This window comes from Myotis myotis, unplaced genomic scaffold (genome assembly GCF_014108235.1).
Source record: "Myotis myotis isolate mMyoMyo1 unplaced genomic scaffold, mMyoMyo1.p scaffold_m19_p_6, whole genome shotgun sequence".
NCBI lineage: Eukaryota > Metazoa > Chordata > Mammalia > Chiroptera > Vespertilionidae > Myotis > Myotis myotis.
In genome coordinates, this window is record NW_023416368.1 from 22,913,173 (window position 1) to 22,974,120 (window position 60,948).

The 60,948-nt window shown below is 37.8% G+C and overlaps 3 protein-coding genes and 1 pseudogene across 4 annotated transcripts; all 4 read right to left on the reverse strand.

The window, feature by feature from the left end:
• Nucleotides 1-8,353: 8,353 nt before the first annotated feature.
• MARCOL (MARCO like) lies at nucleotides 8,354-15,373 on the reverse strand. The gene is made up of 4 exons (XM_036312563.1): nucleotides 15,304-15,373; nucleotides 12,677-13,341; nucleotides 10,290-10,411; nucleotides 8,354-8,399 (listed from the first exon to the last, which is right to left on the reverse strand). Exons 1-4 carry the CDS (start codon nucleotides 15,371-15,373, stop codon nucleotides 8,354-8,356), a joined length of 903 nt encoding a protein of 300 aa, XP_036168456.1.
• Nucleotides 15,374-18,651: 3,278 nt separating this feature from the next.
• LOC118658408 lies at nucleotides 18,652-19,546 on the reverse strand (annotated as a pseudogene).
• Nucleotides 19,547-29,448: 9,902 nt separating this feature from the next.
• LOC118657775 (serine protease inhibitor Kazal-type 12-like) lies at nucleotides 29,449-32,708 on the reverse strand. The gene is made up of 4 exons (XM_036312364.1): nucleotides 32,552-32,708; nucleotides 31,077-31,102; nucleotides 29,840-29,964; nucleotides 29,449-29,608 (listed from the first exon to the last, which is right to left on the reverse strand). Exons 1-4 carry the CDS (start codon nucleotides 32,706-32,708, stop codon nucleotides 29,563-29,565), a joined length of 354 nt encoding a protein of 117 aa, XP_036168257.1. The 3' UTR covers nucleotides 29,449-29,562.
• An 11,489-nt stretch (nucleotides 32,709-44,197) lies between these two features.
• LOC118659097 (serine protease inhibitor Kazal-type 6) lies at nucleotides 44,198-57,090 on the reverse strand. Of its 2 annotated transcripts, XM_036315146.1 has the most exons (5): nucleotides 56,788-57,090; nucleotides 53,988-54,010; nucleotides 49,571-49,645; nucleotides 46,727-46,842; nucleotides 44,198-44,426 (listed from the first exon to the last, which is right to left on the reverse strand). In XM_036315146.1, the coding sequence occupies exons 1-5, from the start codon at nucleotides 56,843-56,845 to the stop codon at nucleotides 44,381-44,383; spliced, it is 318 nt and encodes a 105-aa protein (XP_036171039.1). In that variant the 5' UTR covers nucleotides 56,846-57,090; the 3' UTR covers nucleotides 44,198-44,380. The 2 variants fall into 2 exon arrangements, with proteins under 2 accessions (XP_036171039.1, XP_036171040.1); XM_036315147.1 differs by lacking the exon at nucleotides 49,571-49,645 and having other exon boundaries at nucleotides 56,788-57,057.
• Between the last annotated feature and the right edge of the window lie 3,858 nt (nucleotides 57,091-60,948).

Here is a 60,948-nt window from a genome sequence, read left to right on the forward strand (position 1 = left end):
AAACTTCATCTGGAATAAAAAAAGACCTCGAACAGCTGCAGCAATCCTGAGAAAGAAGAACAAAGTAGGTGGGATTGCAACACCAGATATCAAACTGTATTACAAAGCCACTATTCTTAAAACAGCTTGGTACTGGCACAAGAACCGACATATAGATCAATGGAAGAGAATAGAGACCCCAGAAATCAACCCAAACCACTATGCCCAATTAATATTCAACAAAGGAGGCAAGAGCATACAATGGAGTCAAGACAGTCTCTTCAATAAATGGTGTTGGGAAAATTGGACAGATACATGCAAAAAGATGAAACTAGACCACCAACTCACACCATACACAAAAATAAACTCAAAATGGATAAAAGACTTACACATAAGACGGGAAACCATAAAAATATTAGAGGACTCCACAGGCAGCGAAATTGCCAACATATGCTGAAGGAATTTCTTCTCTGATAATGCTCCTAGGGCAATGGAAACTACAGAGAAAATAAACAAATGGGACTACATCAAAATAAAAAGCTTTTGCACAGCAAAGGAAACCATCAACAAAACAATAAGAAGACCCACTACATGGGAGAACATATTTGCCAATGATACCACCGATTTGGGTTTAATCTCCAACATTTACAGGGATCTCATGAAACTTAACAAAAGGAAGATAAACAATCCAATAAAAAAATGGGCAACGGACCTAGATAGACACTTCTTGAAAGAGGACATACAGAAGGCCGAAAGACATATGAAAACATGCTCAAAGTCACTAATTATACGAGATGCAAATCAAAACGACAATGTGATATCATCTCACACCTGTCAGAATGGCTATCATCAACAAATCAACAAACAACAAGTGTTGGAGAGGATATGGAGAAAAAGGAACCCTTCTGCACTGCTGGTGGGAATGCAGACTGGTGCAGCCACTGTGGAGAACAGTATGGAGCTTCCTCAAAAAACTAAAAATGGAACTCCCATTTGACCTAGTGATCCCACTACTAGGAATATATCCCAAGAAACCAGAAACACCAATCAGAAAGGATATATGCACCCCTATGTTCACAGCAGCACAATTCACCATAGCTAAGATTTGGAACAGCTAAATGACCATCAGCAGATGAGTGGATTAGAAAACTGTGGTACATATACACAATGGAATACTATGCTAAAGTAAAAAAGAAGAAACTCTTGCCTTTTGCAACAGCATGGATGGAACTGGAGAGCATTATGCTAAGTGAAATAAGTCAGTCAGAGAAAGATAAATACCACATGATCTCATTCATTTGTGGATTATAGAGAACAACATAGACTGATGAAAAGGGACAGATCCAAAGACTGAGAAACAGCGATCAGGCTATCAATCCCCAGAAGGAAAGTAGGGGAGGGAGGGGGTAAGGGGAAGAGATCAACCAAAGGACTTGTATACATGGATATAAACCAAACCAATGGACATGGACAATAGGGAGATGGGAGCATGAGTTTCTGGGGCGGGGGGGGGGGGGGGCGGGGGGGAGGGGTTAGGGGGGATGAGGACACATTTGTAATACCTTAACTAATTAAAAAGAAAAGAAATAGATCCATATAAATGTAGCAAAATGATCTTTGACAAAGGAGGAAAGTTTCTCTTTTTTTGGTGTAGTTTTATTTTTTAAAATCTATACATACTAGAGGCCTGGTGCACAAAATTTGTGCACTGGGGGGGGGGGCAGATTTCCCTCAGCCCTGCCTGCGCCCTCTTGCAGTCCGGAAGATCTTGGGGGATGTCTGACTGCCGGCTTAAGTCTGCTCGCTATAGGGAGCAGGCCTAAGCCAGCAGTCAGACATCCTTAGCACTGCCACAGAGGTGGGAGAGGCTCCTCCCACCACTGTTGCACCCACCAGCCATGAGCCTGGCTTCTGGCTGAGCAGCACTCCGCCTGTGGGAGAGCACTGACCACCAGGGGGCAGCTCCTCCATTGAGCGTCTGCCCCCTGGTGGTCAGTGCGCGTCATAGCGACCAGTCGTTTTCACCATTTGGTAGATTTGCATATTAGCCTTTTATTATATAGGATTTTATTGTGGACAGTATTATAGATATCTCCCATTTCCCTCCCACTTTTACCCCTCTCTGACCAGACCCTATCCCCTCCTCATCCCAACTAAGCATACTCTTTACTAACAACTGAGCAATCATGCTCCGTGGTATTTTACCCAAAGGAGTTGAGAATTTATTTTCACACACAAAAAAATCTTTATTAATGTAGTAGCTTTATGCCTAATTGATAATACTTGGAAACATAGATAATCCTTCAGTATATGAATGCATAAATAAACCTTGGTACATTTGAAGAATGTAATATTAATCAGTTATAAAAAGTATTGAGCTATGAAGCCATGAAAAGATATGGAGAAAACTTAAATGCATATTACTAATTGAAAAAAAATCTGAAAAGTTTATACACTGTATGATTCCAACTGTATGACATTCCATAGAAGGTAAAACTATAATGATGATAAAAATATCAGTGGTTTACAGGAGGAATGGGGAGAGACATGAATAGGCATAGCACAGAGAGTTTTAGGATAGGGAAAATACTCTATATTATATTTATGACTGATATAGTTCATTAAACCTTTGTCCATATCCACAGAATGTACACCAAGAGTGAACCCTAAGGTAAACCATAGACTTTGGCTATGATGTGTCAATGTAGGTTTATCCTGATAAAAAAAAAAAATACCATTCTGGTGAGTGATGTTGATAATAAGGAAAACTATACATGCATGGAACAGGAAAATTTCCACTTCTTTCTCAATTTTGTGGTAAACCTAAAACTTCTCTACAAATTAAGTCTTAAAAATAAATTGAGCATATAGGTATAAATTTATTTTGACTAAATTTTATACCATTGTCCTATATGTCTATCTTTATGCCAATAGCATACTGCTTTTTTTTTAATCACTATAGTTTTGTGGTTTGTTAAATTCTGGATATGTGCATCTTCCAAATTTGTTCTTTTACTTATTTTTTCAAGATTATTTTGGCTACACAGAGTCCACTGAATTTACAGGTGTGTAATATCTCTTCAATGAATTAAGTAAAACTAATCAAACTTTGTGGGATGAAGCAAAACCAGTGTTAGAGGAAAATTCATGGCATTAAAACATGTAAGAAAAATAAAAGAAATATCTGAAATGAACAACCTAAGCATCCCTAAGGGGAAAAAAGAAGTTAAGCCTAAAGCAAGTACAACAAAAGAAACAAAATTAGAGGAGATAGTAATGCAACTGAAAATAAAAATAAGTGAGAAAGTCATTGAAAACAAAGCTGTTCCTTTAAAAGAGGGGAATAAATTGGAAAATGCGCTTTCCAGGCTATAAAACAAACAAAAATATACAAATTACCATTATTGGAAATGAAAGAGTATCATAACTACTAATCCTTAGGATATTAATAGAATAATTCAAATGTTCTAAGACAAATAAGTCTATGCCCATGAATTTATTCAACAAAATTGATCTATTCCTTTAGAGACACAATTATTAAAACATACACAAGGAGAAATAGATAAGTGAAATTCTCCTATACCAACTAAAGTAATAGAATCAGTAATTGATAACCTTCCAAAAAGAAAGCACTAGGCCCATATAGTTTCACTATAAAGTCTACCAAATTTTAAGGAAGAAATAACAGCATTTTTTCTACAATCTCTTTCAGAAAACAGGAGCAGAGAGAACACTTCTAAATTATTCTATGAATCCAGCATTACCTTACTACCAAAACCAGATAAACACATTATAAGAAAGGAAAACAACAGAAAAATATATTTTATAACTATAGATGCAAATATTCTCAACAATATATTAGCAAACTGATTCCAACAACTTATAAAAAAATTGTACACTATAACCAACTTTGATGTATTCCAGATCTGAAAGACTAGTTCAATATTCAAAAATCATTCCATGTAATTTATCATATCTAGAAATTAAAGAATAAAAATTATATGATTATATCAATTTACAGAGTAAAAGCACACACTCATGATAAAAACTCTTGGTAAATTAGAAGGAGAAAGTGATTTCCTCAACTTGATACAGAACACCTATAAAAAGAACTAATGAGAGACTGGACACACCAGTAATATCAATAATGAGCAATGATGTCCTTTCTCACTACTACTATTCAAGATCTTATTGAAATGTCTAGCTAGTGCAGTAAGACAAAGAAATACTTACAGTAAAGTCTGGAAAGTAATAAAGTAATAAAACTATTATCAGCAGGTGACATGACTGCAATGGAGAATATCCCCCAAAATCTACCCCTAAAAATCCAAGAAATAGTAAGTGTGTACAATTGCAGGAAACAAAGTCACCAGCAATGAGCAACTAAATTTGAAATTTTAAAAGCACAATACCATTTACTATAGCACCACAAAATTAGATATTACCTAACAACATATGCACAAGATCTATTTTTCAGAAAGCTACAAAAAAAAAAAATCAAAAGTGATCTCATGAAATAGAAGAATATACCATGATTATTTATGGGAATATTAAATATTGTTAAAATCTCAATTCTTCCCAATTTCATCTATCGATTCAATATGATCCCAATCAAACTCATGGCAAGTAATTTTGTAGATATCTGCAACCTGGTTCTAAGGATTATATAGGAAGCCAAATGCCTGGAATAGCCAACAAACTAATGAAAAATTAAATTAAAATTATTGTGCTCACACTACCCAATATTAAGATTTACTATAATGCTACCTAATCCAAAATAACGTGGCAATGGTAAAATAATAAACACTTCAAGGGAACATAATAAAATGCCCAAGGCAACTGCCACAGGAATCTGGGACCATTCACCAGTTTCCAACTGGTGAAAGACTGACAAATTGAATATATTGCCCCCACCTCCCTCCAAGTGAGGATTCTAAGGATTTTATGATCCTGGCATCTGGCTAAATTCAAGCTTTCTCTGCCACCGTTAAGGGATTAGTGAAGCTGAGTACCATGTACAGATATGCTCAGTGATCAGAGGGCACATTTCAAAGGTCATGAAATGCAAGACTGGACAAAAGAACATACAAGCAGCATGGCTAACCAAAAGGAAGTAGGGACGATTACAACAGCAGGTTAAATTACTGACAGGTAAAACCACCTTATCCGGGTGGACTAAAGTACGATCCCAGGCTTTAATACATTTCAATGACCAACCAATAGGGCCTCTTACCCCCACCGGCCAGGCTGGAGACCCCTGCCAACACACCCAATAGCAGAAAGGCGCAAAACAGGCAGGTGACAGCCATTGCCCTGCCTCTTCCCACGGATCACCATGCTCTGGTGCTGAGAACACACGCCCATCCTGCCTGGGAAAGGCATCACCTGCTGGGATTTGCCAAGGATGTCCCACTCGGGATATATGAGCTACTTCCGGGCCCCTGAGGGGGCCTCCTCGGTCTCCACCACCAGAACTTGTTTACCCTGCTGCTCCTTGGGCCTAATGAAACACCCCATGCTTGGAATCGCCTATCAAAGGCATGATAAAATTCACATCTTCCACAAACAAACAAACAAACAAACAAACAAAAAGCATGTACTTTTTCTCCTCCAAGTTTTGGGGTAGCATCCTATAATCATCAGAAGTCTGTGGTTACTATTTCAACTTTCCTTTGTATTAGGGGTTGGGCAGCATGGGGGCTCTTGGCCCATTTTCGTTTCGGCCACCACAGCAGCCTCCCCGCTCCGTTCTCCTCGCTTCCCAGGGATTCCGCCCTTCACAGCTCTAGTGAGGTTTGCCACAAGCACTGCTTTCACCCATGGCCGTTTGGGACCCCCGGATCCATGAAATGGCAGCTAAAGCCTCCCTCCCGCTTAGGATCTGATTCTCCCACCGCGTCTGCCAACCCCGAACCGGGCAGAAGGGTGGCCAAGGGCACGTCCTCCTCTACCCTCAGCTCTTCCGGCTTCCTCGCCTGAGCTTCCGGCTCTGGTGGGGCACCGGCGCCATGAGGCCGCCCAGCTGCCCCCAGCGGAGGTCAGCCCACCGTCACAACCTTCCTTTTCCTTTTCGCTTCTCCGCCACAGGGTACCATGTAGCATTTTTAAAAAACAAACGGCATACAGCGGCCGGCATTGGGGAGAGGGGGGCGGGTACTCACAGGGCGACCACCAGCATCTAACACGCAAACCACCCCTCCCCACCTCAGCGCTCGACGGCCCCTTTGGGTTCCCCCGCAGATGCCTTTCCCCAGACGCCTGCCCTTGGTCTCCCCGCTGCCAGCCAACCATTGGGGTGCAGCCCCCTCCGGTCCCTGGTGGAAACTCAAAATTGGGCTCCGTCCCCTGAGGGCCGCCAGGGACCACAGAGGCCAAGGGCTCCATGTCGGCGCAGGCTGAATAAGCGAAGGAACTTACCTGCGAGGCTCGCCGTGGGTCCCGCCAGCCAGCAGGGCGGTCTCCGCCGTCCAGACCGCCAGCATCTCAGCAGCTGACACAGAGGCCTGGCCCGACCTGCCCGGGTCCCTCACGTGGGCGGCCAGCCGCTCGACGCCTCGCCCTCTCCAGGCTGCGCCTCAAAATGGCTCCGGCCGCAGGAAGCCGGAACCACCGGAGGCCGGAACCACCTTCCAGGGCCAGGGGCGGGGGCAGGGGGAGGACCTCCAACAGCCCGCATCCACCTAAAGGTCAATGGTCAGTGGGCGGCTGGTCAACTGACGGTCACATCCTCTTTATTTTAAAGTGATAATGTTTTATTTTAAAAGGGTGATACCAAAAGGCGAAAAGAAGTAATATCTTCATTCCATCAGCCAGAGTCAACCACTTTTAGTATTTTGGTTTATTATCTGCTATTCATTTTCCGACTTTTCAAAATGTTGACCATGGGATGCGTATATACTCCAATTTTATGTGCTTATAAGACTGACATCTCATAAAAGGACTAAAGCCACCTGCCAGGTTGGCTATAGTTATGGAGTTCCAACAGATACGAGTGAGGATTTGGAAGAACTGGATCTGGACACGGCATCTGTTGCTGGTGGGAATATTAGAGGGCATATCTAATCAATAATGCATGCACTTATAAGTGATCTATGTTATGAAGAAAAATATACTGTGTATTTAGAAGGCGATATTATGGGGCAGGGGAGACAGTGGATGTGGTTAGGAAGTTGTCTCTGAATAAAGTATTCTTAAAGTGTTAAAGACAAAGGCAGGGTGGGGATGGTGTGTGGAGTTTCTAAGAGGATGCAATTACTGAAGAATTATTTGGAGGAATCATGGGTATACCAGAATTGGAAAAGAAAAGGCCATCATGCCTAAATTACAGCTTAAAAGGAGGAGTTTAGTACAAGAAATAATTTAATATACTGAATGTCTTGTAGGTCCCAAATATTAGCGACTCAAGAGTTATAACCAGGGAGAGCAGTAGTGACATTATATAATTTACATTTCAAACAGATCACTCTGCTGCTCTAGGAGGAATGGATTAGAAAGATTAAAAGCAAAGATACCTGCCTGGCCTGTGTCACTCAGTGGTTAGAGAGTCTGTTCTGACATCAGAGGGCCTCAGGTTCGATTCCAGGATGAGGGTACATATCTTGGGTTACGGTTCAATCCCCACCATCGTGTTGGGTCCTTTTTCTTTCCTTGAGACCCAGGTTGCTAATCAACATGATTAATATCCTAGTGAGAGCCTTCTAATCATTTGAGTTTTAGACTCTAACAGTCCTATTAACAATTCATATAAATACATTAAATATCTACATTTCAATATCTGTAATCATTTCAAAATATATCTGCACTCATGTATCCCTTTAAGAATTTAATGGGAGTTTTGGACACCCTGAAGAAAAAAGAACACAGACAATTTATTTTGCATATGGCCTCAAGATCTTCTGAAGCCAATCAATGCATCCTTAAAAACATCTTAAATCAGTTTAATGTCAAGTGTCCAAAGACAACCTTCATTAGAAACACCTGTAGTGTGTTACCAGCAACCTATAGCATAAGTATTTCTAAAGTGGGGAATCCTTTTTTTTTTTTTTTTTACATGAATTCTGAAATTTTTTTTTTTATCTATTAGGGTGTACAAATTGCAGTGATAGGTCCTGAAGTATCAGTCACTTTGGCAATTTGGGAACAGATAAATGATAGACACAAGGTTTGGGGAAGTCTAGAAAATAAACAATCCCAGAAGTCAGAAGCAACTTTGGAACTGACTTTATTTGCAGTGGAACAAACTTGAAAGTAGTGTAGGATCCATTATATCTGGAGGACTCTTGCTAACCTCAGTTGCACTCCCAGGGAAATCCACTGTTTAAAGAGAATTGAAAGTGAATTTTGAGGTTCCAGGTAATTTAATTGCTGTAAATGCTTAGCATTTTCCATCATGAGACAGATTCAGGTTTCCACCACTCAACCTGAAAAAAAAGATAATGAGAGAAATCAAGGACCAAGTAATTGTGGCACCACCATAGAGAAAATAATGTGATTTAAAAATTACAACTCTAGTGGATAGAGCGTCGGCCTGTGGACTGAAAGGTCCCAGGTTTGATTTTGGCCAAGGGCACATGTCAGTCTTGAGGTCTTGATCCCTGGTAGGGGCCTGCAGGAGGCAGCTGATCAATTATTCTCTCTCATCATTGATGTTTCTATCTCTCTTTCCCTCTCTCTTCCTCTCTGAAATCAATAAAAATATATTTTAAAAAATAATCACAGGGGACCCAGAAATCCCTCTCCTGAGTATATACCCCAAAACCCCCAAGTCATGTATTTACAAAGATATATGCACCCCTATGTGCCTTGCAGCATTATTCTTGGTGGCCAAGACATGAAACATCCAGTGCCCCATGATAGAGGACTGGATAAAGAAGATGTGGTATATATACACAATTGAATAAATACTGCAACAACATCAACATGGATGGACCTTGAGAATATCACGCTAAGTGAAGTAAGTCAGACAGAAAAACCTAAGAACCATGTGATTTCACTCATATGTGAAATATAAAACTGAAAGTCCTGAACACAAACAGCAGTTGGTGGTAGCCAGAGAGAAGGGGGTGGGGAGGGAAGGGAGTCCTAACATATGGTGATAGGAGAAGATTTGACTTTGGGTTAGCACACAGTGCAATATACAGATCTTATAACATTGAAACCTGCATGATCATGTTGATCAATATCACCCCAATAAGTTTAATAAATAAAAAATATATAAGTAAATAAAAATCACATGGAAAAAAGCAAGCCTAGGCTGTGGCTTGCCTGTTTCACATTGAGTGCTATGAAAATTTATGAACTTTGTGCCAGTCCTTTCTCGTCCCTGGGTGGGTACCTTATCTGTAAAATGAGAGAATGGCCCAGGCCTGGTGGCTCAATTGATTAGAGTGTAGTCCGGTACACCAAAAGGTTTTGGGTTAGATTTCTGTTCAGAACACATGCCTAAGTTGTGTGTTCCCTCACATCGATGCTTCTCTCTCTCTCTCTCTCTCTCTCTCTCTCTCTCTCTCTCTCTCCCTCTCTCTACGTTCCTCTCTCTAAAATCAATAAACATATATTTGGGTGAGGAAAATTAATTAATAAAGAAAAAATGAGTGCTTAACTTTCCTTTCAACTCTAACTTTAAGACTATAGGGAACGCTGCCTTTACCATTTATTTCTGCAATAATGATTTAACAAGCACTCAATAAACTATGGAACTATAAAAAACAAGAGCAGTTTGATTTTGCCTTATTCCCACCTTCAAAGATGAACATTCATTGATTTTGAAAACTGAGATATCTAACTCTTTTTTAGCCACATGTTGTAATTTTAAACAGCCTTATTATAATCACCTTATTTCTTGTCTTGTAGATAAACGAAGTGTAATTGTTAAAGGTTGGCATGGCTCACCAAATCCAATCTTTTTAGTATTGTTATTTAAGTTTGAAATCTATTTTCATAGTTTACACTTAGGGACCCATGAGATTCAAAGTCCCCTTCATTGACTAATAGGTTTCATTTATTTGCTGTCTTCTATTGCACAAAAATAAAAGCTCCATGGAAGTTGGAAATGCTATGTATTTTGCTCACCATCTTACCACCAGTGCTTAGAGCAATGCATGCTATATAGTGTTTAATGAATATTTGGAAAATGAATGACTGAATAATAGATTTCCTTCTAACTTAAAAAGCTAAATATAACACATGCCTCAGGACAAATACCCAAGGTACTATTGAGAGGAAACTACAAAGACACAGAGAGAAATGTTCTTTATTCCCTTTGGACAGAATAATATTTTCTGATCCAAAGAAACATCAAGTCCTCTTACCTTTTTGCTTCATTAAATAAACAGCGGTTACCATAGGTTTTACCATCAGAACCACAGACTGGTTTGTAGATAGAGTGACATCTTATCTTTACAGTTGGGTTCTTGCTGCTGCCCTTGCCAGTCTACAGTAATGAGAAAGACCATTAGAGAAATATAGGGGACTAATTGAATTCTGAAATTGTAAGAAATATTTATTGCTGATTAGCTATTGATTAAGCATTATACTAAACCAATCGTTTTGTTGAGCCTTTGTATTTTAACTTAATCCATGCAACAATATGAAAGACGAGTACAATCTGTTCTATTGTATAGGTATAGGTGTATTGTATTTAAGTGACAAGACCATCTATGGATTAAATATTCAAGCTGGATTCAAACCCTGCGTTATCTGATTTGAGAGCCACTGCTTCAGCACATGTCAGAATGCCTCTACTTTAATCCTTTGTAGACAAACCTTCCCCTAGCTGAGAAATAACAATTAGGGAAAAGTCTACTGGCAAATACAAAACACATATGGTCATAATTTATTGAACCTTACTTCTTTCTTGTCCCATGAAAGAAAATGAGTCAAGAGGTAGATTTATGCAGTCATTTAAGCAGTACCTGAAGCATTTACTCAGATTCAAGTTATAGAATGACAGAAGCCTATGAATATAAAGAAGCTTTGACTAGCAGATGGGAACAGAAACACTGAATACAATGGTGAGGACCTTCAATCGGAGGCTTAGTCTTTTGGGGCCAAGGAAGATGAATAAATACTTTTGTGTTTTCTATTGGTTTAGAGCAGGGGTTCTCAAACTACAGCCCGCGGGCCACATGCAAATACAAATATTGTATTTGTTCCCGTTTTTGTTTTTTTACTTCAAAATAAGATATGTGCAGTGTGCGTAGGAATTTGTTCATAGGTTTTTTAAACTATAGTCCGGTCCTCCAACGGTCTGAGGGACAGTGAACTGGCCCACTGTTTAAAAAGTTTGAAGACCCCTGGTTTAGAGCTTACCATCCTTTTCACATCAATCCATTACTTTTCTTTTCACATTCTCTGTTGTGACAATCTAAACACTCAGACCTGTCTGGTGGTGGCATTAAGGTCTGGATGGCAGGAACATCCCTGGGACATTACTACTTCATGCCAGCCAAGACATAAACAATGAGAGGTACAGGCAGCTTTCATTGAAAGGGAGTTGAGGAATGGCTAGTTATGAGATAAAAAATGAAGTTTCATTAATAAGATGAGATCAAAGTAGTGTTCTATAAAACCCTTTGGATGTATTAAGTGAAGTGTACAGAATCACTGTTAAATGGAATTAGGAGGCTGGTAATTGGAAGAGAGACTGGCAAGCACAGTAGGCCTCAGAAGGCAATGTAGGTGTCATGGATATGCACCTGTTTGCATGATGGCTCCCAGACATCAGGCATTTGTCGACTTATCCGACAAATAGTTTAAGAGAACCCAGTCTATGCCTATGTTATTCTGAGATTTGGAGATACAGGTTTGGGAAAAAAAAGGTACTTTCTTTATGAAGTTCATGCTAACTGAATAGAGAGAAAATCAATTATAAGGCGATAAGGTACACACCATAATAAAGGATATCATTAGAATTAGGAATACATTTGTAGAAAATCAAAGGATTTTGTACAATTTATATATATAAAAGCCTAATATGCAAAGCGTTCCCTAGGGAGTTCGACTGACCAGGAGTTCAATTGCTCGCTATGATGTGCACTGACCACCAGGGGAAAGCACGGAGTGAAGGAAAGTCCCAGCTGGCAGCTGGCAGCCAGGGAAGGGAGACCCTGGCCAGCAGCTGGTAGCCACTAGGGAACCTATCTGTGCACGAATTCCGTGCACTGGGCCTCTAGTATTATAATAAGTGAGCAAGAGTGGCATGACATGTTCCATGATGTCAATCACAGACATGGGGTGCAATGTTAAAAACTCTCCAATGCCTTGCTCAGGGATTTGGATTTTATCTTCTAGACAGTGTTGCACCACTGAAGAACTTTCATCAGGTCAGATTTGTGATTTAGAAATGCCACCTGAGTGGGGTATAGATTATGGATGGGATGGAAATGAGCATGAAAGTTAAATCTGGTGGAAATGAGGCTCAATTAATGAGGGTTTGAGCTAGTCCAGTAAAGGTAGGAATGCCTGAGTGGAAAAGAGTGGTAGGAAATGAGGGATGGATGTAAGACCATGATACTAATGATCATAGATGTATACAAAAATAACCACCTCCAAATTCTCTCTTCTTTCATTGAATCACTGTCATTGCAAAGTGTTTGTCATTAGTAAAGTGTATTCTGTTAACAATTTTCAAAACTTGGAAAATAGAATTGCTGAAATAAGTTGACCAAAGAAGGAAAAAAAATAAATTAACACATACCTGACTCTTCATATTGCCACCCAACAGGTTACCTACATTTTTTCTTTCTTCTTGACTGTAGAAAGACCTTGGTTTTCCTCGTTGGCTAGAAGATCCTGGTTTTCCTGGTTGGCTAGATGATCCTGACTTCCCTTGCTGGCTAGAAGATCCTGGTTTTCCTGGTTGGCTAGATGATCCTTGTTTTCCTTGTTGGCTAAATGACTCTGGCTCTCCTTTCTGGCCAGAAGATTCTGACTTTTCTTTCTGGCTATAAGATCCTGGTTTTCCTTGCTGGCTAGATAATCCTGAAACCCCTTGCTGGCCAGAAGACCCTGGCTTCCTTTGCTGGGTAGATGATCCTGGTTTTTCGTGCTCACTAGACATTTCTGAACTAGCTTTTTGGTTAGATTCTCCTAAATTCCCTTGCAGACTCCCAGGCTGATTTAAAATTCCTGGCTTCCCTTGCTGATTAAGACTCCCAAGTTTCCCTGGTTGGTTAGAATACCCTGGTTTTCCAGAAAAAATAAAGATCTCTGATTTTCTTTGTGTGTTGCTATCACCCTTCTCATTAGATTCTTTTTGTCTCCCCTGAGGGTTAGCTTCATTGTTTCTCTCTAAGATAAGTGCAGGTTCTGGACCCTCCTCTAGTTTAATAACACTTGTTTTCAAAGTCTGTGTTGAAGACACTGGAGATAAAAAAAAAAAAAAGGACAAAAATAAAAATAAAGTTACTTAACCTCAAGAATTTAAAATCAACATCCTTCATACCAAGATATAATATGTATTTAATGCCTCTTTGATTTTTTTGACCAAACCTCAAGACAGAATCTTTTCCCCATTACTTTTGATACCTTAGAATATTTTGTGTCCTCCATTTCTTTCTTGACCATATTACATGGTTTCCCAAAAGCATGGGGTCAAGAGAACTTGATTCGTTTCTAAATCAGAGTTTGAATTATTTGCACTGGGCCTTAATACTACCACAAATTCCTTTTAATGACTTTCTGATTAATTAAAAAAACTGATTAATGCCTTATGTAAGCTTTCTTCATATCACAGAACCCTTTCTCATATTCCCAACATTATCTTATGTAAATGTCATCGACTCCCCAGATATAAAAGCTGTCAAGCGTGAGTCCTCCTTTCATATTCTCTTCTCCATCTCTATATTTGTTTTCTGTAGATATAGTCTTTCCCACTAACCCCATCCCAAAGGCAGTGGTTTTCCTTACTGAGAATATATTTTTTTCAATAACCTTTATGCCCACATTTCTCATAAAATCTTTAGGATTAATCAATTGCTCATACTCTCTCTGGTGGTTATTTGTGTCTTTCTCTTGTCAAACCACTCCAAAAAATGGTAGATATTATGTGACTATCTTAAAACCCATATTTCAGAATTTACTCACTCTATCTTATCTACTCTACCTGCTTCTCAAATTTATTTTGGAAGCCCACCCAATCTGTATGTATATGTGATGATTAGATAGATAGATAGATAGATAGATAGATAGATAGATAGATAGATAGATTTATTATACTAGATATAGTATATATGTATTAGATTTATCCAGATTCTATTCCAAAGTGTGTAGGCTCTAGAACACAATGTATAAGCAAATGGAATGACTTTAGAGCTGTTAAGTACAATGGTATTCCATTAGGTATTATGCTTTTCTTGTACTCAGTTTGGTACAAGGGTTTATTTTTGGCTTTCTTGCCTTTTCTATTTGATGACTCATCTTTATTCCCCCACCTTCTTAATTTGAGGTTTCCACAAAAGTTTTATTAAGGTTCACTTTTTATTTTTCTTAATGAGCTTCCTTGGTATTTTTTTTTTTCATATAAGAAGTACAGGTTATATAGCCAGAAAAACTGATAATAAAAGAATTATTTTTAGCAGAGCAATGAGTGTATGCCTGAGTTTTAAGAACCAAACATTGTTCATTAGCAGGCACTAACTTCGAGTAGAAATCAAATAGAATAAAAATTTAGATGAAATGAATAAAAAGATTGGTTGATCTTTGTTGTTGTTGTTGTAGTTTGTTTGGCTTTTCAAAATAATACAAAGCCATATACTAGTAAGAAATTGCATCAAAACCTAAAGATATAAAAAAGGGAAATAGTTTAAAGTAACTTTCCCTTTATCTTCTGTCCTAATACCTCCAATTCTCTACTTAGGACACAATTATATTTACCAGGGCTTTCTGTATTATTACAGATATCTCTGTATTTACAAATGTATTTGAATATATTTTTCAACACAATTGGTAGCACATTGTACACACTACTGTACTCATTTTCTCCATTAAAATATGCAGTCAGGTTACCTCTATAACAATATAGAGAGAGCACCTTAATTATTGACCCCAATGGCTGCATATGATCTCATTTAAGTTTACAATAATTTATTTAACCAGTCTTTTAGCGATGAGTCCTTAGTTTATTTTCTTCTTTATTACAAACCATGATTTAATGACATTTCTAATAATACATAAATTTGTAGGATAAAAACCAGTGGTGAAATATTTAAGTAAAAAAAGATAACTAAGATATTAAAATATGGTTTAACCGCCCATTTTTAAGTTAAAATTTTGTAAAATAATTATCTTCAGTTTTTGTTCCATACTTTTCTCTTCTGATTTTACAAACTCTAAATTCATTCTTGGCATCGCTGTATATTATAATAGGCATTCCTGATTTCTCACTCTTCTTCATCCTTCAAAACCATATAACCATTACATATGGTATTAATGTACTTTCTTCCAGCCACAAATTCCTGCTGAATACATACTAAATGTTATCTATCAAGACACTGAAATACACAAGAAATATGGTACCTGGCATCATGTTTAGTAAGGAATTTTTATCTGTATGCTTTTGTCCCCTGAGAAACACACACACACACACACACACACACACACACTCCTCCTCCTCCTTTTTCCCATCCTATCACTTAGCTCTATAATCTTATTTCTTAACTGTTACTTTGACAGTTTCCTAAATGGCATATCTGTACAACTTTTCACACATCCAATTTATTTTCAATATCACTACAGACAGATATCTCTTAACAGAATGGCTCTGATCACCCCTGTACTCAACAATCTGAAAACAACTGCAATGCTTAAAATGAGAAGAGAGCCACGATATCTTGTGTTCCAACAATAAGCAACTGAAGGTCATAGGCACTTTACTTTCATTATTTCCTTTCACTAGCTATAAGAAAAGAATGATCAAGTAGGAGGTCGTAATTTGGAGATAAATTGAAATAGGTTTCATTTATCCTAACTTATTGTCTTGAGAAATATATTATCTGTGTCATTTATTATCTTGAGAAATTTTCATTGCTTGCTGGAAATTTACATCTCTGAAAACAGACAACCTAACTGTACAGAGGTAAGGAATAGAGAGAAGTATTTTGAGTAAGAGGCACCTAAGAAGAATGCAAGTAATGGTGTCTAGTGCTAGTGTACACGTGATTCCTATAACACCCTGTAGGAATGTCTAATTATTTTCATTCTGCAAACGAGAAAACTGAGGCTAAAACAGGTTAAGTAAATTATTCCAAAGAACATAAGTAGAAAAGTGAAAAGCCAGGATTCGAACACTTTTCTATTTTACCATATAGACCTGCATCATCACACAAAATCATATTCTTTGTGGAACATAAATTTGAGCATTTACAAATTCACCTAATCCTCTTAGACTAATTTTTCTTTCTAGTCTAATGTCATACTTTTCCCATTTCCTTGTTTCTGTTTCTCTTCAGACACATCAAACTATCCACTGTTGTCTCACCCAATCACTATTTTTATAACCCTGATCTATATGTTGTATGAAATTATCTTATTCCATTTCAATGTCTGATAGATACTCACATTTTTAAAAATTTTCTGACAATGTCTTAGTAAATCACTGAACATTTCTAACTCTTTACTTTGAGAGTTGGAAGAAAAGTCATTGTATGCAACTTTCCTTACCTGGGAGCATGGCCAAGAACATGAAGGGAAGGAAAAGAAAAGCCTTCATGTTAAAGCCAGTTGTTTCAGACTCAGTTGGGTTGGATGGAGCTAAGGGTAACTCTTCAGTAGAAGCTTTCTGAATAAAGCATGTTGATCACCACCATGCTATATATTTGAAAACTCCTCCATCCTAATTGCTAAACATGGTCATTGTGAGAAAATAAAATTACAGAGTAACTTTGGCAAACTGTAAGGTGTTGCTTCTTGAGTGATTGTCATTTTTTAAATTAGCTTCACACCTCAACTCCCATAAATATCCAAACTTTAATATGCTTCAATAGGATATTTTTCTCACAGAAAAAAATTAAATAAAAATGGAGAAACCCATCTGGGAAAGTAAACTTAGTGTTCACTTTCTAATTGTTAAGAAAGGATTTATCATTAGTCAGTAGTCTTATTGACCCTGTAAGTTTATATGTCTACAATAGACATTCCCATGACCTTTTTCTGCAAGTAAATTAGGTGCCAATTATTTACCTCAAATTATATTTTAAAAGCAAGTAAAACCACATTGAGTATTGGAAATTACTAAGGGATGAATACACCCAGTGGGAAATAATGATGGGTAATTTAGTTTTATGAGGTAATAGGAGACAATAGATTTCATGTTTGAGAATAACATTACACTCTGAGCCTTCTTGCCTCAAGATACTACGCCAAACAGAAGCTCATGTGAAAGTCACTTTGGGATACTTAGTCAGTCATAAACATAATATTATAAAGCCCTAGAATAATGTCTTTAATAATGGCTGCTCCACATAAGAAAAATGTGAATTAATTGAAGCATGTTCAAAAGAAAATGACCTTGGTAAGGTGAGGTCTGGAGACCAGAGAGCATAAAGTTTGTTGATGGCAGTAAGAAATAGAAGCATGAATAAAGACAGACTTAGGAGTGGCATTGCATTCATCATCTGAAGGGCATTAAATGGTGAAGGGTGTTAGAATTTGATAGAATTTGTAGCTCAGGATGACAGAATTCATTCTAATATAAGTGCAGGATAAATATTTTTGAATTCTAAAGAATTCAAATTTCAGCTTTGGGAAGGAAGGTAAACAAAATGATTCTTCCAATCCCTTCCAATTCTAAGGTCCTCAGATTTAGGGGTTTTGAATTATGTTTGGTTTTCACATTAGCTTATTTAGAAGGCCAAATTTGATAATGATAAATTATTTTATTTAATCAAGCCAACAATTTTAAGGCATCAAAAAAGACAAAAGTATACATTATTGTAGTAAAAAGGTAACTTTTCCCCTGTACATAATTATTCTCTGTAATGGCTGGAATATATATATATATATATATATATATATATATATCCATCCCATATGTTATAACCCATATAATATACCCAATAATGTGTATATGTATATAGACATTTTTTAAAGATCAAGTGACTTTTACCAAAATTTCATTATGAAAAGTTTCAAAATACAGACACGTTGAAAGAATTACATGGTGAAAACCCATATACATACCACCAGGATTCTTCAATTAAAATTTTGCTATATCTGCTCTACTATATATTGGCCAAACTGGGTAAATATGATGACAGTTAATTTTACATATAGAAACTCATCAATAGCATTTAATGCAGTACATCCCCAAATATCAACAAATAGACCACAACAGCTGCTTCGCATTTTTCCAGGAAAATTATTTTTTAAATACCACCATCATCTCTCTTAGCCATGCTTTTTTCTTAACCTCAGTATTATCATACTTCAAAGTGGCATGCATAAATAACCAATAGGGCTGAGTGCCTTGTATGTGAGGATATTGCAGTGGGAAGACAGGCTCATGAGCCTATCCTCTGAGGTCTCAGAGACAGCCTTCCTGAGTAGTTGGAGGTATTGTTGTGTTGTGTTGAGTAAAGCAGGGCACTCACTATGTGCTTATTCTCCAAACCATTCCAAAGGCCTTTTTAATAATTGTTTTTATTTTTTTAGCGGGCTTAATTCACTTTATTTTTTTTGTATAAAATTATGTGGTGGCCACAGCTGGAGCCTGGGTCCTCTGCACAGAAACTCTTGTGTGGGTCTTTACAAGATGGTCAGTGAATTCCTGGTAGGGAGACTTGGTGAACACAGTCTCTTTCCAGAGATCTGGGGTGAGATAGCTGTAGGTCTTAGAGATGGCATCAAAGGTGGCCTTGGCGAAGTTGCCCAGGGTGACAGTGCAGCCCCTGGCCGAAGTGTAGCAGTCGTCAATACCAGCCATCATCAGCAACTTCTTAGGCACAGGGGCCGAGACAATGCTGTACCCCTGAGAGCAGGGATGAGGCGCACCAGTACAGAGCCACAGCGGCCAGTCACCTTGCAAGGTACGGTGTGGGGCTTGCCGATCTTGTTTCCCCAGGAGCCTCGCCGCACGGGCACAATAGAGAGCTTGGCCAGGATAATGGCTCCACGATGGCAGTGGCTACTTCCTTTGAGCACTTAACACCCAGACGGACGCGTCCATTGTAGTCCCCAATGGCGACAACTGCCTTGAACCGGGTCTTCTGGCCAGCACGTGTCTGCTTTTGCACAGGCATGATCTTCAAGACTTCGTCCTTGAGGGACGCCCCCAAGAAAAAGTCAATGATCTCCGATTCCTTGATGAGCAAGGAGAATAGACAGATTTCCTCTGGGGACTTGATTTTCATGTCCTTGACCAGGCGGCCCAGTTTGGTGACAGGGATCCACTCCTTGTCCTCGGCTTTGCCTCCACGAGCTCCGCGGCCTCGGCCCCAGCCCCGACCCCGGCCGAGACCCCCGCCCTGGATGCCGCTGCCAAATCCTCCACTGAAGCCGCCACGACCTCCTATTCCGGGGCCCCCAGGGCCTCCGGGCCCTCCCGCAGCACCTGCGTCATCCGCCATTTGGTGTTTCGTCGGAAAAGAAGCAATAATTGTTTTTAATACTTCAATTATCTTAAATGGAATATTTGATTTCGCCTTTTATGATGAGAATTCTCCCACCTTTAGAAATGTCTTCCATTATTATCTTCCTTTACATTTGGGAGAAAGGTCAAAATTCTATTTTGGAGTAGGCTCAGAAAATGCTTGCTGTCTCAGTATCTTGGAGTGGGATTCTTGGTCAAGGCTATTCTTCCAGAAATCATCATATTTGGGTGGAAACAACAGCAGCAATGAAGTCAAATGACCCAAGCTGTTTGTCTCCTGTTTCTTAATCTATGTGATCTTATGCAAGCCTCTCTCTCTCTCTCTCTCTCTCTCTCTCTCTCTCTCTCTCTCTCTCTCTCCCTTTTGTTCGATTTCCCTTTCCTCTTATTTCTAAAATTATAATAGCCCACTGAAAGAGTCAAATTATACTAAGTGGTTGGGTTTGGTGGGAAAAGTTCCTATCTGCAGTTTAATCTCTTTGGTTTCTGATTGTGAGCTATTTTATAGCATTCTTTGCCCAGTTACCTGATTCAATCTCAACAAGCCATTTGTCATGCAGCTAAAGGGTAGGGAACTTTGAACTCCCTATTTGTTTTCTCCTGCTAAATACCTTTCCTTTCAATTCTTCCTCAGGCACATGTCAAGCTTTGTTCTTTGAACCTCAAGAGGTGTGTGAAAATTGAGCATACATAGTAAAAGATAGAAGGTATCAGCTACATAGCATTCATTAAGATATTCAGACACAGACATAAATAGGTTGAACTGAATCCAGCAGACCAATTGTTTGGTCTGGTCTTTCAAATATAGTTCATAGTGCATGGAAGACAATGACTCTTAAATTCAGTGCCAGTTGGTGACCAACTCTCATCAAATACTTCACAATCCTACTAAGAAAGAGGCCAAAGGGTAAGCACTAGGTAATATCTACCTAACTTAAGACCCTTTGCCATTTCTCAGTTGACTAACATATTTAATCATTTACCTAATCTTTACCCCTATGGAGTCATTATTTTCAGAATGTGGAGCCCTGGTGGGTTGCAGATGCTTGAGATAGAATCTTGGGTAACTAATTTTCTGCTTTGGGCCTACATTTTTTCATTCAACACACAAAATTTCAATGCAATTTAAAATGTAAGTATACCTAATTTCATCATTGTTCATTGAGTCGATGCATATATCTGACACACATATTAAAATGTCCCGTTAATGTTAGCTATTGTCATTATACCTGTGTAAGCATTAATGTTAGCTATTGTCATTATACCTGAGTAAGCATTGGAAACTTGACCTCTGCCACCTTCACTTTAGTTGCATACATAGGTGGTGACCAGAGAACAATGCATTATTAAATAAATCATAATTATAATACTGGTAGTCATGGACCAGTTAGTCCATAATTAGTCCATGACTATTATAATTATGCTTTATTTAATATTGCATTTGTTGACTTATTCCAGAGGCTTTTATTATTTGGAAATCTTGATGTGCAAGTTTGAAAATTCTAAGGAAAAAATATGCAATATAATGTCTTTCTCAACTCCAAAGTAAACTCCTTATCACCACCCTCTAAATAATTACAGTATCTTTTTTTTAAACTTTGTCTTCATACTTAAGAGAAAGCAAGTTACACAATATGGTCCCATGTTGATCATCAGATTTATTATTTTTAGCTATTCAAGTCCAGGTGTTCTATAAACTCCTTTCTCAAACTTTACTTCTAGTCACCCTCCATATAATGTTTGCTCATAATCAGTCTTACAGCTATCTTTTAAAGGAAATAATTTATTTTTAGAATAATGTACAAAGATCAACACCAACAAGTCCTCACATCTTTCTTTACAAAGTTATCCCTCTCCTCCAGAAGAAGAGTCCATTTCCCCTAACCTTGACTCTGAGCTGGTCATGTGACTTTCTTTGACCAATAGAATGCAGTGGATCTGACAACATGCCATTTTTAGGTCTAAGCCTTAAGAGTCTGGCAGGGTTGGATGAGAGAATATGGAGAGGGCGAAAGAGAGATAAAGAAAAAGAGAGACAAAGAGAGAAGCCTCTTTAGGGACTCCCTTGAAATATCAGAAGTGACTGAAGCCATTCTGGATCCCAATAGAGCCACCCAGCCAACACAATATGGAGCATAGGCAGGCCATTTCTGATGAACATGAACATATTGCAGAATTGTGGACAAATAAATGACTTATTTTTAAAGACATTAAGTTACAGGTGATTTATTATGCAGCAATAGATATACTGTTGATAAGACAATCATTACTTTTCCACATTGAATTAACACCCCATGATAACTATAATAGTTATCATTTATTGAGGAATTTTATATGCATTATCTCAGTTAATATTTAAAACAATACTTTGATAACACTCTACCGGTAAATATTTGGTAAGTAAGCTCAAGCACAAGGTTGTTAAATAACTATTTTTACACAGTTTACCCTAGTAAAGATATTTTAACATATCTGTCTAAGCAACCCCATTCCTGACTGTCTAGAAACATGAAATGTCCTTCCTAGAAATAGAGACTTGTAAAATAACATTTTTAAATCCCTTAGTTGAAGATCAATTGCTCTTTGGAAGTACAGAACTAAGATTCCAGTCCAAGTAATGGCTCAAAAGAGACTTGGTTCACCACATGGAGATGATTTCTGAGTCTCCTCTGGTATACACTGTGCCATATCTCACATATTAACACTAAGTTAACAGCCTACATTTCTGATGCCAAGGTCAAGTTCTTGCTCAGGAGGGTTATGGAGAACTCTACCGGCTTCTAGCATAGTGATTTATTTTTTAGCATAGTCATTTTTAATTTGAGATAGATGGTTCCATTAGTCAGTAGAATTAAATTTTATGGGTATGTAGACATATTTCTTCAAGAGCAAGCTCATGAATCACATTGCATTTTCAAAGTATTTATGGCCATTATCAAACCAAACAAACAAGTTAACTCTATAATCTATTGATTTGGAGTTTCCAAAAAGAAATCAGTTTTTCTTGAATAAAACATATATTTGTTTGGCACATATATAGTAATATATATATATATATATATATATATATATATATATATATATATTACTTGTTCTATTAATACTTATACTTTTTCTTTAAATTGATCAACTTTTGTATTTAGAGCCATTTATTTTAACCAATACAATTTGTTTTATGGGCTACTTTTATTTTTCTAAATCCACTTTAAACCAAATGTGTAGGTCTTAACTTTTTTTCAATAGATCATATTACATACCTTATAGCAGAAATACCAGTTTAGTAGTTTAAGAAACATTGTGTCAACACTTCTATCCCACATTATCCATGGATTTTTTGTCACATTTTTTATTTCAATGCTTCAGACACCAATGAACACATTACAAGGAAATTTGGGATATTTAGGCAATTAAATAGTAGACTATCACAACTATAAGTACCTTAGAGAAGAACATCTAGACCACATTTTTTATTTTACTTATGGGAAAGGGAAGATTGAGGAAAAAAATCACCAAAACTCCAAATGTAATGTCAAAGCTTGGATTTGATTCCTATTACAGTGTTCACTCCTTCATGTATTTGTTTGCTAGATAATGGCCACAGAATATAAATAGTCACATTATGAGTATATGTGACCATTTAAACTCTCTGGCCAGATCAGATACAGACAGCTTATGACATTTAGATGCCATCACATACTTAAGGCTGCTTTCTAGACTTTTTTATTAGAAGACTTGGAGATCTTGATATTGTGAGCCAAGGCTATCTGGGTCCTCATAGTTCTCATAACATCTATGAGAGGGAAAACAGATTGCCCAAGGACGTAAAGCTTGTTGGTTCTCATATAACCTCTGCCACACTCATATCCTGATTTATTGGTCTTTTCCTAAGATTTACTTTCAATTTATATACTCTATATTAAAAATAACTAATGTTTATTATACATTTACCCAGGACCAGACACTGTGCCGAGTGCTTTATATGAATGATATCATTCAACTTTTAAAACAACCAATTCTATAGCTGATATTATCTTCATTTCTCTAAAGAGAAAAGAGAGACTAATGTCACAGAACTATATTGTTACTGAATCCATATTCTAAATTTTACCTCTTTGTTACTATTTTTTAAAAAAACACTGGCCTGTATTAGAACTTAAACAATGCAATAAGCTCCTCACCTTTATCAGATGCTACCCACCATGTGTAATATGATATTTCAAGATGTGTCAGGGAGTCCTTGGATATTTCATAATTAGTATGGCAGATTTAGTAAGCACAATTCAAATATTCAGGCTTATTTATTTCCTCTGCTTTTCACTGGTATCTCAGAACACTTTAACACTAATTATTAATAAGTCCATGAATAAATGTTTACACAATTCCTACATTGAAAGACAGTTAAAAAAGAGAAATATAAAAAAAAACAATAAGTAAATAAATAAAAATAATGTATATTTGTGTTCTGAGAGGCCCTATTAAAAAACCTATGCCAAAAGAGTTACAGTCTTCTCAAAGTAGAAAAAATTACTTGTTTAATATTTTGTTTTTTCAACATTTAAATAAATGGCCCAGATATCTAGGAGAGGAAGAAGAAGGAGAAGGAGAAGAAGGAGAAGGAGAAGGAGAAGGAGAAGGAGAAGGAGAAGGAGAAGGAGAAGGAGAAGGAGAAGGAGAAGAAGAAGAAGGAGAAGGAGAAGAAGAAGGAGAAGAAAGACAGTTTGGATTCTGCCTCTGCCTCTTATTAAGTTGGTATCTGGTCACAAGTGTCTATGCTTCAGATTCCCCTTATGTAAGATTAATACAATAATAATGCTTATCTCCTTAGGTTGCTGTGCAGTTTAAAAAATATAGCCCTAGCTGGTTTGGCTCAGTAGATAGAGTGTCAGCCTGTGGAATGAAGAGTCCCAGGTTCGATTCTGGTCAAGGGCATATGCCCAGGTTGCAGGCTCAATCCCCAGTAGGGGACATGCAGGAGGCAGCCGATCAATGATTCTCTCTCATCAATGATGTTTCTTTTTTTTTTTTAATTAAATCTTTATTGTTCAGATTATTACATTTGTTCCTCTTTTTTCCCCCCATAACTCCCCTCCTCCCAGTTCCCGCCTCACCCTCCCTCACTCCCCACCCACTGTCCTCATCCATAGGTGCACGAGTTTTATCCAGTCTCTTCCCGCATCTCCCACACCCCTTTCCCTCCCAAGAATAGTCAGTCCATTCCCTTTCTATGTCCCTGATTCTATTATAATCACCAGTTCATTCTGTTCATCAGATTATTTATTCACTTGATTCTTAGATTCACTTGTTGATAGATGCATATTTGTTGTTCATAATTTGTATCTTTACCTTTCTTTTCTTCTTCCTCTTCTTAAAGGATACCGTTCAGCATTTCATATAATATTGGTTTGGTGGTGATGACCTCCTTTAGCTTTTCCTTATCTGTAAAGCTCTTTATCTGACCTTCAATTCTGAATGATAGCTTTGCTGGATAAAGTAATCTTGGTTGTAGGTTCTTGGTATTCATCACTTTGAATATTTCTTGCCACTCCCTTCTGGCCTGCAAAGTTTCTGTTGAGAAATCAGCTGACAGTCATATGGGTATTCCCTTGTAGGTAACTGAGGTTCTTTCTCTTGCTGCTTTTAAGATTCTCTCTTTGTCTTTTGCTCTTGGCATTTTAATTATGATGTGTCTTGGTGTGGTCCTCTTTGGATTCCTTTTGTTTGGGGTTCTCTGTGCTTCCTGGACCTGTAAGTCTATTTCTTTCACCAGGTAGGGGAAGTTTTCTGTCATCATTTCTTCAAATAGGTTTTCAATGTCTTGCTCTCTCTCATCTTCTGGCCCCCCTATAATTCTGATGTTGGTACACTTGAAGCTGCCCCAGAGGCTCCTTACACTATCTTCTTATTTTCGGATTCTTTTTTCATTTTGCTTTTCTGGTTGGGTGTTTTTTGCTTCTTTGCATTTCAAATCTTTGACTTGATTCTTGCGCTCCTCTGGTCTGCTATTGGGAGTCTGTATAATATTCTTTATTTCAGTCAGTGTATGATTAATTTCTAGTTGGTTCTTTACCACAACATGGAGGGTCTCATTAGATTTCTTGAGGATCTCACTACATTCATCGGCAGTTTTTAGAAAATTATTGAAAGACCTTAAAAGTGTGGTTTTGAGCTCTATATCTTCCATTTCTGACATTTGCGTCCTGTTTCTTTGTCTCCGCACTTTTTTATGTTTTCTTGGTGCACCCCCTAGTGGTCTTTGTGCACAGTCTTGTTGTAGTTAAGCCTTGATTGTTGTAGGTAATACTAGAGAGGATTTGACCTCCAGGCAAAGTGGCTGTGAGAATCAGCTGTGTCTGCAGTGAGAGAACTTCTGTCCTCTAGGGAGGTGCTAATCTAGCCTTTGCCTAAGGCTATCCGGCAAATGCCTCTGTGCAGGGCTTGGGTGGGGTGTATCCCAGGGGATCAACAGGGCGGGCTGAGCCAGCAGTTATGGCTACTCTCAGTCCCGTCCCTGGGGGCTCTGCCTCTCAGAGTCCCAGCAACCACTGCAAACCTCGGAGAGAAAGCTGCCTTCGAGTTCCAACTGAAGCCAGACAGTACCGCTTCTCCCGTTTGAGTCTGGGTCCCAAGAGACTCGCCCGGATCTGGAGCTCAGAGTCTGAGACTCCCTCCCTATTGAAACAGACAACCACGCCCTCAGCCACCAGCCTGCTCCACATGCATTCCGCACCTTAGTATTTGACTTCAGCACTGCGCCTCCTCTGAGTCTCGGTATGCTATTCTCTTTCCTCCTTGTTGTAGAACTTCCACTCAGCCAGCCTTCCTGTGGTTCTGGATGATGTCCGTTCCGTCTTTTAGTTGTATTTTTGAAGTGGTTGTTCAAGGCAGCAAACTCTGGTGTTAACCTATGCCGCCACCTTGGTTTCCTCCAATGATGTTTCTAACTCTCTCTCCCTCTCCCTTCCTCTCTGAAATCAATTAAAAATATTTTTTTTTCTTTTTTTTTTTCTTTTTTTTTTTTAAATATTATTTTATTGATTTTTTTTTTGCAGAGAGGAAGGGAGAGGGATAGAGAGTTCGAAACATCAATCAGCTGCCTCCTGCACACCCCCCACCGGGGACGTGCCCGCAACCAAGGCACACGCCCCTGACCGGAATCAAACCTGGGACCCTTGAGTCCGCAGGCCGACGCTCTATCCACTGAGCCAAACTGGCCAGGGCTAAAAATATTTTTAAAAAATATGTAAAGTCCTTAGAACAATGTCTGGCACATTAAAATACTAGAAGACTCAATGAATGTTAGCTATTACTTTTTGTTTAGATTTCTAACTTGATCACTAGTATAAGCTGACACTATTGGAACAAGCGATTTTAAAGAAAGCTTGCTAAGACAGTTAATGATATTCTATTGAAAGAAGGTAAGTCTAGGAGACATTTGAAGGAAGAGGATTAAAAAGGGAAGTGCAAGTTTGTGTGTGTGTGTGTGTGTGTGTGTGTGTGTGTGTGTGTAAGCCATGTTTTTATATGTGATTTCAAAGTTGAACAAAGTATTGCCACTTGATGGAAGTGATAAAGAGGTAAATACTAACACGTTATCAAGGAATTGTTTTTATTGATGGAGCAGGCTGGTACTTTAGATTGTAAATTTTCCAAAATCAAGAGTATTCAATGAGATGTTCAAGACAGTTGTGCCTTAAAGTAGATACATAAACCTTACCTGCCATCAGGAACCAGGAGCTAATGTGCAAGAGTGAAGCTGATCCTGGGCATTGTGTGAACGACTCAGCTAGAGTCAGAAATTACCCGATTATTAGTTATTCAGCAGGTCTTCTCATTTTCCAAGAGTTTTTAGCAATCCAGTTTTTTTATGTGAAGTTTCTCAATTTTTAAGTATTGGCATCTAACTGAAAATAACTTTGTAAGTTAGAGAACCATCCCTAAGCCACACCCAACATATTTATCATTATTTAGAGACCTCTGCTGTAGAAGCACCATGTTAAAGCAGGTAATATTAGAGTGCCCTGTATGAGTTCTGATCGTATTTTTTCCACATACTCAATGTGGGATTTCGGAAACAAACCTCTCAAAAGGTACCATTTTTCACAATGTTTCTGGTTGGGGGAGGGACAGTTGTTTTGTTTTCTGTTTAAACTGTTACCCCCTCCTTTTATTTTTTTGTAATCCTCACCTATAGATGTTTTTTCTATTGATTTTTAGAGAGAGTGGAAGGGAAGGAGGGAGGGGAGTGCGAGGGGAGGAGAAACAGTGAGATGAGAGAGACACGTTGATCGGTTGCCTCCCGCACACACCCTGACCTGGGCTTGGATTCTGCCTACAACCCAGGTACATGCCCCTGACCAGCGATGCTCTAACCACTGAGCAAAGCCATCCAGGGCTACTCTCTCCTTTATGAACTGGCAAAATTTTTCCATGCCATGGATCAGCTAAAATGCCATCCCTTCTCTAAAGTCTTCTCTTAATACACTCAATTATTTCCTAGAATTCTTAGGATAAAAGCCAAATGTTTTAATGTGGCTCCCAAGACTCTTTATGAATTGGCACCTCTCTCCCTGATCATGCCAACCTTATATCCACTACTGTGTGTGTGTTTTTGTGTGTGTTTTTGTTTTGTTTTTACATATTTTTATTGATTTCAGAGAGGAAGAGAGAGGGAGAAATAAAAACGTCAATAATGATGGAGAATCATTGATTGGCTACCTCCTGCATGCCCCCTACTGGGGATCGAAGCCACAACCCTGGCATGTGCCCTGACCCTGAATTGTACCATGAAGTCCTGGTTCGTAGGTGGACACTCAACTACTGAGCCACTCTGGCCAGCCTTTTGTTTTTATGTTTGTGGTTCTTTTGCTTGCTTAAAACATCTTCCTCCAAATTTGCTTACTGTTTGCTCTCTATTCTACTCAAAGTGACCAATTTCAAATAAGTCCTCTTTCCAAATTGTACCAATTTTCTTCATTATATGTCTAATTTTGTTTCTTTTATAAATCTATTAGTAACGTAAATATATTTTAAAATATTTATCCTTGTGCATTCACTAAAGCATAAAGTCCTTTAAAGTAGGGATCTCATTTGCCTATGCTTGGAGTGGTATCTCGTATATCATAAGCATTGAATAGTTATTTGTGCAATTAATAAATGGAACAATTCATTCACTGGTATATTTATAAACAGAAGCATATCAAACTATATTTTAGTTAGTTAGTATATACATTTGACTTTCCAAATAGTCTATATACACTCTGAAAATGCCAGGTTTCTCAATCCATTTTTAGATTTTAAGCACCCACATGTCAATAAACCTACACTTCTAAGCCTTTTCAATAAACCTATACTTCTAAACTTCGTTGGAATCACTTAGCACACATAGAAAATGATAATATTTTATGCAGTACACTGTGGTAAACTGATAAAGCGAGAATCAACTAAGCTAAAGACTTCAGCTGTCCTGCAACCTATTCAGACGCCCTGATGACAGAAGTGACCAAAATTTAGTCTTATTTGCTCCTTACTCACTTCTTGAGATGCTTTAAAACAAGCTCAATGTGTCCTGCGGGGAAAACACTTCCCAAGCATACCATGTACGAAAGAATGCTAATTTGTGTCAGATGATGTATATTTTCTCTTATTGCATGGAGCTTTATTATTCTTGACATCATCTTTGTAATTGTGAAGAATTGAGACTCAGAGTACTGAATGAAGAATTCTGGATGCACTAAGCATGGTGATACATACTATGCCCTATCTTTGTTTTCAAATTGTATCTTTTCTCTGAGCAGCTTAACTAAATCAAAGGTGGCTTCATTATTACCTGAAAAGAACATCAATGGAGAAGTTCTGCCAAGATACCTTTATTAAAATAGCTTTTTTATGATTAATTATTGGTGGTAATTACATTGTGGTGGAGACTGGGTATCAGGAAATAAATCTTCTGAAGCAAAAGGCAAACCGAAGGCACTTCCAACATTGCAACCTCAGAGGATTCAACAATTCCCTTCATACTTGAAACCAAGCTTTCCATTTTTTTTCCTGAAAGAAAGAAGATGGCGCTCAGAATGAGATACAGTGGAAATGGATTATTTCAGACTGAATGAACTGAATGGGGACCTAGCTTTGTTTGGGGATAATAATATTGCCTTATTTTAAATAAGAATTATATGAAAAATATTTATCATAGTAGAGGCTTAATAATTTCCCCAACTCATACCCCATTGACCCAAACTAAGGGTGCTGTTCCAGTATCTGCTTTCATGTGCTTACATAGCTGCTTTGCAGAATTCACAGCGATTGTTGTAAGTTTGTCCATCAGTACCACAGACCGGTTTTTGGATCTTGGGACAAGGTTTTTCACCTGTAGCTGTTTTTTCATAGCTGCTGCAGAAAGCCTGTGATTTAAATGAAGTTCTTTATTTTATTTCATGATCAATGGTATTGATATCATTAACTCTTTCAAGGAATAAAAAATACCTTTTTATTTTATTTTTTTAGGAAACTCCACACTGCTTTCATAGAAACATTATTTACAATAGCTAAGATCTGGAAATAGCCCAAGTGTCCATCAGTAGATGAATGGATTAAAAAACTGTGGTACATTTAAACAATGGAATACTATGCAGGTGTAAAAAAGAGGGATCTTTTACCCTTTGAAACAGCATGGAGAAACCTGGAGAGTATTATGCTAAGCAAAATAAGCCAGTCAGAGAAAGACAAGTATCCCATGATCTCACTCATGTGTGGACTCTAATGAACAAAATAAATTGATGAACAAAAAAGAGTCATCACTTACAAAGCTATGTCAGGAAGCTTCCTAAATGTAGATTCCTAGAACTCAACACTCCTAGAGGTCCCAGTCCTATTGATAGGTCTAATATATATATATATATATATATATATATATATATATATATATATATATATATTATATTTAGATATTGATATATTGTTATATTAATATATATATATATATATATATATATATATATATGGAGCAGAAATACTGTATGCATTTTATGAAGCATTTGTAGTGACTTATGAACAAAGTGTTCAGATCTAGAGTAACTATATACTCTGAGTTGCCTAGGGTACTCTCAGTTTATGATTATTTTTTTGTTATAATTCATATAAGTACTATTTTCAATCTCAAAATTATCCTGATTTGGAAAATAAATAACATTCACACCATACTTGTATAAGCACTATTCTGTTTTCGAAGTTTGACTACATATAAACTCCTTATTATGGAAATGTGATATCCGACTAATAAGAAAATTTGAGGTCATTTTCAAGTTCTTTTCCACTGTTAAAAAATGCATCTGTACTAACAATGACACTTTATCTAGATCAATGTGTCATATTATCATTCTTCCGCCCTCTTGCAAGACCAACCAAATGAACTCAGAAATCTTAATGAACTAGCCACAGAACTTCCCAGCACATCACGGTTGTTGAAAGACAACCTCTTGTAATAGAGAAATGGTCATAACCAAAGAGCACTTACCTGAGAGCCTCCTTGGCTCACAGCCCCTGCAATGAGAAAACAGACCTCATAAGAATTCCAGAATTTTACAGTTAAAAGTTGTCCTTAGAGATCTTCCATTACACTTGTCTTGCTTTGTGGATGAAGAACTGAGGCCCAGAAAAAAGAAGAAAACTCATCCAGGTCACTCACCTTGTTAATTACACAACTGAGCTAGAGGACACATTACAAGTGGCCAATACAAAGCTCTCTCCACTTCATTTGCTATTTATGATTTATGTGACATTTAGCCAATATGTTGTTTACTTCTTTATAATGTTACCATAAAACTAGACTATACCTGAAGAAAAGAAGGCAAACTCTGGATCTCTTCTTTGTCAAAGAGGCCTATATTTTACCAGAAAGAGGCTGACATTCCAAAATCTAGAATCATTCTATTAAAGGATAATAAAGACAACTGGCAAACCAGGTGCTAATATAATACAAAATAATTTTGAGAGTATTTGAAAAAATCATATGATTTATCACCATTTCCACTAACACTAACAATGTTTGCCATCTACTTGCAAGAGCTCTACATTTTAAGCACTGTATTAAATTTCATTTACATTAAGTCTAATATTTCTGTTTTAAAGATAAGGAAACTGAGCTCATGGGCAACTTGTCTAAGGACATACGCCTTGTAAGTGGCAGTGCCGGGAGGCAAACCCAGGTCGCCTAGACCCTAAAGCCAATGTACTTAAGCATAACCTCTTATTGAAAGAAGTCTTGGAATATATAAGGTGCACATTCTATTTTCATGTGATGAAACAGAAGCCAAAGGGAGTGAGTTGTTCAATATTAAAGAGAAAGGTAGTAGCAGAATGAGAATTAGAAGGCAATTCTTAAAATCCTAGTCCTGAGTTTTTTCTACTCTATCTATTATTATTATTATTATTATTATTATTATTATTATTATTATTGTTATTATTAATTTATCTATCTATCATCATCTGTCTATCATCTCTTTACTCTCCTTACTTAGAGGGTAAGCAAGAATGACTCAGCTTTCAGCAAAATGAAAACATCTCAGAAAAATTCTGGTATTGAAGCTCCTTAGATAAGAATTTCTTGAGGGTGACTTTAAATGAAAATTTCTAATTTAAATATAAATTTTTTCCTTGAAAAAATGAAGCTTATTTGTAACCTTATGCTGTTAATTGTGATCTGCTGAGGGGAACACAATTGGCCTAGAAGTTCTAGATTAGCCACTTGGGGCCTAGGTGACCTAGAAGAGGCCATCTGTGAGATATGATATAATTAAAGCAGCTAATTTGTAAGTAAAAATCCTTCTAAAAGTGTGATGGGTAGTCACCATCACTAACCTTCTTTATCATCATTATAATCTTTATCCTCATTGTCATCATCATCATTATCATAAACACTATCACATCATGACTGCTGACATTGACCAGTCTGGTCCAGAATTTCATTTCAAATATATACATAGTACTCACCAGCAAAGAGGAACAAAGAGACCATGCTAACCAAAAGAAGAAGGCTGCCTGATGGCTTCATGTCAACGAGGTCTGTGAGGTCTGTAGGGAATATGTTAATAGGGTTCAGCACTGTGGATGTTCTACAGGCTGTATTTATAAGTGGATCCATATGCATGCATCTAAATATCTTATAGGAAGGCCAGCCAGATTCTCCACCCTGATTTTGTAATCTATTTCCTTGGCGATTAAAGACACCAGAAACCAAAGAAGCTTATTTCATGCCTTTTTAAAACAGTCAGGAACAATGGTCAATTATGATGTTTAAGTAGAATGAAATGAATTACACATAACATATCCAGAATTTGCTCTCATCAGCATATGGTGATAATTGCAATCAAGTCATTTTCTTTCAACTAGTATATTTTGGATCTTCCCCCAGCAAAGCCTTGAGGGCTGACAGCTTTCATCTGGCAGTAACTTGTAGGACAGTCTATACAATTTGTGCACAATATTAATAATCTCTTCCAGGAAAATAATAATGCTGATGTGAGGGTTTTTGAGGTGAGGAATTTATTAGACAGATTAAGAGCATACTCCTAATGGTCACGGAATTAAAACTCTAGATATTCAAGGTGAATGTGAATGGGGGCTGTTTTCTTCAACCTTCCCTTTTAGGCAGCATATGCATGATGTTCCTATGCAACATTCTTATTTTAACAAGTATCTCCCAGGTGGATTTTAGTCATTGTGCAAAAATGCCCTCCACACTCATCTTCTTTCTCTTCCTCAAATACACCATGTAGTCTTCACCTTAGGACTCTAGATCTTACTGTTTACTCTACTGGGAAACTGCTCTAGAAACTAAAATGGCTAGTTTCTTCTTTCTAGAAATAGAAATTCAAATATTATCTGCTCAGTGAAGATTTCCCTAACAATTCAAAATACTCCCACCCCAAATCAGATCAATAGACTGTTTTCACAGTGCTTTGTGATACCTAAGATGACCTTTGTTATTTAATTATGCACTTGTATATTTCCCACCACCAAATAAACACATATACAATTACCTATACAAATATAAGCTGATGGATCTTTACCACTACTTATTTCTCCATGCACAGAATAATGTCTTGCACATAGAAGTCCACCAATCATTCTGACTTTACAAATGTTAAGCAATAAAAATTCCTTCCTTCCTTAAAAAAATAATAATTGACCTCCAATTACTTTAAGTATTACTAGATACTGACGATATATAATGACAACAAAGAGAGATTCATAGAGCTGACATTCTCCATTCTTTCCTCGAATACTTGCTGGGTGGAACCTACTGATTCAGGAACTTAATTAGGTTCTGGAAATTTGAAGTTGAGTAAGAGAAGTTCACAGGCTAATGGAGAAGAAAACATGTGATTAAAGTTATACACAAATATGTGTATAACTCAGGGGAACACTGAGGAGAGCGCATTTGTTTGAGTGGGGTGGAGGAATGGCAGAGAGGATGTGGTCATGACCAGGATTCACAATGGATCTGACTCTCAGAATTATTTGAAAATCAGAGGCACATGAGTGACAACCAGCATTCCAAGAATAAGGATGAAAGGAGGCAAATAAGAACCAAGGAATATTTTGAGAAATGAGAGTAATGGTTAGATTCAAATGCTGAGACAGGGCTTCAGATAAAGGGTTTATAGGCTAGGACCATGTTAAGGATTGTCATTTTTTTTTGTACTTGGGGTCCATTTAGATCCCTGGATGCACCGGTTTACATTTTTTATCAAATTTAGAAATTAAACAACTATTATTTATTCAAAATTTTTTAATTCCCTCAAATCACCCATCTCCCAAGCTGCATAAAGTTGTCCCACAACTTACTAATGCTTTCTCCAATATTTTTTTCAGGTGTTCCCCCCCTACCCCCTCAGTTTAATTTCTGTTCATTTTTGATGCTGTCTTAAAGTCTTTTCTTTCTCAATTGCTAACCTGCTGTTGATACCATGTGGTATATTTTACTTCTCATTTTGCTTTACACATATAAAGATAAATAGATTAAATATATATATATATATATACAGATTTTTTTCTTAATATACTCTATCTTTCCTCTACCTTCCAGAAAATAATAAGTTAATTAATAGCCTCATCTATCAATTATATCATTTGTATATTTTTTAGATCTGTTTATATTATTAATATATTTCCAGATTTAGGGTAAATTTTTTCTATTTCTTTGAATACAAGAATTATAAATTTTATTTGTTGGACACTGGATATTTTCCTATTTCTATGAATTTTTTTTCTCTGTCTTTGGATGCAGGTAAGTTACTTGGAAACAGGAAACCATTTGATAGACAGAGAGGTATATGTAGGGGCCTCCCAAAAATGTATACACACTTTAAATAATTATAAAGGTAGTATTTATTAAAATACATTTCATTTTCAAAATTGAGCTGTTAAAGTGTGTATGCTATGGATTTTGGATAATAATGATGTGTCAATGTTGATTCTTTAATTTTAACAAGTGTACCCATCTGGTGGGGGATGTTGGTGCTGGAGAGGAGATGAGGGTATATTTAGGACCTCTATGTATTTCCCACTCAAATTTGCTATAAACTTAAAAGTACTCTAAAAATAAAGTCTATTCATTTAAAAGAAGGAAAATTATGACAGAAACTAAAGACAAAACTAAAAATACTTAGAAGATCCTGTTCATTCTCAATAAGGCTACTGAGTGTATTTCAGGGCTGTTGCCCTAGGACTGGAAGATATTTTAATTCAAAACTATTATTAAAAGCATAATTCCTTATAGGTATATGACACAGTATGCATAGAGATTTTATGCACATTATACATGTTCATTTTTTTTCTAAAATTACATCTGTGAAGTCTCACCATCATTGCACATGCGGCACTATAAGGATTAGCAAGTATAATTTAACCTAAAATTGCTCATGGGGGCCAAACTAAAGACATCTGTCTAATTCCAAACCCATTTCTTTCCAAGGGCTCAACATCCCTGGAGAAAATAGAAGGACTGTTCATAGTACAGACGTAGCAAGAGCACCGACAGAGGGATTTCTAGTACAGATAAGGTTGAAGGTGAGGACAACAGGTGCCAATGTCCCCATTGAGGAGGTGACATTTGAGCTAGAGGAGCAGAAAAGAAATGATTATTCCCTTTTGCCATCTTTTTGCTCATTAGACTGCTGGTCTACGCATTGTTATTAAGCAGAGCATCCCTCTCAGTGTGTTTTTTCAGTATCAAACTTCTCCTCTAGGCAGCATGATACAAGTGTCCTTCAAACCAGGCACATGAAGAGCTCATGAGAAAGTGCAAGTAAAGTTCTTCCCAGATTCTAGGATTTGGGGAACAAAATGCTTGGTGTCCTTAGAGAGGTGGGAATGCAGTCATATGCAGTGACGTGTTCATGAGATTCTGCCGGTTTCACTTACATAAAAGTTTAAAGGTTTTCAGTAAGTTCCACAAATGAACCTATAATTAGTTATGGCGCCTGTAGGAAGAGCTCAATTCCTCTTGAAATGGTGAGTAAGAGAGTATTTTATGGTGTCTGTCTAAGTCTATAAAACTGATTTTGAAAGCCTTGTACATCTAATAAAATGACCACAAAAATGAGTTTGGTTTTATTGGGTCAGAAGTTTCATGCACAATGAGAACTTGAGGACTGTAGTTATTAAGTCCAACTATTCACATGAAAAGTAAAATAGTTCATGTTAAGTGCCATTGTTGCTCTGACCTGAGACTTGTGTGGTGCCCTCTCTCACCACTGCTTCCTTTTCTCAGCAGGTGATCTTACATACTTTTTACTTACATACTTTTCAATACCGTATTAACTATAGTCACAGTGCTATATGATAGATCTACAAAATGTATTCATCTTATCATTATAATCTTATAATTGAAGTTTGTACCCTTTGACCAACATCCTTGAATATCTCCCACCTCCGGCTCCTGGCAACGGACATTCTTCTCTTGATTCTATGAGTCCAACTTTTTACATTCCATATGTAAGCGAGATCATATAAGTGCCTTTCTGTGTCTGGCTACAACATTTAGCTTTATGTTCAAGTTCAGCCAGGTTGGCACAGTTAGATGTCCTTCTTTTTTATGGCTGAATAATATTCAATTATATATATTCTTAAAGTAATTAAACAAGGAGGCCATTGGACTGAGGCAACTCTATTGCCTTCGTAGCCTGTGTAGTAAGCAAACCTAAACTAAGCCAGAGTCAGTGCAACCAAATTTGAGAAAACAAAACCTAAGAAAACCAATCATGAACAGCCAACCACGCTTTCTCAAATAAGGCAACCAGTTAAATAGACAATCAAATAAGTTTAGGGGTTTTTCCTTCCATGTCTTCTTTTATATAAAAAAAAAAGCCTTTCCCCTAACTTCTATTTTACTCCTTGCTACTTTCCATTCAAAGCTGGATGATTTGAATAGATGTTTTCCCAAATAAATTCTTGTCAATTTTAATATGCCTCAGTTTATCTTTTAACAGTATATATCAAAAAGTCTTTATTCATCTATCAATGAACACTTACGTTGTGAATTATATGGCAATGAACATGGGAGTGCATACTAGTATATCTTTCTGAGTTCCAGGTTTTATTTCTTTGAATACGTATCTAGAAGTGGGATTGCTGGACAATATGTTATTTTTATTTTTTAATTTTTTGGAGAATTTACATACTGTTTTCCATAATGACTATCCTAATTTACAATCCCACGGTGTTCAAGGGTTCCCTTTACTCCACATTTTTTAAAAATATATTTTTATTGATTTCAGAGAGGAAGGGAGAAGGAGAGAGAGATAGAAACATCAATGATGAGAGGGAATCATTGATCAGCTGTCTCCTGCACACCGCATACAGGCAATTGAGCCCACAACCCAGGCATGTGCCCTAACCAGGAATCGAACCGTGACCTCCTGGTTCATAGGTTGATGCTCAACCACTGCGCCATGCCAGCTGTTGCATGGATAGTTTAACAATATTAATTCTCCTAACTTATAAACAGAGGGTATCTTTATATTTATTTGTATTTTCAATTTCTTTCATCAAGGTCTTAACAGAAACATAGAAGGTCATTATATAATGATAAAGGGGTCAATTCATCAAAAGAATATACATTGTAAATATACAGGGTGGGGTAAAAGTAGGGTTATAGTTAGTCATATGGAAAATAATATAATAATTAATAAATAAAATACAAGAGCAGACCCTGTGGTTTGCATACTCACAACTGTAAATGTACTTTGGACTCTCCCTGGATATGCAGCTAACATTGGATCATCTGAATATATAAAGCAAATATTAATAAAATTTTAGGTGGAAATAGACCACAATACAATAAGAGTTGGGGGACTCAGTGTTCCACTTTCAATAATGGATAGATTATCTAAACAGAAATTCCATAAGAAAACATTGGGTTTGAACTATATTTGAGTCCGATGTACCTAACAGATGGACCAGATGGAACAGAACGTTTCATCCAACAACATAGTACACACATTCTCCTCAAGTGCACACAGAACATTCTCCGGAGTAGATCACATCGTAGGCCACAAAACAAGTCTTAACAAATTCAAGAAAATTAAAATCATACCAAGAGTCTTTTCCAGTCACAGTGGTATAGAACTGGAAATCAATAACAGGAGGAAAACTGGTAAACACATTCCCAAATAGGTGGAAATTAAACAACACATTCCTAAAACACCAGTGGGCCAAAGGAGGAAATCAAAAGAAAAATTAAAAAAACAACTTGAAACAAATGAAAATGGAAACACAATATAACAGAACTTATGGAATTGTACTTTATTATATGCATTATTTTAATATACAACATCTTATCAAATCTGAAGGGGAACTGTAGTGAGCTAAAAAGGGCGATGCAATGATAGCCTTCTCTTATTAGGTTAGTTCTAAATCTTGTCAAACTAAAGCAGGAGAAATCTGTTCTACTTACGTTCCCTTAAGTCAAACTGCGGAACTGAAATGAACCAAAATTGTGTAAAGTCACAGACAGCAGTTCTGGAAAAGACAGGAAGAAAGTGAGATAAAGACAGAGAACACTTCAATTAATGCCTAGCTCAGAGTGAGTAGCCCCTTTGAACCAGGTTTCTCAGGCTAACGCTGTAACCCACTCACAAAATTAACATAATTGTTCACATGTTAAGAATTGCGATATATACATGTCACCTTCTTTATACCAGTGTATTGTGTTGAACTATGAATACTTCTTTTTCTGATGTATCTAAGTTTATAGCCCTAATCCCTCCAACTCAACATTTACACCCAAGCTATTCAAATTACTATGATTATGTGATAGGAAGTTTGGGAATTTGGAATTGGTGTATTCCTCTTGAGTAAGTTCAGATTCTGCAACTCGCTGGCTGTAAGATCGTGGACAAATAATTTATATCTCTCTACCTCAGACTCCTCTTTTATAAAACGGGGCAACAACTTCACAGCTATTACTAAATTTAAATGTGATAATGTTTGTGTGCTTATCACAGGAAACATGGGAAGTACTCAGTGAATTGGCTAAATGCATTAGTGGTGGCTTATTTCAGTCTTTCTCTGGCTACCACCCTCCCCCCCTCATTGCTCCTCTTATCAGTTTGTGTATTCCACTTCAAGAAATCTTCACATTGACACAGACAAGAATTTCTCAATAATGAGGAACAAAAACAGGATTATGAATATTTGCTCCTCTTGGCAGAGTCTCTGTTTTATTTTAAATCATTGAAAAACTTTTAATAAAAAATCTTAAGTACCCAGCAATGCTAAAATAATTTTATAGTAAACCCCTATAAACTCACCACTTAGATTATTCCATTAATATTTTACATATTTGTGGGGGGTGGGTTGTTAATTCTCACGCAAGGATATTTTTTCCATTGATTTTTAAAGAAAGTGGAAGGGAGGGAAAAAGAATGGGGGTTGGGAAGGGAGAAAGAGGAGGAAAGAAAGATCAATGTGAGAGACACATTAATCGGTTGCCTCCTGCAAGCACCCCGGCTGGGGTTGGGAATGAGCCTGCAACCCAGGTATGTGCCCTTGACTGGAAATTGAGCCTGTGGTGCTCTGACCACTGAACGACCCCAGCCAGGGCTACTATGCATGTTTTTTTAAATATATCTACCCATCTATTCATTAATCCATCTTTGATACAATTTAAAGTAAATTGCAGACATCAGTACCCTTCTCTCTAAAAGCTTTGCCATGCATATCCTGTTAAAGACTACACTATGTTTCCATTCTTTTCTTTTGATGTCAAATTTGCAAACTATAATATACATAAATCCTATATGTGTTTTCATTGAGGTTTGGAAAAATGCATACATTCTGAACCAAAACTTCTGGAGTTTGACTGTTGATTTTTTATGTGACTTGCCTCTTCTCTCTAAGAGAGCCTCTTCTGTGGTTTATTGTTTATATGCTTCCCTTTCATCCCCAAAGAATAGCTCAGAACTAGACAGTAGACAGTATTTTGATCACTTACTCAGTTAAGGCCCCTGAAATGAGCCATGAAGTAAATTGCAGAGGCTTACGATGTGGATGAGAGATTTGTATGAGGGAGAAAGGATAGGCAGAGTGGCAGAAGGTGGCACAGAGGCATTGCAGGCAGCCTAGAGCAAAGTGGTGGAAATGCACTTTCGTGTGGACAGTCAACAGGGACCTGGCCTGGCTGGAGGAGCCCGTTCCAGCAGGAGAGAGGAGCAGGAGGAGGTCATGTGGAACGGCGATGCTTTTAGTAAAGATGTGCAGTGACTTGCTTCTCTACCTACATGTGGTCCTCCACACGTTTACATTAGAAGTAGCTAAATCCCTTCAAGGGGAGAAACTACAAAGGAGAAAAGGCTCACTTTCCCTAGGAAGCAGGAAATTTAGTATACAGTAGTCCCTCTTATCCACAGTTTTGCTTTCTGTAGTGTCAATTACCGTGGTCCAAAAATATCACATGGAAAATTCCAGAAATAAAGGGTTCTTAAGTTTTAAATTTCTCACTGTTCTGAGTAGTGTGATTTGACCTCATGCTGTCCTGCTCCCTCCCACCCAGTAGGAGACGGAGTGGGTTATTGAAAGGGCTGTGTTGTGACCTTGGTTCTTCTATCTACTACGTTTTTCTTTGGCAGTAACTAGTTAAACTTTCTCTGGGCCATAAGATTCCTTATATTTCACATAGTTCTCTCATTCCATGATTAAGATCAACTGGCTACTTTCTTTAAATGTGCACAGTTGCCGGGGTCCAACCCCAGCGGGTCCAGGGGTCCCCAAAGGTGTGGACGGAGTCGGCGAAGAAGGAAGGACACAGAGACAGCGTGCAGTTGATCAGCAGCCTAGCCAGGATCTCCAGCCAGGATCTCCAGCCAAGTTCTGGTCTGGATCTCCAGAGAGGTTCTGCTTTGGATCTCCAGCCAGATTCTGTGTCCATGTTCTCTTGTTAGGCTCTCCAGCCAGGTTCAGTCACCAGGTTCTAGTCAGGTTCTCTTGCCAATTTCTGTAGTCAGGTTCACTCCAGGATCTTTTGCTATGTTCTCTCGCTAGGTGCTGTCTCTAGGTTCTGAGGCCAGTTTCTGTCCAGGATCTTTTGCCATGTTCTCTCCAGCAAAGTTCTTCTGTCTCTAGAGAACGTTCTGTGTAGGTTCTGTGCCTAGGTTCTGTCTCTCTTAGTTCTGTGTTCTAAGCTCTGTATTCTAAGTTCTGTGTTGCTGTCTTGTTGCATCTGTATTTATACCAGTTGATTCAATCCTATCAATCTCTATTACAAAGGTTAGGGCGTTTCTTATCTTCATTCCAGGGAGTAAAGATTATGTAGCTTAAGCACGATTGTTCGTAGTTAAAGTGATTAATTACCCTCCTGGCACTTAGTTAAGAGGTTTTATTCCCTCCCTAGCTTCAGGGGAAAATCCCTACCTGGGTAAACACCCTTTCTCAGAGACCTTGGTTAAAACACATAGTGCCAAGAAGGTGAGCAAACATATTAAGAACAGTATGCCATATATGCCAGGTCCCTTGAAACAGCAAGCATGGACCGGCTCCCGGCACACAGTTTTACAGACTTTCCCTGTATTCATTATTGATTGGATATTCGTTATTTATTTATGTATGTATGTATGTATGTATGTATTTATTTATTTATTTATTTTGTTAATCCTCACCCAAGGAGGGAAAGACAGAGAGAAATATTGATGTGAAACACATCGATTGGTTGCCTACTGTAGGTGTCCTGACTAGGGCCAGGCCGGGGAGGAGCCTGCAACTGACGTATGCGCCCTTGACCTGAATCAAATTTAGGACCCTCTGGCCCCAGGACAAAGCTCTATCTACTGAGATAAACTGGCTAGAACTGGATGTTCATTATTTATTGAATATTTATTTACTTCTTGCTATCCGCTGGACTCTATGATATTGCTTGGAAAACAAATAATGTATGTGTTCACGTAGTATATAGTCCAAACTCACCAATTCATACAGATGTAAAACTATGGTCCAAAGAGGATAAATGTTTTATTTTTACATAAAATACTTTCCCCCAAATTGGAGAGAACCAATATTAACTCACCTAAGCCTTATATAATAGACTAGAGGCCCGGTGCACAAAAATTTGTGCACTCGGGGGGGAAGGGGGGGTCCCTCAGCCTGGCCTGTGCCCTCTCGCAGTCTGGGACCCCTCGGGAGATAATGCCCTGCTGGCTTAGGCCTGCTCCCGGGTGGCAGAGGGCAGGCCCAATCCCTAGGTGCAGCCCCTGGTCGTGCTCAGAACAGGGCCAATTGGGGTGTTGGGGTGCCGCCCCCTGTCATGCACAGAGCAGGGCGGATCCGGAGGCTGCAATGCCACCCCCAGTCAAGCTCAGGGTAGGGCCGATTGGGGGGTTGGGGCACCGCCCCCTGTCACACTCAAGGCAGGGTCGATGGGGAGGTTGCGGCACCACCCCCTATCATGCACAGAACAGGGCCAATCAGGGGGTTGGGGCGCTGCCCCCTGTCACACACAGAGCAGGGCCCATCAGGGGGGTTAGGGCTCCTTACCCTGTCACGCACAGAGCAGGGCCAATCAGGGGGTTGGGGAGCTCCCCCCTGTCATGCACAGAGCAGGGCCCATCAGGGGGGTTGGGGAGCTCCTCCCTGTAATGCACAGAGCAGGGCCCATCAGGGGGTTGAGGAGCTCCCCCCTGTCACTCAGAGAGTAGGGCCCATAGGGGAGTTGGGGCGCCGCCCCCTGTCACATACAGAGCAGGGCCTAACAGGGGGTTGGGGCGCCCCTCTCACACTCAGGGCAGGGCCGATGGGGAGGTTATGGCTCTACCCTGTCACACACAGAGCAGGGCCCGTGGGAGGAGGGGGCGGGTTGGGGCATCGCACCCTGCCTGTCACACACAGAGCAGGGCCGATCAGGGGGTTGGGGCGCTGCACCCTGTCACATACAGAGCCGCAGGACGATCAGAGGTTGGTGAGCTCCCCCGTATCAGGCACAGAGCAGGGCTGATCAGGGGGTTGGGGCGCCTTCCCCTGTCACAAACAGAGCAGCGCAGATAGGGAGGTTGTGGCCCCGCCCCCTGTCACACACAGAGCTGCAGGGCGATCAGGGGGTTTGGGCGCTGCCCCCTGTCACGCTGATCCCGGTGCAGGGAGGCATATTACCCTTTTACTATATAGGGTAGAGGCCTGGTGCATGGGTGGGGCTGGCTGGTTTGCCCTGAAGGGTGTCCTGGATCAGGGTGGGGGTCCCCACTGGGGTGCCTGGCCAGTCTGGGTGAGGGGCTGAGGGCTGTTTTCAGGCTGGCGGGTGATGGAAGCTCCCAACCGCTCCTTTTTATCTTTTTTTTTTTTTTTAAATTCTGAGCCAGCTTTAGCTCTGAGGCTCCAGCTCTCAGGCCTCCGCTGCTGAAAGTAGGTATCTGGTTTGTTTCGGTTCAAAACAATGTATAACTCCAGCTCTGACTCCAGCTCTGAGATCCCAGCTCGCTGAAAGCTGGTTTCTGGGTTTTTTTTTAGCTTCTATATTTGTTAAAATGTTTCAAACTGCAGGCTCCGAGGCCTGCAAGGCAGACGGGGAATGTTGGTTTCCTCTGTCACTGAAGCAAGCAAGCCTCATGTTAGTTTCAAGCTGCCTGGCTGCCGGCCGCCATCTTGGCTGACAGTTAATTTGCATATCGCCCTTATTAGCCAATGGGAAGGGTAGCGGTCGTACATCAATTACCATGTTTCTCTTTTATTAGATAGGACTAGAGGCCCAATGCATGAAATTCGTGCAAGAGTAGGCCTTCCTTTCCCGGGCTGCCAGCACCGGTTTCCCTCTGGTACCCAGGACCCAGGCTTCCCTCCGGCTGCCAGCAGGCACTTGGGACCTGGGCTTCCTTTGCAGTTCCGGCTTTTGTCCGGAAGATCATCCAGATGGACATCCAGTCTAATTAGCATATTATGCTTTTATTATTATAGATTTTATAAAAGAAAATTCTTCATTATACAATGAAAATTCCAAGAATAAAAGAGGGGAAGGGATTTTCCCAAGATCCCACAATGACTTCATGGTTGATTTAGATTAGAAAAACAGGTGATCCACATTTATGTCAGGTCAATTATTCAATATTGTATCTATATGTTTTCTTGATCTCAAAGTAAAAACACAGGCCAGGCTTCTGCAGAATTTATTTTATTGTTAAGCAAATCAAGGAAAATATTATATATTGAATTCCCCAAGACCCAGGCAGAGAAGGTGTGTTTCTATAAATTTAAGCTTTCTGCTAGAGAAAAATCAAAGCAGAACCAAGAAAAGAAGGCCGAGAGAGCCGGCAGCTCAGCACAAACACCGATTCCAATTCAGCATGTTCCATAGCGCTTTAGGTTGATCTTCCCACCACTTTTCCTATCAAAAAGAAAGACAAGATATGCTCAGTACAATATAATTAGTATTCATTGCAGACATTGGACAAGGTTTAACTGTCATCATCTATGTAATTAGTTGATTCTACAGGTACCCATGTTGACAATGTGGCAGAAGTTAATTAAATTCACTTTGAGGTGACATCTGCCCTAATTACAGAAAAAAATGAATCTTAAACAAATTTAATAAAGTGTAGATCTTTTGATTTCAATTGTTTCTTATCTGGGAATAAATATATATACAACTGGGAAAGGTAAAATGACAGGAGAAATAATGGCAAAGAGATTATAGTGTCATAGTTCTGTCCTAATAAAAAATGGAGGCTGTTAACCCAAATATTCAGGCATTTGGCCTTTTATAGTAGACCATATATTTAGTCCTTCTCAGTAATGAGTGTTCATCATATGCAATCTCAACTTACCCTACTGCCCTTATCCTGGAAAAAGTTTGGTATTAATTAGCAGGTATCTATAATAATTCTATAATAATAAAAGAATAATATGCTAATTAGACTGGACAAAAGCTGGGGCTGTGAGGGAAGCCCAGGTCCCCAGTGCCTGGACGGCCTGAGGGAAGCCCGGGTCCCGGGTGCCAGAGGGAAGCCGGTGCCAGCACCTGGGGGAAGGAAGGTCTACTCTTGCACGAATTTCGTGCATTGGGCCTCTAGTCCTATATAATAAAAGCCTAATATGCTAAGTGTCCTACCATTTGTTCGACCGTTCATTTGACCAGTCGCTATAACATGTACTACCACCAGGGTACAGAAGCTCCAACTGATAGGTTAGCTTGCTGCCGGGATCCAACTGATTGGGACTGGGCAAGATAAGCAGGACACGCCCTGGAGCCCTCCTGTGGTCCCTCCCCGGCCCAATCGTGCACCGGTGGGGTCCTTCGGCCTGGCTTGCACCGTCTCACAATCTGGGACTCCTTGGGGGATGTTGAAGAGCTGGTTTTGTCCCGATCCCCACAGGACAGGCCGGGGAATCCCACCGGTGCACAAATCCATGCACCAGGCCTCTAGAGTTATACACAAATATAGAAATATCTATTATGCATTCAATATTTATTCATTTAATTCTATGTGCTTGGCCTTGCAGTTATTGATAAGGAGCTATATAATCTCCATGCTTAGGAATCTTACAGCAAAGTTGAGGAAAATTAAGACATTCATAGAAGAAACTCTAATACAAGAAAAGAATGACAGTGGTAAAGAAGTGAGGTTACTTTTAAAGAGGGCTATAATTCCTTTGATTTTAGAGCAATCAGACTAAGAGATTGATTGATTGAATAAGCTTTTATTAATTATAAAATATGTCTCATCAGGAAGTTCACAATCTATTTGCTAAAATCTATAGTACCTGTTCTGTTCCTTTAAACACATAAATTCAATAAATATTGGTCCTTGATAGAATCTTCCTAGTATACTATCTGTAAAGTTTGAATAGTCTGGATAGTAAGAATGATCCTTTCCTCTATTCTTTGTGGAAAGGCCTTTTTCATCAGAGGAAAAGAGAGGAATGAATGGAAATTGTTGCCTGAGCAACATAGAAATTGGTATAAAATAAAATGCTTGAAAATAATGTGGATAAAGTAATAACTTTTATTGTTTTTTTTTTTTAAATATATTTTATTGATTTTTTACAGAGAGGAAGGGAGAGAGATAGAGAGTTAGAAACATCGATGAGAGAGAAACATCGATCAGCTGCCCCCTGCACATCCCCCACCGGGGACATGCCCGCAACCCAGGTACATGCCCTTCACCGGAATCGAACCTGGGACCCCTCAGTCCGCAGGCCGACGCTCTATCCACTGAGCCAAACCGGTTTCGGCAACTTTTATTGTTAATAATAAATTTTCCCACAAGTTTTTTATGTTTCTGATTTTGATGAATTTTCAAACGTAACTATATTGCTAAAATTTATTGTTTCTGAAATTAATAATAACAAAACATAATTGGATACAATTATTAAAAATCTTATTTAGAAATAAATGGGAAAAAATAAAATGTATCAAAATACTTAAAGATGTATAATTTTTAAAAGTCCCTAAGATTAATCACATTTAATAATTACAATGAAGATTATGCTTTCAAATAATTTATTATGCAAATTGTTATTAGTTTTTGAACAAATTTTTTTTCAATCCATTTGCCTGAAGCTTATTTCTGTTAGCTCTATGGGTGGGTATGAACAGAAATTTCTGGACTATTTCAAGGAAAGTGTGATTGTCTTATTCTGGAAATTTGCACTTGCAAGGGACAGGTTTCTGAGTATGATACTTACGCCACCGCCTTACAGAAGGAACATTTATTGCCATATGTCTGGCCATCAGAGCCACAGTGGGGATTAGATTCCCGAGTGCAGTAGACCTTGGGATCCCCAAACTCAGCACAGTCAACCTATCAAAGTAAGCACAGTGACATGGACATTAGTGCATTCTGTCTAAGGAACTGTTCCACACAATAGAAGCTTTAGGCAGAAAACATAAAATTATATATATATATATATATATATATATATATATATATATACCCTGAAAAATGTATACATACTTTAACAGCTAATAGCACAATTTTGAAATGCATTTTAATAAACATTGCCTTTATAATTATTCAAAGTGTGTATACTTTTTTGTATACACATACCCCATATATGTATATAAATATTTATATGTTATATACAAATATATAAATATTCATTTATATAGTCATATTAATATATAAATACTTTATATATTTATATGAAAGTATATGTATATAAATATGTTTTTATAAAATTATATATATATATATACACATATATTTGTGATGTAAAGTTTCCTGAAATAGAAAATGACCTACTTTGTCTGTTTATCTAGAATGTGTTAAACATAACTGAGACTTTTTCTTTGAGACACAGGATAACCATTTCTGTAGTCACAGTATTCAGAAGTGAGTTGCTTGAGTTAATGATGTAAGGCAGTTACTTACTCCTTACAAATGTAAGAAGTAAGGCAAATGCCATAGGTATGACTTTGTTTGAACACTAAATTTTCCAGTTGAGAGTAGTTTTTGGTCTTTAGGTGACAGTTTTTTTTTTTTTACTGTATTAACCTAATTCTAATAGCACTCCTGTTTTGTTATAAAGATATGGATGATCATTGCAAAGAGCTTCCAAATGTTATGTGATGGCTTGTTAGTTTTCCTTGTGGTTACTACATCCATTTATTCTCTTGAAAACAACATTTTAATGTCTTTATATTAACTTACTCCGTCTCAAACTCTGTAGTATTTGAACTTTTGTGACTAAGTTGCTCTATTTAGGATTCTGAGGTTGCATTCAGCCTTGGTGAGAACACATGCTATGATAATTAATGATTATTGTCATAGGCTCTGTAGAAGGAATGGTAGTAGCCCCTATGCTACTAATATATGCCCTCAGTTACAGTGGTCTCTCAAAAATAGCCTGGAGTTTTAAAATTCTTTTCAATTCAATGTCAATTGAATCAATATTTGGTATGCAAATAACATTTGAGCCATTTTATTCCAAGGTACAGACAATACACAACAGGTAGAACCAAACTTTTCCAAATATCAACTGTGTGGAATGGAGTGCCCTTTAACATGAATAAAGGGACCATACGTTACCCCTCTCCTAGTTTCATTAATAATGTCTTACGTTTATCTATTGCTTCACAATATTTAAACCATACGGATTAACTCAGCTGAGATAACTCTGAGATGCATGTGGAACAAATTATATTAAGCAGTTTACAGATGTGGAAATTGATCCTCAGGATAAGTTAGTAGCTTCCCAATGCCACACAACCAGGAAGCATTAAAAACCAGTGCCTGAACATATTCCTTCGCATTGCTGATTCCAGCTATCTATTATGGCTGATTTCCAACATATTCCATTTAGAGAAATAAAGACCAAGTTCATGATGTACTCTTCACCCCGGTTACAGTCAGGGAAAGTAAGCTGTATTGAAATACCTTATTTAAAAAGTGTGTGGGCACAAATAAGAGGAATCATATCTTTAAGATATTAGCAAACCATTATCTCTATGTATAAAAGCCTAAGTGATCGGCTGACTGGCCGACCAGCTGCCTGGCCAGTAGCTATGATGTGCACTGACCACGAGGGGGCAGATGCTCAATGCAGGAGCTGCTGAGCTGCAGTGACTTGGCAACTGTGGTGACTTGGTAGCTGTGGTTCTTGGGTGACACACCCGGAACCAGAGAGGAGGGAGCCTAATTCCGGGGTGCATCATCTGAGAACAGCCCTCTTGCAATCTGGACCCCTCAGGGGATGTTAGAGAGCCAGTTTCAACCCGATCCCCACAGGCCAGGTGGAGGGACCCCACCAATGCAATCTGTGCACCGGCCCTAGTATACTGATAACACTCTCTGAAGGTTTGTACGGGGGAAAAGCTCAGCAAGAGTCACACAGCTGAGTTACAAAATATCACCTATATCAGATTTAAGGCAACTGAGACTATTAAGCACACATTTTTTATGAAATTTCACATTTCGTACTATTGAGGCTGGGTGGGATGGTGCTTATCAGAGATCTTAGGCTTGGTTGGATAGAAGATGTCTAGGCTTTTATAGTCCTACCTATAGCCCCACTTTTTTCTTACTGCTCTTAAAGATAACGCCATCCTTTCATACTACTTTGGGGATAGTCACCTTTCCTTTAGGGCCCCAAATAAAAAGTAAGCTGCGAAATCTTCAGGGCATGATTAACCATAGGATTTTTTTTTCTCTCAAAAGCTAATTTATTTTGTATTTAAGTCATGAACATACACATTTGCAATTGTGTGAGTCAAGAACAGACTGGAAACCATAGACTTATCACTGATATTTTCATTTATTCCACCAACAGCCAATGGGTAACTAATACTTGTAAGGCATGGTTCTGGGTGCTGGCAATACAAAAAGGAGTCAGTTATAATATCTCCATACGTTCGCCATCTTATTTGAATTAGGAGAGCAGAAAAGAACACAGATAATTACAGCACAATGAGTGAGAGACACCCCAGTGGGCCAAACAGGGACAATGTGCAGGCCGAGAAAGGGCATCTCAGTCAGAGATATGGGTGTCTCTACAGTCAGATCAGCGAGAAAAGAAACAAAAGTCTCTTACTTTAAAGAGACGCCTTCTCAAGCCACCTTTCCCTGGCATTCGACCCTCTGATCTTGTGATCCAGGCTCTTTTGTCCTTTAGAAAGCAGATACGAAAGTGGCACTTGGAGGACATTTACTTTGAGAGCTTCTAGACCCCACTTCTGTGCCCAGACCCACTTTCCCCCCATAGCCCCCTGTAATGAGACTAGGTAGGGCTAAGAATTTCCATAAATAAAACCAAGTCAATCAAGTGGTATATGAACAAACTTCCTTACAATGTAGATATACTTCATGCTTCTAAATTGTCCTGTCCTTCAAGGGTCCCTGGTGTAGCTGGAGAACCATGTTTCAGAACGTGTCCTGTCATTCGCCATTGTCTGGTTGTGTCATCTCAGACAAAGCGCTCACTATCTGCATCTCAATTTTCTTAACCAAAATGTTTTTTTTTTCATTAACAGTTGTCAAGCTTCATTCCCATGGTTGTTATAAGGATCAAATGTGGTCGTATTAGAGTTGTAGAAAGCCAGCATGGAGTATTTGAAATAGTCTTGGACTAGGCATGCAGAAAATAAGGTTCATATTGTAGACCTGCTCTTACCACATTTTGGAAGGAGCTTCAAATGAGTGTTCAGTAGCAGTAGCTTAGATGGTCTCTAAGGACCTTTCCAGCTTTGATAATATAAGATTTAGCAGTGATTCATTCAGTAAAGTGGCTTAAATTAAGCTAAGTCCTTAATTCTTCAATTGGGTGTGAGAAATAACAACTACTGCCTGAATGATTCTGTTGTATCTAGAGGCCTTTCTTCACTCACACTGTGTGAGAAATTTTAGCATGGCGATGGGGACAGAAAAGGGCCACTCTCGGAGAGCTCTGGACATTGGGAAAGATAAAGGATGACTTTGCAGAGCCAATCAGAAATCCTTTCTGTGAGACAAACAGCTAGACAGGAGAACATCAGAATATCTAGTAGGACTAGAAAGAGCCTACAGTTCTCAACTTAAGGAGAAGCAGTCTAAGAATGGCATGCCTTTCCTCTGTCTAAATTTCCTGTCCTCTTTTATATTTTTATTTTGGTCTCCTTTAAATAGAACGCAGACAATTAGTTTCTTAGTGGACATAAAAAAGCAGGCCTAGACCAAGGGTGGTAGGATTATCTTTTCTCCTTAAAGTTTCCTCCAAGAGACCCAGGACAGCCAAAATCCTCTGAATTTATTTAAAATGCCCAATGCTCTATAATGTTAGGGGGGGCTGTACTGTAGACGGTATTAAACTGACCTGGGTTTGAATTTTGCTTCTTCCTCTTACTACCTGCATTACCTCATGCAAATTGTTGACTACTCTGAGTTGAAATTTCTTTATATTTAACTGGAGGCCAGCAATACCTGTCTTCTAGGGTTCTTGTCAATGAATAGTCCTTTGAAAACAGTTTGTAAAGGTTCAAGTATCATGTGGAGGATTGATATTATGGGCACTAACAATGTACACTTTCATATTCTAGAATTTTTGGAGCCCATTATTTCTTACTCTACTTAATGAGGAACTTTGTTCTGTTTTGGTGTTTTTTTAGGTTGGTGTTGGCTTTAACAAGAGCCTCCACTTCTTTTCTTAGTCCAGCTTCCTGAGACTACATCTAGGGACTTGGGTACCAAAGTTTAGTATCGGCCTGACCCCTTGTGGCTCTTCAAAGAATTGTACCTTCAAAAATATTCTGGAATACAGGGACACTTTTAGTACCCAGATTAGTCATATAATGGAAACTACAAAAGCATTTAACTTCACTGGAAAATGAGCTTATATGATCACAGAAATTAACTTAGAAGTCAGGGTCATTGATGTTTTAGTCTAGTATTTCAGTTCTAAAAATAAAGTTAATGAAAATTTGCAAACACCTCTAGGGTGTAGGACTTCATCTGTTCTTTCCTTTACTACTACCCAGGTAGTTACTTCAGATCCTTTTTAATCACACCAGTTTTCTAAACCCCTCCATGGCTTGTGCGCTACTTCCCCTGCTTTTATACCCATTCCACACTACCCAAATGGCTCTACAAAATGATTCAGAATACACCCATTAGCTATTTATAAAATGCTCATCATTTTTTACGATATGTTACTCCTTTTTGAAACCCCTGACTTCTGTAATATGTCAATACTCTGACTCTCTAACTATTTCTTCTCTCTTCCTTTTATCATTTTTTATTTTCTTCCTGACTATTCACTATGTTCATTTTCAAGAAAATTTTATATACTTGGTTTTCCCTCTCTAAGAGCATATGTATTTCCAGATGATACTGACGACTCTTAGGCATTGTTTTTTCTTGAATCTTCATCAAAATTTCAAACTCTAATTCCTATTATTAGAAACGTACAGGACCAACTTTAGATAATAATTTAATTCATAATTAATATTTATATATAGTGAATTATTCTAAAAGTCTCCTTTTACAAGTCTATAATTTAGATTATTAACTATAATCTACCATCAGATGCTTCAGCATGGAGAGGCTTCTTGGAATGAGTAGACTGAGTTAAGTATTGGAGGAAATCTTTCTTCCTTTTGTCTTAGCAGAATCAGAATTAGGCAGGCATGCTCCTAAGGTTAGTTTCAACTTTTTCTGCCTGTCGTTTGGACCGCCACCATCCTTCCAGCCATACAGAAGAGAAATGGTAGCCTTGATGCCATCTGAAAGGTGGCACCCTCCCTCCCCTGTCTACTTGAGTGGAAAAAAGACAGTGGTCTTGGCAAGGCAGGCTTGGTTCATACTGATTCAGATAGCTAAGGTCAGATGGGGCTTTAGAGATCATTGAATCAAAATTTTTATTTTAGAGATGTGGAAACAAAGGCACTGACAAGGGAGGAGACATCTCTTAGATCACACAGGCAGTAAATATTTGAATTAGAACTCATGTATATTGTCTCTAAGATGTTTGAGCAAAGACAGCGCTCCCCAGCACTGGATAATTATGTAGAATGCAGACTGAAAATTTCCCCATGTGTGATTGTTATTTAGTAAGTCTGGCATGGTGTTGGGGATCTGTATATTAGAAAACATTTCCAGTGATCCAAAAGCAAGTCCACTATTAGACTTAGGCCTATTGAAAGGAATAGAATCAGTAAATTTTAAGTGAACTTTAGAAAACACTGAAAATCTGGGAAACATTAAATATCTTTGAGATCAAAACCTAAATAAGGGAAGAGACTTGAGTATCAATGAGAATTTCATATTAAATTTCATATATTTTCAATCTGTGGGTAATGGTTTTATATTTTACTACCTAGTGAGATACAAAATGGGTTGGCTGGATCCCAGGTCCTTTCATTGTTTTTTTGTTTTAATATTTAACATGGATTATGCTACCATATGGGTTTAAACATAATAAGAAATCAATTTTAAGATATACAATTTTATATACAAGTACAAACACATGTGTATGTATGTGTCACACACACAAGTGCATGTGCACATACATTGAGAGTTAACTGTAGGGCATCATCCACTGAAAGATGCATTTCAATTTATGAGAGTTTAAAATTGGAAGGAAAAAGTCTGATGTAATATACTAGAGTTGGAAGAGGTTTTCAGCTCTTTTGCCAACTTGAACCAGTTGGCAGTAGTATCTGGAAACTTTTGATGTCAAGGGTTCCTGGGCACACAAAGGCTAACAAAAACAACTGCCAAGGTCAAGTAGAAATGTTCTTTCTGTATGGACACAGGAGTAGGACTAGCTGAGCAAATACCACCTGTCTGTGGTTTTTGATGCTTAGAACAAGCAATCTGAGGAAATTTGATGGATTGATTTGGAAAAAACAGCAGCCAGACAATGAAGATAATTTGTCCCCATTCCAACTTTTAACCCAAATTGTACTTACATTTAAGTGAAACAGTCATGTGTACGCAATATAGAGCAGTAACCACCTTTGTAATAAGCAATATTTTTTTTTTACTCTTGGTGGCCTTATTTCTATAAAGGGAAGAATAACCTCTGATCTAAATCCTTCAGAAGCTGTTAATTATTAATCAACAACTAATCTTTTTATAGTTTACCAAATACTTCCACATAGTTTATATAATTTCAATCTGACTACAGTTCTGTGAGGTGAATACGATTATCCTTTTATTTTTTTTTTATAGTAGTGGAAATTGCAGCTCAGAAAACCTGAGTTACTTGCCCAAGATCTCACAGTGAAAGCAGTGATAGATTCATCCCGTTTTCATTTATACTTGCTTTACTTTAACAAAACCTGAGAATGGGTATTTAAGGTCTTTTAACTCATAGAGAAACTGTAGTTAAAATTTTATTTCTCCCACTGATTTCTGCATTTGGCCTGCTGGTTCATTGTTTTTGCCCTTTTGCCCACAGACAAGCCTCTCTTTGGGCTGGGAATACCAACCAAGCACCACCCAGGTCTGAAGAATAGATAAAAATATGCACTGACCTTTTCTCCTTGACTGAAGACACCTGAAAAAAAAAAGCACAAAGTCTGAACACTGTAATTTCTGAATGTGGAAAACGTGGGATTTGCAAAATTGGGAAACCCTCAAGGCTGGAATGATACTTATTCTTGGTTCTTGGTCATCTCAACAAGTCATGGCATGACTGTTTGATTTTCCAATATCTGTTCACTTCTCAGGGAGCAGTAGACACTTGGGAAGTGATGAAAGGGGATGGACAAGGTTAAGATCATATATCTTAGAGGTTGGGAGGGGAGGTGACAGAAAATCGTTTCAGAATCTGGACATTCATGTTAGAGTTCTGGCCCAGTTACTAATCCACTGTGGAAATGACCTCATCTCTGATCTTTGGTGAATTTGGGTTGGAAAGTCTCCTCTAACTTTGACATTTCCAGGTTCATTGCACTGCCTTTGTTATAGGCAGTTCAGGAAGAGATTAACTTTATTTGTTCTTTGAGGTCAAAATTGCTTTTCTGTTCTCTATACTCAGCTTTAAAGACTTAGCCAAAATATAGACTGGCAAGGACAAACTCATTTATTTTGCTACATCTCTCTAAATTCCTGAAAGAGGAAACAATCTATAAATACAGTCTTGATTCTCTCTCTCTCCCCCTCCATCTTTGTAGCTATGTCTGTGATTTTGGGTTGTGGCTAATTAGCTCAATGGTTTTAAATGCTGAAATAATAAAAAATGTTTGGTTCAATTCTGCTCTGAGCTGAATTCTGGTCATTTCTGGGGAACTCCTAATGCCAGTGACACCTGGCATGTTTAGCCAAAAGCCTCCTTGACGACAGAAAGTATGAGTAAGTGTCATACTTAAAGGAGGACAACTGGAAATACCTTCAAGTACATTCTCTATTAATGGAGATGAGGTGAGAACAGGGCTTTTAATTTTGAAATAAACTTGATGGCAATCTACTGTAGTGAGTACCAACCATATTGCAGCAGTATTATTAAAAATACAGATTTTTAGGACAATCACTTGAAAATTTCATTATATAAGACCAAATAGGGCCTGGAAGTTTAAATTTTTGTAAGCACTAAAAGTGAGTTTTATGACCCAGGAAAAGTCATTATTACAATTCTCAGCCATTTCTTCACTGTACAAATCTTTGATCAGAAGAGGAGAGATTTTGTCCACCATCTTATATGTAGAACTACCAGGGCAGAAGGATGATTAACATCAGCAACACCTGAGTTCAATACAGTGGTCATATTATTGAAGTTTAATAATGTTAATATTAATAGACATTTGTTAAACTCTTACTAGATCCCATCCACTATGTAAAGCACGTTACATGCATTTTTCTCATTTAATTCCACACACAGGAATATTCTTTTTATAGCTGTATTTTACAGATGAAGAAACTACTCAGAAAGGTCACACACTATAAAATGGAAATGCTAGGACTGAAACTCAACCTTAAGGCACTTAGGCATTGGCCTTCCCAAATACAGATTTATCTATGAAGGACCATGTTTTGGTAAATTGAGTGTCCTGGTACATAAGATCCAATGAAAAGATCATAAAGAGAAGCAATGAGGATATCAATTAATTTCTGAGAGCATCTTAGCCAGAAAATTTTTATACAGTCTCATCTATTTTATGTCATCTTAGCAGGTGACAGAAACATCATTTCAGGTTATTTAGCCTTATTAGTCAAACTTATTCTATAAGATCACAGTAATTTTTTTCATATTTCTAAATATAACCAGTTTCCAGTGAAAAATGACTTCTTTACCTATTCAATCTCAGGGAAATATCTCTGATAGCCCCCAAATTCAATGACTTTTGTCACAGCAAGTGATAGGTCACACATGTAAATTTCCAAGATCCAGTCTTATTTCTAGAACTCTATAAATGAGAGAAGATCTCAGAGAGCTGAGCTGTCTCCAGTTGACACAGTCATAAATGGAAGACATGGGTCTAGGTCTTGAGTCTAGAGACTCTAGTGTGTTCTTTGTCTACTATAACATCATTGGGTGGAAAAATAAAGAAGGAAGGAAAGAGATACAGTGTCCTGTTCATTCGCATGGCCCTGTACTGAAAAACATTGGATCAAAGTACAGTTGTCCTTTGAACAATCCAAATTGATAGAATATTTGACTATTGCTCATTATGGTGCCCAAAGATATTCCCCTTCTTGAACAATTGTTTAGTTCCCCAACAACACATATGCTTCAGTATTCTAAGACTGGATACCTTTTTCTGAAGGATTTTCTAATTGAGTTTCCTTTTTCCCCTTGTTTTAATTTTAATTGAGTTCCAATGACTGTATAAGAATAATGAGTACAGGGAAGCTTTCTTCTTAGAAGAAAATACTCAAGTATTTAAGTAAATATATAAGACAACTAGCCTTCCCCCAGACTAGTTTTGTGGAACAAGCATAAACTGTGATGTCTAGAACATCTGATCAAATTCCAAATTCTACTTACGAGTTGTAAGTCCTTTGCCAATTTTCTTACGTTTTGTGCCACAGTTTTCTTGTATGTAGAATATAGATAGGAATAGCTTACTATGTGTATTGGAGATAATGCATAAAAGCTCTTAGTACATGCCTCGAATATAGTATATGCTCAACAAATGAAAGTTATTTTTATAATTATTACTATTAACATTTTCATCATTATAACCATTATAATCATTATCATCATTATGATAATCTCTCAGAATTGGTCTTTCATATCAAAATTGTTAGAATTTTGAAATATGGTGGGTAAATATACTTGTTATGTCCAGTTCAGCGTAACTATTGGATTTTAATTTTAAAGAAAAAACTCACCTGAGAAAAAGCAGAAAAGAGCCAGAGAGAGGAGCAGAAAGACACCTGATATTTTCATGGTGCCAGTTAGCTCACTCAGATCCAGGCTGCTTTGTCCTACTCAGGTTCTCTGTCAAGACACTTCCCAGAGCACTAAAACACACACACTTGGACATATATATAGAGACATGAAAGGGAGTTGGGATCTCCACCTTCTTTATAAAGTCACATTCTAAAACCATATGCAGTCCTGTACATTTAGACATTTTTTATGACCTGTCCCCGATGTAAAGAAATGCTTCATCATTTCCATCAATCTTAAAATTAGGATAATTATGTGAGTCGTACCTTAGATCTTATTAATACAGGATGTCATTTTCCACAGGTAAGCTAGATTTCCCTAGCAACCAATACATCCTCCCTGTTCTTCCCTCTATAGTTTCACTATATTAAAGGGATGAGTCACTGGTGGGGCCACACTTGATGTTATGTCTCTTTTAGACAGGCCCTACATGTCTGTGGTCCAGGTGAGTAACCACAGAGGAATGGAATCTTGGGTGTAACTAAGATTTTTAAAGTCCACATCACCCAAGATGTACCTAAAGAAGATAGGTATTCTACATTGCCACCAGAACCACATCAGTAAAAGCATTTTCTGAGCAGAAATCAGCCTGTTAATTTTTAAAAATATGATTGTAGTCAAATGGCAGTGATTTTCCATTTTTAAGTCAAAATGAACAAAGGAGGAAATGTCTATTTTTTCTAATTTGTAAAAAGTAAATTACTAATTTGTAAAAGTTACTGAATTGAGGAATATTTAATATTTCCCCTTTTCCTGAAAAGTAAAGAAGTGGTTATAATAAAACTCTTTATGTTTTAACTCCTTGAACATATGCTTTTCTACCAGTTAGATTAATTCCATTAACTATCATGGCCAATTTAATTGCGGACAGAGCAAAAGATGGATGCCATAGATTTCTTGGGGGGGGGGGGGACAAAAAATAAATAAAGAATGGTTATAGTGATAATGACAAGATCTGTCTCAAATCATAATCAACTACTTAAAAATATCATGAAGAAAAAGTATAATAATTTAAAATATGGGAAGAATATGCAAAATGTGCCCAATTTAAATTCAAGTGATTATTGCAATGTTGTACAAATAACTCAGAAATTATAGATTTAAATACATCCATACATCTATATTTTCCTTTAAAATTAGTCACTTTGAGAAAATATATACATAGTATAGATATTTCCTTTTCTTCAGGACATTTGTTTTCTTTCTGGAAAGTACATATTTTTTAAATATTTAATTTTACTTATCTCAAAATTTAGAATGAAATTTCTGTCTTTGAGAAGGGGGAATTTATTTTCTTTTACAATCAAAAGATATTACTGTTTAATAAAAAATGAAGCATGATTATGATAAAAATAGGAAGAAGTTGCTTCTCTGACAGTTTTAAGAGACCTGAACTTAAAGGGAAGAGGAAAAAGGAGTACAGTCAAGAAAGAGTGGAAAGGAATAAGAGAGAAGGAACTATTGTGCTTGGCAACTATTAAGTATTTTCATTCTAAGGTAGTGTGATGACATACACTCACTTATAGGTAACCTTAAAGTCCTACATAAAATTATAGGACAGATGTTAGACACTAAAAATTTCAAAGACACCAATGAACAACCTAAAAAACAAGATGTTTTGAAATTTTTCATAAACACTTTATGGGAGTAGTAATCTGGGAATATTTAGAAAACAGTAATTGGGAAATCGCTTAAGAAAAGCTATGGAATTTTCACATAACACCTTTGTCTACTTGACATGATCTTTAATTATTTTGGCCTTGTTGAATGAGATAAGATAAAGGGCCGGGCTCAGAAATTTGACATATTCCATAGACTTGGTTTTAGGTACTGCTGCTTTCCTCCTTCTCCCCTATCCTCCTCCCAATGCCTCCTCCTCCCTCTTGTGTTCTCCCTTTCCTTCCCCTTTCTGATCAGAATATTTGGGGCCAGTCTAAGCATAGTCCCATGTCCCAAAATGGCAACAAATTCAAATAATAATAAAACAAATAATAAACAAAAATGTAAGAGTAGGAGCCATGGCACTCCATCAGAATGGCAGTTTCTTCTCCTCCTATCATTTATTGTAGTTGCTTCTCATCCTTTGTTCTAAACTCTCAGAATCACTGTTGGCCTAAATGTTACTCTCTCTCTTCATCTTCCATGCTATCCCTCCCTACCCCCCCATTTTCCAAGAGCTTTTCTTCAACAGGTGTTTTTGATAGAATGATTCTCATCTATTTCTATTTCTGAATGGTTTCAATTCTTTTTTCGTTTTTATTTTTTAGACACTTACCCTCCCCTTCATAACAAAGCTTGGGAAAATGGAAGATGAAACAAGTATTGAGTCTGGGCGGGTATTGGGGAGAGAATATTATATCACAAGGATATATATTTTAAGAAGATTGGTACTTTGAACAGTAGTTTTTATTAGATTTCTGAGCCCACGTGAAAGATAGGTTTTTTCTTTTCTTTTTATAAAACATAAGGAAATGGCTAAGAAACCTTCTGTGGGAATCACTCCTTAAATAAGAAGCTGAAATCATAGGAGGTTACTGAGAAGTTACAGGCAATATTGACCTCTATTAAAGTTGTGTATAATTCTAGTCTTTTGGCTGCAGAGTAAGTAGATGAGAGCAGTTTGAATTTTGTTTTCTGTAGCACTCTGAAAGGAAAATAGAAAAAGATTTAATAATCATAACATTTAAAGGTAAGTTTCAATGAATTAAATCATGAAAAAAAAAGAAAAAAATGAAAAGAAAAGGGGGTGTAGGAGAAAGCAGTGAAGTCAAGCCATCTTACAGACAGTAGAATGCAGTCTCAGCAGACATGTAGTTAATTTCCAAAAATTAGCTATGCACATTTTCATTTATGTAATTAAAGACAAAAACACCGTGATATTATATTTTCCAAGTATCATATAAACCCAATACATTTACTCACAAATACTATTTGGGGCCAAATACACAAAATCATCTACATTTTAAAAATTCTGATTCTATAATTTTTGTGATACAAGAGATTTTTTTTGGCACAGTTGAGGATGCTTTTAATTCTATAATTTTTGCTGCTGGTTCTACAATATCATTTTGCCTGAGGTGCAGCTTTATTGCTTTTAGAAAGCTTAGGTCTGGGCCCAGGGGCATACACATACCTGTTTATATGTTTTAACATTTTGTTCATTCATATAACTATCCCCTAATATTGTTCATATGTAGCATGATGTGTTATTTTGAAATGTCACTTCTCAGACACTGATGTCCTTATCTCTAAGCCCTTGAGCCCTGCCACTATTTAGTACAGGTCATGAGATAGAGAGGTGTGTTTTTAAAAAAGAACAGGCACCACCTTAATCAAGGAAGTCATTGCTTAGCATTAAATTATGAAGTGGCTTTTTAAATTTTGTTAACATTACTAGCCATACAATAGACTAAAATCAAGAATTTTAAATTTAGCTACAATGTGAAAATCAAACTAAGCCATAATATATAGTTTGCTACATAAAACTTTTGAAAGTTAACTGATGCTCTAATATAGTATTAAGAACATTTGTGTTTCATTTAAAGAGTTCTCTCTTCCTAATTTTCTTTTTTTAAAATTCATTTTTAAGGCTAAATTTTGTATATCTGATTTTATATTAAGCCTCCTCAAATATCTTATATCAAAGCTTAGCATTAATCTGAATAAGATCCCAGAAAAGAACATTATAGTATAGATTTAGTAACAATTATGAAAACACTAGAGGCCCGGTGCAGAAAATGTGTGCACTGGGGGGGGTGGGGGGGTGGTCCCTCAGCCCAGCTGGCATCCTCTCACAGTCCAGGAGCCCTTGGGGGATGTTCAACTGACTGATGTCCTAAGCTGGTGGTTGGACATCCTTAGCACTGCCATGAAGGAGGAGAAGCTCCCACCACTGTCACTGTACTCGCCAGCCATGAGCCCAGCCTCTGGCTGAGCGGTGCTCCCTCTGTGGGAGCGCACTGACCACCAGGGGGAAGTTCATGCATTGAGCGTCTGCTCCCTGGTGGTAAGTGCGCATCATAGCAACCGGTTGTTCCACCATTTGGTCAGTTTGCATATTAGCCTTTTATTATATAGGATGCCATATCCTTAAGTGTCAA

What these genes read in the sequence shown, in the direction of transcription:
- MARCOL (XM_036312563.1), bottom strand. Translation starts at nt 15,373, where the DNA reads ATGAAGAAGAGTGAGAAATCAGGAATGCCTATTATAATATACAGCGAT. An exon ending in CAAGAATGAATTTAGAGTTT is followed by an intron (nt 13,342 to 15,303) that starts GTAAAATCAGAA and finishes TTTTATCTCCAG; the next exon opens with TGTCTTCAACACAGACTTTG. An exon ending in TTATTTAATGAAGCAAAAAG is followed by an intron (nt 8,400 to 10,289) that starts GTAAGAGGACTT and finishes CTTTTTTTTCAG; the next exon opens with GTTGAGTGGTGGAAACCTGA.
- LOC118659097 (XM_036315146.1), bottom strand. Translation starts at nt 56,845, where the DNA reads ATGAAAATATCAGGTGTCTTTCTGCTCCTCTCTCTGGCTCTTTTCTGC. An exon ending in TCTTCAGTCAAGGAGAAAAG is followed by an intron (nt 49,646 to 53,987) that starts GTCAGTGCATAT and finishes TGCTTTCTAAAG; the next exon opens with GACAAAAGAGCCTGGATCAC. An exon ending in TCCTTCTGTAAGGCGGTGGC is followed by an intron (nt 44,427 to 46,726) that starts GTAAGTATCATA and finishes TCTTTTTGATAG; the next exon opens with GAAAAGTGGTGGGAAGATCA.
- LOC118657775 (XM_036312364.1), bottom strand. Translation starts at nt 32,708, where the DNA reads ATGCATATGGATCCACTTATAAATACAGCCTGTAGAACATCCACAGTG. An exon ending in CTCTTTGTTCCTCTTTGCTG is followed by an intron (nt 31,103 to 32,551) that starts GTGAGTACTATG and finishes TTCTCATTGCAG; the next exon opens with GGGCTGTGAGCCAAGGAGGC. An exon ending in GAATTCTGCAAAGCAGCTAT is followed by an intron (nt 29,609 to 29,839) that starts GTAAGCACATGA and finishes TCTTTCTTTCAG; the next exon opens with GAAAAAAAATGGAAAGCTTG.